The 72,089-nt window shown below is 37.0% G+C and overlaps 4 protein-coding genes and 1 pseudogene across 5 annotated transcripts in view; 2 read left to right on the top strand and 3 right to left on the bottom strand.

Moving 5' to 3' along the window:
• Window positions 1-2,171, bottom strand: part of LOC131787721 (LIM domain and actin-binding protein 1) — a 9,987-nt gene extending 7,816 nt beyond the window's left edge. The window contains exons 1-3 of the mRNA XM_059104806.2: window positions 2,076-2,171; window positions 1,600-1,655; window positions 957-1,006 (exon numbers count right to left, since the gene is read on the bottom strand). Of these exons, the coding sequence (XP_058960789.2) occupies window positions 957-996 (40 nt within the window). The 5' untranslated portion in view covers window positions 997-1,006; window positions 1,600-1,655; window positions 2,076-2,171. The remainder of the gene's footprint in view (window positions 1-956; window positions 1,007-1,599; window positions 1,656-2,075) is intronic.
• On the top strand, window positions 1,871-27,363 carry LOC131787720 (liprin-beta-1). 2 transcript variants are annotated; one of them, XM_059104805.2, is made up of 22 exons: window positions 1,871-2,077; window positions 2,278-2,545; window positions 2,625-2,852; window positions 3,275-3,388; window positions 5,630-5,744; window positions 12,782-12,823; window positions 13,490-13,599; window positions 14,515-14,695; window positions 15,084-15,254; window positions 15,440-15,480; window positions 16,563-16,654; window positions 18,278-18,382; window positions 19,834-20,041; window positions 20,376-20,433; window positions 20,742-20,830; window positions 21,249-21,322; window positions 22,141-22,189; window positions 22,381-22,506; window positions 24,785-24,973; window positions 25,343-25,549; window positions 25,929-25,988; window positions 26,246-27,363. In XM_059104805.2, the coding sequence occupies exons 1-22, from the start codon at window positions 2,064-2,066 to the stop codon at window positions 26,297-26,299; spliced, it is 2,595 nt and encodes an 864-aa protein (XP_058960788.2). In that variant the 5' UTR covers window positions 1,871-2,063; the 3' UTR covers window positions 26,300-27,363. The 2 variants fall into 2 exon arrangements, with proteins under 2 accessions (XP_058960788.2, XP_066017529.1); XM_066161432.1 differs by having other exon boundaries at window positions 1,871-2,545.
• Window positions 27,364-34,866: 7,503 nt separating this feature from the next.
• Window positions 34,867-35,916, bottom strand: LOC131787696 (neuropeptide Y receptor type 1-like). Its single transcript, XM_059104783.2, has one exon. The coding sequence runs from the start codon at window positions 35,914-35,916 to the stop codon at window positions 34,867-34,869; it is 1,050 nt and encodes a 349-aa protein (XP_058960766.2).
• A 1,779-nt stretch (window positions 35,917-37,695) lies between these two features.
• LOC131787686 (galanin receptor type 1-like) lies at window positions 37,696-38,868 on the top strand (annotated as a pseudogene).
• Window positions 38,869-44,527: 5,659 nt separating this feature from the next.
• On the bottom strand, window positions 44,528-67,993 carry LOC131787698 (ATP-dependent translocase ABCB1). The gene is made up of 27 exons (XM_059104784.2): window positions 67,525-67,993; window positions 66,158-66,227; window positions 63,289-63,668; window positions 62,700-62,871; window positions 62,031-62,155; window positions 60,655-60,771; window positions 60,324-60,378; window positions 59,327-59,440; window positions 58,544-58,660; window positions 57,510-57,635; window positions 56,756-56,959; window positions 56,091-56,261; window positions 55,741-55,902; window positions 54,076-54,148; window positions 53,691-53,860; window positions 52,466-52,648; window positions 51,898-52,002; window positions 51,482-51,559; window positions 51,003-51,086; window positions 50,322-50,531; window positions 49,804-49,904; window positions 49,313-49,453; window positions 48,669-48,825; window positions 48,127-48,324; window positions 47,066-47,272; window positions 46,574-46,720; window positions 44,528-46,212 (listed from the first exon to the last, which is right to left on the bottom strand). Exons 1-27 carry the CDS (start codon window positions 67,695-67,697, stop codon window positions 46,006-46,008), a joined length of 4,047 nt encoding a protein of 1,348 aa, XP_058960767.2. The 5' UTR covers window positions 67,698-67,993; the 3' UTR covers window positions 44,528-46,005.
• Window positions 67,994-72,089: the final 4,096 nt, after the last annotated feature.

Here is a 72,089-nt window from a genome sequence, read left to right as displayed (position 1 = left end):
ATTTTTAAAAAGTATCAATGTATTTCTTGTGATTCCAAAAATTAATTTGGTTTTTTAGTGAACAAATTCTTCCACCTTGTGCACAACATCATAGCTGAGGTGATTACAGTGGATTACAATTGCAAGTGAAAAGAATGTTAACCCACCACTCTCCATGTTGGGAATTGAACACACCAACAACAGGGTTACTAGTCTATGGACTTGATGCACAAAGAGTGTGAGCTACACTTAAATTGAGTTTTTACTGTTTTTTATCATATTTTACATTTGATTTTATTTTTAGAAATTCTGTTGTTTTCTGCTCCAGCATTTTCCATTGTTCCAGGTTTTAGCACTCTCCCTCTCTTCTCTTTTTTTGGCTGGGGAGGGGGGTCAATCTATCAGAATGTATTCAAGATAAAAGGAGCAACTGGGCATTCTTGTTCAATGCAGACCAATTGGAACTGCAGAAAAATTGAATTTTTCCACTAACAAGAAATTGAACCTCCTGTCTTCAGTTCTATGTAATCTCTCAGGTGCTGTATCAAACATGTTGCTCATAGGGTGCCTATGATTAACCCCTGAGCCAGCAATGAAACCTGACCCAGAAGTTTCTCACAGGTCAAGCTCAGGTATAAAAGATGCCCTTCACATTTAAGTTGCCACCAGGTTAGCTTTTTTAACCACAGAACACTCTTCTTTAGTATCACGTCATCAAGATTTTGGAACCGTAGACTGAGAGTAACGGCCCCAAAGCAATGAAGAATTAAATCCATTTACACGACGGGACGTCTCACATTAATAGTAAATGTACACCCCAAACTTCTTCGCACAATTCTGTTCACCTAAAATTAAGAGTTAAAGCAATTTTTTCCACGATTTAGTTACAATCGACATTCGTGAGCTACGTAGGGGACGTTGATGTGAATATTAGCCACAGTAGATCAATACTTAAGTTATGATGCAGTTGATCTTACCTTCAGCTGAGCGAGAGCCTTTCAAACCACCCTCCGCCATGGTTAAGACCCTACACACATCCACGAAGAGTAATTCCTGTTAGTCTCATTATCAAAAAGATATCGCCCTCGAAGTTACACGCAAAATAATCGTTAAAAGACGAGTAAAATATTTTATAAAAATAGCAATCTCAGTATAAACTGCCTGTTTTAAACAAACTCTCGTTAAGCCGAAAGGGTAGTAATTTTGATCAAGATCAAAGGGCAGATCGGATTTCAATCGCAGAAAATAAAATACTATTACTTTATCCACGAGTTGAGGTTAAAGAGCTTTTTAAATTTAACAGAGACATCAGTTTATGTGCACACATGAGAGGAAAAAAGAGCCGTAACCATATTTACGGCCTCATTCGAAAACAAGAGACTATGCCCTTAAATATATCATACAAAGACTTGCTTCCGCTGAAGTCTCGTGAGATGGCCAAAACAGCTTTCAGAAAAAAATACAGAGTAATCTTAAAAAAGAATAAATAAAAGCGATACATAAGCTAACGGAACGAAACGCGGGTCGTAATTAAATTTCCACACCGTGTGAAATAGTCGAAGATTAGTGCTCATTACCAACATCACGTTACCAGACAGTTAAAATATAAACAAGACTTACTTCTGAGCAACTTTTTTCTTGATAAATCCGAGAAATGATCACACCACTGTGCACCACTGGAAACAAAGACAAGAAATATTAGAAGCTCCACTCTTTTACCTACATTTAGCTTGCAATGGATCAAAGAGCAAACTATCAAAAATGTTTAGACTGCCAAATTTGGAAAACGCGTTCGTGACAGCTTATGACTGTTTACACGATGTGAAAAACTATCAATCTTTTGACCGCGACTTCTACTTAGATATAACTCCGAGGAACTCCTCAAGGGGGTATTCATCGTAGCTTGCTCTTCCACTCCCTCTCCCTAAATGTCGTCCGCAGAACATTTCTTGAACCCTTTGAGCCTGCTTTTGAGCCTTCACGCGTTTTTTTCCGGCAATGACCTCAACTGCAGGTCACCCTGTGAACTTGGTCGCTTGTCTGTTGTGATCTCTCTTAATGGTCAAAGATATGATTGAAGGAAGATGAAACTTAACAAGTAAGGTCTTAGGCCGAACAAACATTGGTAAATTCCGCCTTTGCTGAAGTCTTTGATCCTCTAGAGGCATATGCGGGTCAAATAAGAGGCTTTAGTTTTGGAAGTCTTAATGGCTATTAAATTTCGAACTTCCCTTACATGCCGCAAGTTCCTTTCCGGCATATGAACGAGGCTGACGAAATCGGAAATTACTTACTCAGGTTCAAGATGGCTGCTGTGGCAAACGATGCGGCGACTATGTTAGCTGAAGCCTTACAGAAAATGGATGGTCTTATTTCTGACGACCAACTTATTATGGAAAGCCTGAAGACCCAACCTCACGCTTGCTCGCCAAAAGAGAAAGTTGTTTCCTTGTTGGAGGAACTCAAAGGACTACTCGAAGAGATTAAGGATGATGCAGTCGAGTGCACGATCGAGATTTCTGGTTCAACAATCGCCTTTCTTACTGACTGGTTACATTCTCCAAAGGTATTTGGATGTAAATCACGGTGTTTCATTTTTTCTTCGCTCTGGATTTTAAGTGAATCTTAAATGATCTATTGTCTAGGTGACATCCAACAGAGATCTGCAAAAAGACGAACAGCAAACGATGACGAGCGCTGAGAAACATCTGTTGCAAATCAGCAGACTACAGGACGAAAAAGAATCTTTGATCTTGCAAGTAAGCGTACTAACAGATCAAGTGGAAGCACAAGGTGAAAAAATAAGAGATCTTGAGTTTACTAAGGAGGAGCTGCAGATAAAATTAGAAGAGGCTGAACAATTCCTCGAGAGTGTGAGTTCCTCTTTTTTTACTGTTGTTCGAAGTGATTTTATTCTTTTTAGAGACTTGACATACTCACAAGTTCATTGGCAACATTTTTGGCACATCCCTTTATCCATGTATAAATTATTACTTTATAACCAGTCCCTAACCATAAATAAACATCTTTAAATCTGGCTGGTAAGGTTTGGGTGATATGTTCCACTTTGTTCAGCACTAACAGATACCCGTGCCTTAGAGCCATTGAAAGTGAAAATAACAACATGTAATTCATAGTTATCTTAGGTGCCTGAGCAAATGATGCTCAGACAAACTTAATGTGAGTCAACTGTGGAGTCAGCTGAAGAGTTGTTTAATTTGTCAGTTAGTTACACATGTAGTTATTTGTTCGTTAGTTGAATTGACCATGCCCATTACTGATTCTTTATTTCCAGGAGATAATTAAAACCACAAATTTATTAAATGAAAAGTTACAGCTTGTGACAGAAATCTCATCTTTAAAAAAGGCTCCTCATAGTACACCACAGACAGAATCTATAGGATGCAAGGTACTTTAGCTCATGTTGCTTCTGTTGAGTTTTTCCATTGTTAGCTCTAATCTATTTTGCACTATTGTAGTTGTGTGACTCATTTCAAATTTAACTCCTGGTATGTAAGGGGTAGAAACAAGTTTTTATGGTAACTCTAACGTGCAAATAAGTAATTTGCTTACTTACTCACACAAGTGTAGAAACTGTGGTCAAAAGGTGTCCTAAACTCTAGTAAACACACATATAGGGGAATCAGGCTTGTTTAACAATTAAAGAAGCCTTGACTGTGCTCTGTTTTGTTGTAAAGCATGTAGGACACAGCTAGAACACAAAAGAAGTGTAAGGGGCAAAAATGCGAGATGTAGTGTAGTGTACGTTTCTCCCTATCTCTTGAACTGCTTCCTAAGTGCTTTACAACAGAACAGAGCACAGTCAAGTCTTCTTTATTTGTTTTATGAATTTAAAGAATCCGTCAAATTCCCTATGCATTACTCACTATTTTCGAAATAGTAAGTAATGCAAGGATGGCAGTTGCTCTCACACTATCATGATTTTTATGAATTTTAACAGTTTGCCATTTTGGTTGTATTTTTCATCATTCCTGGTTTGTTCTGTTTTGTTTTTGAACACAAAATTATATATACTATGCGAGCATTAGTTGTGTTTGAATTTTAATGGTAAAAAAGCTTTTAATCCAATTGAGCATGAAAACTTTCAAAACTCAAACAGTCTATTTCATGTTCTCTTGTAGAATTTCAATTTTAGTTTCTTCCTGTGTCATGATAATGTCAATTACAGTACATGGTATGTTCACAAGCCTTTGTTTGGGTCTTCTGTTGCTACTAGTGGCTCGCTTTTTCTGAAATTTCACTTTCAGTTAAATAAAGTTAACAAATTGGCAGACATTGTGACAGCATTAGAACAGCTCCTTGCTTTGTTATCTGATGGAATATAATCTTTCAACCAATGGCAGCATGCATTACATCTAAACTTTATTACAATAAAGTTTATACTTAGCACTGTTACCTTAAGTGCTACCTTTTAAGTGACCAAAAAATATTAACCCAATACTGTCAATTATTTTGATTGTTAGGGATCTGATATAAAATATGAACTGTGGAAAGGATTAAAGTTTATTGGCTAATTGGTTCAATTCAGTTACCTTACATGAACACTGGCAGCTGGATCAATCAGTAATACTGTAGCTGACAAAAATTATCTTGTCAGTGAAATTCTAATAGAAGAAATCTTGTAATAAAAACTTTTTTGCCACATGCCTTTTATTATTAATTTCAATCATTTAAAAAACTTGCAATCACATAAAATGCATTCTGAGGTATATCATGCAAAGGCAAAAAACTTTAAGGATTGTTATGTGGAAGAAAATCTTTTAAACAAAGATCATCCTCTTACAATGCAATTGTTCATTGAGTGACTGTGAGATAAATTGCAAAGAAAGATTTGAATCACAGTCTCCACATTGGATGAATTTTGCAAATGGAAATTTGATAGAAACAGGATATTATTTGTCTCATTTTTGTAGATCACCAGAGGTATGCATTTATTATTCCACAGAGTTGAATGGTTACCATCATTCCAGCTTTCTGAGTGACTTTCTGAGTGGAAGCTTTCAAGCAAAGTCACCAAGTGACTGATCATCAGACAAAATTTAAAAAAAAATTTCATTATTCATTTCCTTTGCATTGCTATCGTAAAGCCATAGCCTGACAGTATGGCCATCTTTGTGAAAACACACAGTTATAGACTGAAATATTTTTTATGTTGGATTCATTCTCTGTATTAATTTTGCTGAGTGATGCATTTATTTAACATAATTAACAGATGGACAACTTCATTTTACCTCCTATTTGCATTTGAATATTGAAAAGATAATACACATGTGAAGAGAAACTTAAGGGCCCCCATCAGTAACTAGTTCTGCCATGGTACCAAACTATGTAAAAACCAACAAGAAAATGTGTCACTCTAAATTTTTGGCAAATGTGCAAAACCAGGTTTTGAGAGTATGTCAAAGTTTCTCCATTGCATACCAAAGAGATTGATAGGAATAAAAGGTAATAAAATTAAAGCACAGTCAGTAAAAGAAACAATATGCATGTTGAAATTGTATTTGATTATGATCAGTTTGTCATTGACTTTCAAGGGGAGAGAACTTGGGTGTCTAAAAAACCAGAACCTAAGACCTGAGACCCAAGCCCTTGAAAAATAGGTTCAGTTGAGCTTATTTTAATTTTCAAGGAAGACCAAGAGGCTCTTCTAGCTGAAAAAGAAATGGAAATTGAAATGTTGAAAGACCACATTGAAGTCCTTCTTGATGAGCAGGAAATAGCTAGCAGATCACATCACAGTGAAGGTAACATTTGAAATGAGTTTATAAGTAGCTACATCAAGGTGAACTTCTTATTTTTTTATGATGAGGTTCTTCATGGCATGTGCAGACCTTTTTGTATACAGTTAAACCTCTCCACATTAGGGATACTGTGGAGATAAACCAAAGTGGCCATTGGACAGAGGTTTAGGGACGAATTACTAACATTGATTTTGCCCAGAAATGATGTTGCTCATGGGATACTGCCCACGTATAATGTTGCACTGATCAATTATCAAAACATTTCTATTAAGTTGTTAAGCCACCTCCAATTAAATTTGGAAGGTTAGTTAAGAGTTGCATTAAGAAAAAGCTTTCGATGTTTAAATTTTGCTTGGTGTCTGTCAGAAATGATTGTGTACACCCACTTAACATTTAAGTGTTCATATTCAAAGCTAAAAAGTTTATACAAGAAGGGACAAACACATACAATTAATGCAGTTCTTGCATAAGAGGTTATACAATCCATCTTTTCAATAAATGCAAAATCGAGTCTTGTGCCCCCCTGTCTTTAGTCTTCAGTCCACACACAAATATCACAACAGAATAAATTAAACAAATTCTTTATTTGTAAGTTTTACAATTATTTTAAACTAGTCACATATTCTCTATTGAAATTTTATTTACATTATACATCTTGATGGGCATTTGTTTGGTTATAAGTTGTAAGTTGTCATTGCAAGCTTTAAGTTGGGCTTGCAAGTTATAAGGTGCGATTGCAAGTTTTAAGTTGCGATCACAAGTTGTAAGCCCAGATGACCAGTTACTTGATCACCAGTTTGTTACTTGCAATCACAAAAATCAAATGTCTTCTGTGGGGCACTGTGGGTGTGGACCAAAAATTAACACAACATGTCTAAAGACAGTACATTTTGCAACACAAACTTTTATTGATAGTCTGCATTTTGACACTGGGATTTTGTTTACAGTTTTGTTAGGGTGCTTTCATAAGTTTTCTTCAGTATTCATGGTTTTCCTGTTTGATTTTTGATTGAAAACTCAGATTTTGTATAAGAATAATAAAAAATTAAGAGATGGAACATGTTATCATTTGCCAATGCATTGATAATCAGTACAGTTTAAATATTGAAATATATGTGCATTTGAAGGTCATTGTTGCTTGTTGAACCATTCAGTTCTTGCCTCATAAGTTTTTTTTTCACAACAAGGCAACAATGTTTGGGTGATTCATGAGGACTCATTTCAAGAAGTAACTAATCTTTCAAATTAGTGTAAAATCAAAGAATGTAAGTCAGAATGTGTGTTGATCATTCATGGTTTGACTTGGCATGGTCAGACATGTTGTATTTGTGTTGATCATGGTCCGACTTTTCATATTCAGACATCTTGTATAAAATTTCTGTTTTAGATGTCTCAGCCACAGATATTTTGGTTGGTTAATATAACCATACAGAGGTTGTGTCGTAAATGCTGATTAACTATAATGATCAATGCATTTTCTACTTGGGCAATATTATGTGGGCCACTTCGTCCTTTGGCAAAATCAATATATGCCACAGGGAGGTTTCACTCTAATGTAACAGCTTTTTTTTTTCTGATGTTGGAACATTGATTTGTTTCAAACCTCTTTTGTCAGCATACATGTTTTGGTATGAATGTAAAACGTATTCAAACTACATGTGTGTCAAAACATATGAAGCTTTAAGTCCATTTCAACAAGAAAGTGTTAACAGAATATTTCCAAGTTATTGACTCGATGATATGATAACCATATCAATTAATCCAATGTGTGCTCTAAATACATGAACATATACCTGTGTTAGTGACATTTTTTGTCTTTGGGACAAAGTAAAGCTATCAGTGTTGCCCTCCTGAGTGAGTTGTTGTGCACTGTGCATACAGTAACTGTCTTATTTCAGTGATTAACAAGCTGCCTTTGAGAGTTTAACTGGTAGTTGGGACATACTTTAGTGGCTGTGTTTAACACATACCCCTACACATACGTCATGCTCTATTGGGATCAGTGGCTTTAGAGTTTTCCAATCCCACATCCTGCTGCTGTTTTTTATTTCATTCTGCCATCCCACTGCAATGAAACTTTCACAGTGAAACTGGATATGCTACTGAGTCATTTAATTATGATCCTGCTTATACCCATCCTATCCCCTATCCTGCCTTCAAATGGAGCATATCCTGGCCTTGTCTTCCTATTTTCATCCCATATTTTGCCTTTAAAATTTCTGGTATACCACATCCCACCTTGAATTTAAGCCCCTTGTTTTAGTTTGGTTGGGTTGGCTTGGTCTTTTGCATGTATGTGTTCCTCTGGGGAAGGAACTAATTAGGGTAATTTGGCTGATCAACTTTAACAACTGGTAGCACACCAGGTTAGAATGGTTGAAAAAGTAAGGGTTTCTATCACTGGCCATCATTTTTGTTAGCTTGTGTCACTCAAATGTGGGCTTTAGTTGCTCACTTTGATGCTCACCATAAAAAATACCCAAATAATGAGTTACATGAGTGAAAGGAAAAGGAGCTTGTAAGTGTGTGAATGAACAAAAAAGAATTATGAATCAGACTACAAGATGGAAAGTGGCCACTATGTTGTCTCTTGTCATCTTGCGATTGTGTATAAGGGTGAATGACACACTGCATTTAAGTTGAAAAAGTTTTCAGTAAGGGGATTGTTTATTATTCTACTTGGAGATTAAAAGTGCTCTAACCTGGTTTATTTTTGTTTAAAATGTCTACTTTTTCTGCCATGATGATGAACCACAACTTTTTCTTGATATTCATGGTCACCTGGTGTCTTAGTCACCTTTATGTTTTAGATTAAGTTGAGATTGATATTTTCATTTGGAAATTTAAATTTAAGTACGCACAATTCTTGACTTTTGTTTAATTTTATGCCAGAAATTGGACAAGACTTCCCCCCTCCCCTTGGCTACCTTTTACATACTTCATCGCCCAGAATGCTATTGTCTTTCGCGACATGTACTTGCAGTGCCCATTTAATCAGCGGGCAGCATAATAATCTGCATATCCTGAACTAGTCGGTTGTGATTTGTCAGCAGGTAAAGCTTTGGGAATACATGAGTCTCTTTGCAGATTTCAGCTGGTGAACAAGTTATAATTCGTGTCTGAAGCTTTTATATTCATTGGCGATGTTTACCTTGCTTTATTCACCATGAGATCCTTATAAACTTTGTTGGAAGAAAACAAAATTGTTTTTTCACTAAATATCTTTTACTTTTCTATATGTCTATCTTCTAATAAGTTGTACTGGATTGAAGACCAACTCGCCAACGTCTCTGCTAGATTTTATGCGTAGGTGAGTTGGTGTTGGTGAGTTGAACCGTCAGCGAGTTGACTGGATACCCTTTTGTTTTTGCAAAAGCCCATATGAAGACATTGGCAGGTGATTTCAAAAATTATTTTCTTGCATGTCATATCATACATTTTAGATTTTACAAGATTTATCCAGGGTTAATTTCACCTATTTTTCAATTATCTTCACAATCAGTTGTGTTCAGAATGTCTTACTTCCTCACACGAACCATTATTGTTCAGTTTCTTGGTTGCTTGCTGTCCTCCTTTGTTGATGTTTCTTTAATTCATCTTTCAGATTCCTAGTTTCATCACTTCTCTTTATCTCTATTTCCAATCTATTTTGGGTTCTCTCCATTCTCAATATTTTCTAGTACTCTTCAAATACAATCTTGTAATAATCCAACTCTCTCTCCATTCAACTGATATCCTTATTATCAAGGTTATATATTGCTTGATTAATGTCAAAGTGAAACCATTTTTGCTCTCCCATGTGTGATGTAATGACTTTGATTGAGTCTGGAATTTTTTCAGACTGTTTTAATTCTCATGGTTATTTCCTCAGAGAATGACTGGGTTGAAAGGGCAAAGAGCAAAACCTGAAGTCTTAAGGCTAATGAAAGGGAATTGAGTAGCTCAAGAGACATGATTATTTTTAATTGTGAGATGGTTAGAGAAGAATTATTCAATGAAAATGTTGAACTTCTGAATCCTCATTTCCAAAGCAACATAATTGTAAATCTTGAAGCATCTAATGAATCTGAAGAATTTGACACTTCAAGAAAGAATTCAAAATTTTAATCAAAGAGGAAGCAATTGGAGATTTCAATGAGTGACATCTCTTGACATCCATCTTGTGGAATACAGACTGTTGAACAGCAACTCTTACATTGAAATCCCAGAATTCATTCAAAGTAAGAGAGCAGTTTAGAACATTAAAAATGCAAATAATCAGTGTTTTAAGTGGTGCATAACAAGAGCATGTAACGTGGTTGAGAAAGATCCTCAAAGGATCACAAAAGTCCTTAAAGCACAATCGAGAAGCTCGACTGGAGTGGTATCAATTTCCTTGTTGAGCTTGACAAGATATGCAAGTTTGAAAAGCAGAATGAAAACATTGTAGTAAACATTCTTGGTTATGAAAGAGCCTCTTGGAGGTCTGGTGGAAGGTTTGATTTTTATCCATTGAGGATCAGTAAAAAGGAAAATAGGAAGCATGTGATAAACCTTCTTCTTACAGGTGCTAGGCAGCCAGACCCCCTGTGCAACCCTGGCTAGAGGAGCTAGCAGGTGAAAAGAAGCACTACTTCCTGATAAACAACATGAGCAGGCCACTATGGAGTCAAGTCTCAAGGCATAAGAAAGGGAAACAATATTGCCTCAGGTATCTGAGCCACTTCTCAAGCAAAGAAAAGCTTGCAATCCACAAAGAGTATTGCTCAAGAAATAATGCAGTCAGGATCGAGATGCCAGATAAGATATTGTAATCAAATTCAAGAATCATAACCACCCAATAAGAGTACCCTTTGTGGTTAATGCTGACTTTGAGGCTTGTACTAAACCAATAAGTGGTTGTGAGCAATAGAGTGATTATAGCTTTAGAAATAAACACCAGAAGCACAAACCACATGGGTTTGGCTATCACATTGTTTGCTTCGATGATAAGCTTTATTCACAAGGGCCAGTGATCTACAGACCAAAGAGTGAGAGCGAAGATGTTGCTCAGATCTTCATTGAAGTGCTTAAGGAGAACATCAAGAATATTCATAAGGAATTTGATTTTGCCAAGAAGATGATCTTCACTTGTAAGGATGGGCTAAAGTTCAAAAAAGCAAAGCAAAGCTGGATTTGCAAAGGTCTGGACTGCTTTGCTGCCCAGCCAAAGGCAGACAAAGTGAGGGACCACTGCCATTTCACAGGGAAGTCAAGGATATGAAGATCATTTTCAGGGATTATGCAGCTGAGTTGATGAAAGATGAGCAGAAGGAATTGATCACAAAGCTCAAGAGTAAGAAGTACTCACATCTCATATTCACATGTCGCTATCCTTATTGCATTGATCTTGAACTTTCATGAAAATATTTTTATTTCTTAACTAAAATGAAGATGATTGACATGGAAAAAGATGCTGTTAATAATGTTCTGAACATTCTAACAGCTGAACCAGGAAGTGGTTCTGAACATTGTGACCAGCTCACTGTTGTTATTGCAAGTGGAAAAGCGAAGGAAATGATTGGTGTATCTCTCACCCAGGATCAAGTCAAGAAGCTTTCTGAACAAGATGTTGAGAAGTACTTCAAGAGATTTGAAGCTTCATTGTCTTCAAAGATTCATGATGCCATGGTGATACATTTGTTCAGTTCTCATGTTCAGCATTGGCTCATTTTTTCCTTGTTGATGAAGGGAAACTTCTGAAGGACTTGAATGACAACTTTATGCTAAAGAGAGAACTCAGAATGATTGTGAGAGGATTGAGTCTTAAGTTTGGAAGGTACATGACAATCACAAGTGCTGTTCTTCTTGCTGTCAAAAACGTTGAACTACCCTTGGTTAATGATAAGGGAAAGGATAGTATTTGTGGAGAAACTGAATATGTTCTTATAAAGTACTTGTCTAAGAACTTGTCTAAGAACTTGTGTAAGTACTTGAATAAGTATTTAAATAAGTACTTGAATAAGAACTTGAATGAGAACTTTAAAATTATACATCAACAAATAGAATGAATGGCAAAGAACCCAAGACTAAAGAAGCACCAACTAGCCTTTGGCCAGACCTCACAGAGGCTCAACAGGTGACTTCAACTAATAAAAACAAGATGAAACCAAATAAAGTTGCAGGGCATGTCGCAGCTGGCAAAAACTTGCTGAATACAACAGAAGAGTGAGAGAGGGAAAGAAGAAGAAAAGAGGTTCAAAACAACCTGAAGATTGGAAGGATCAAAGCCTTAAAGAGGCAAGCACCACAGGTGTAGGATTACAACCAGAAACATCATCATCACTCTCACGCATTCAAATTCTTTCAGTAGCAAGTGCAGTTTTCTCACTAGCTGGACTGTACTATAAAAGGAAAGAGTTGGTGGCTCTCATTAATAAACCACAACCACAGCCTCAAGCACAGCAACGTGAAATGCAGCGAAACACACAACCACAGATTGCCTCTTGGAGGCCCACCCCCTACAGGCCTGTTTACCAAAAATGTCTGATAGTAAGCTTGTGAGCCTCAGCTACATTGACTGGATTGGCTGCTGGAACTGTATGGGTTGCAAAGAAAGTTATCAAGCAACCAGTGACTTCTGATCCAAGCTCAAATTTCATGAATTATGTTAAGTTCACTGTTGTGATCGCTGCATCAATAGCAACAAAAAGATATTACTTAAAAGTACTCAATTTTTTCCAATATGGTTTGCAACATCCATTATTTTTTCAGAAACTTTATTGAAATTGCTACTGGTTTGATGAAAGAATTTGTCAAATCAGTAACACACTGCAGTATTGTAAATCATGAGGGAAACTTGATACCAGCAGGGTGCCCTTGAATGACCCTTCCGTGATAAAATCAAACAAGTATTGTTATGCACATACACAGAGCTAAATTGGTAGACCTTTCTTAAAACCTTACTTTGTGTATAAGTTCTGCTGTATCAAATTTTTTGATAACAGAAATATATGTCCATATATTTGGAGAATTTTAGGGGCACAAATTCAAAGTGTTTTTTCAAACTAATCTTTCCTCAGGTCAACCAGCCTCTGCACTTAAATCTCAGCTCAGAGAAAAAGGTAGGTATTAAGTTAATTAATGGTAAGCCATAAATAAGCTTATTTACCTTCTCCAGAAACTTTTTTTTAAGTCATGGAAACTATGTTTCTCTGAATGGTTTCTCATGTACACCACAAAAAAATGGGCATATGGAAAACCAGAATTGCTGCAGCAGAAAGGAAACTGGAAACAGAACCAAAACTGGGGTAAATTGGGAAACACTTCAAGATTCTCCAGGCTGTCAGCACTTTCACCTGCTACAAGTTTCTGAAGTGCTGATGACTTTGATAAGGCACAACAGTTAAAGACTTGTCATGAGCTGAAATGAAATCTAAGTTCACCTTGTTTTCATAAGTACCATGAAAGATTGATATAAAGTAAATGCAAGGGGAACAGATGCTAACAATCATATGTAATTTCTTGCTGAATGGCCTTTAGGCTGTCATGTTTAAAACTCATAAATAATGGAGGAAGACAGGCTGGTCTCTAATTATAATCAGTTGATGGTGAGGGTTGGGGTCTCAAACAGAGAAAAAAAAACATTGTTAGGATAATTTTTACCCATGTGCAAAACCTCTAACCTGTGTAGTACTTAGGCCTTACTTCATTATCATCATCTTTATCATCCATAAAATTATCATAATGGTTATTATCATTAATTAAATAATTATCTTGAATCATCACAGCTTCTGAGGTAAACCACCTAAAAATGGAAGTTGAAACCTTAACAGTTGCCTGTAAGGAAAAGGATGAAAAATTTCAAGAACTTCAGCAAACTCTTGTGAAATTCAAGAGAGTAAGTGCCTGTTTAAATCACAAACTATTCTATGAAATAATGCAGTTGCAGACACATTTTGATAGTTTGTCAAGTGTTGCGATTGTTTCTAGTGGTGACTGACCTTTACACAACCTGAGTATGAGTCATCATCAAAGTCAAGTAAGGAGTCCATTTAATGCCATTTGAGTGTTTTAAGTCTGTAGTCTATGACATCTGTCTAGAATAGTCTGTACCAGGATTTTACAGCTTTGTAAGGCAGTTTTTAAAATCACTGCAGTTAGTTCCATAGGTTAAGAAGTGAGAAGAGACAATTTTATCAACTGTTAATTTCCTGGTTCAAATCATTAACAGCTGTAGTGTGTCCCTCAATTGACATCTTACTGTCTTGTTAGAAACTGCACCATTGTTCGAAGGAAAGGGTTTGCATGAAAGATGAAAAAAGAATTACAATACCACTCACATGTACTGTGCATTACACATGCTTGACATGGGACTGTGCAGTGCTGCAGTAAATGTGAGCAGTACTGTATGGTTAGTTAGACAGGAGTTGTTCTCTGAGTACATTGCAAGACCACTGTACATGCTCAGCTCCTATTCACCTCACAAATTAGTTTACTTATCAATTAAGACAGGTTGTTATGTAAGTAAGTACAGTAGACAGATATAATGTAAAGTGTACATGCAAGAGCCAATCAAATGAAATACTAGAAACTTTGTTATAAAATCAGTATGCCTTTATGCTATTATGAAACTTTGAAAATTGGAGTCTTTTTCTATCCTGATTTGGATTGTGAGGCAGTGAAACTCAAAGAGTGAAGATTGCTTGTTGGATGAGTCATTATATTTCTCATTTTCATTGTAATGAATTTCAAATTGAAGATGAATATTGTCAATGCCTGAACAACAACAATGAAATGGTTATTTGGGTGGTAGATTGAAGAAATGCTGATGAAAGCAAATCAATCAAAGGAGTTGGATAGTAGTCCAGTTGTTTCATTGGATGGTATTGACAGCAGTAGCATACAAAGTGCTGACATGGTAACAACAACCAGCAGTACCAGCAGTCCAGAGCCATATGTTACCACTCCAAGACAGAGTCGAGCATTGTTCACAGGTTATTTTATTATACAGTGTACTTACTGATATGGATTAGTAGTCCACACACCCATTACATTCAATTTCATTTTTTTTTTTACTAGGTTTGTCAATTCAAAGATAAGTTAGAACTTAAAAGTGTACATAGAAGTATTTTGTTGCACAGTGATAATTATTGTACATGTTATTGAAGGAGATGTAGGTCCACATTCAAATTATGTCAATCATCTCAGAGACCAACTTCTCATTATTCTATTGTTAATCATTATACATTTGTTTCTATGTTATTATTTAGAAAAAAAAAACGTTTTCTCTTTTGTTACTCCATTTGCAAACAGTAGCTGGTTAAGCACATGACAATATCACGAATTCAGATTATATTATAATTTTAATTTTTTTTGTTCCAGAATCATACACCCAAGCTGTAAACAATCCAGTGACACCTAGCTTAAGAGCACTGAAGACAGAAACACCTCCAGCTAGTCCTGCAAATAGGAAAAGGCATGGAATTAGGGCATCATTTGGCAAAGGACTGATGAAGTTAAGAGGTCCTAAAAGCTCAAGTGAACCTAACTTAGGTAATATTGTTTTCAGTTAAGTGAAGGTAAATTTGTGATAAAACTACTAGATTTTGTAAGTTAACTGTGTGGATATGTGTACATTTGCTTTTTATTGTGCATGTGATTATAAGACAGTGGTAAAAGGTGTTTTTTTTATCAAATTTTACCATTTTGTATACTAATAAAATTACTTTTCCTTACAGCTGCAACAGAATGTGAAGGAAACAAGTATTCACAAGTTAAGGTACATCATATTTTTTACATGTACAATTGGTTCTTTTAATTACTTCATCTAGATCCTTTTTTTTTTTTTATAAAATTTCATACATAGATGGTCATCCTCCTTACTTAAACTACATGTACCCTCAGAACTCTCATAGGTTGACAATCTTAAGGTCACTAGAAAGTGAGTGCTCTAAAATGAGTGTTTAATTTGTGATTGCTTAAATTTTAAGCCATGTTTCAGCCAAGATTGTCGTAAATCTAAAAACTACAGAAAGTTAATTTAACAACATTTTTCAGATATCAAGAGGAAGAAAGATGAATATGTATCAATCTAAGAAATTAGTCTTTTCCAAGAATTTAAGATTTACTTAGAAGCTTGCCTTTTCTGACTTTGAAGGTACACTGTTGTTTGCTCAAGCCTATCCTTGTTTACTCTCTTCAACCTAAAACACCTTTTTCAGAAGGATGAAGTTGTGCCGTTTTTTGCCAGTCATTAGAGATGTCTCTATGTAGAATGGAGAAATAAGTATTCTTTTAGTTACTACAAGCTAGTGGTTATTTTCTTCAGATGTAACAAGGGCCTGAAGTCTCTATTAATAATCTGTTTTCACTACTGCTTAGGTAGTGTTCATTACTGGGAAGATCACTTTCATATTCATTTCTTAATCTGGGTTTACTACAAAGTAACATAACACCCAGCAACCAGTTAGCATGTCAGCTCAATAGAGCATGGCAGTGGTATTGCAGAGGTCATGGGTTCAAGCCTTATTTTAACAACTACTTTAAAGGTGTTTATTACTGCAAAGATTGTTTTCATTTTCATAAACAGTCATATTCAACATACAGTCATGCATATCATGATGATTTAATTCTCATAGGGAATTCCTGCTTAATGATATGACACTATGCTAGTATCAGAGGAAAAAAAAGTCAGTCACTTCTGTGCACTCCCAGAAAGGCTTGGAGAACTCCTCTGTCATTATCGACTTGAGCCTTTCAAGGTCTTGTAATACCCAAACTCAGTTGACAGTTATATGACTCCTGTTATGTTATACCCATGTTCATGTAAATATGATTGCATTTTGTTTCATACTATTGAAGGAAACCTCCAGAGAACAGGGAAACATCAACTACCAGAATCATGATGAAGAAAAGAAAACAAGCTTTAGTAAATTTGGAAAAGCAATTACTAAGTAAGCATCAGCACATGCATTCTTCCTTACTGTTATTTTCAGAAAGATCTTTACAGAAAGAGTAAAGTTCCTTTTCATGCTTCATAAGTTTTTGATGATGTGGACAATGTCTACTGGTGCCAGGAGATGTTATACAAGTAGGTGTGAGATGACCATTCGCAGTGAATGAGATATTTCAATTGACAATCTTTAGAAGAATTGAAGTTTATCACTCTGGAAATTTGGAGAGGAATGGTTGAATGAAATTGGCCAAAGAAAAATTTAATAGATCACTAAATCAGAGTGACTGGTAGAACTACCGTCTTATGTGAAACAAAATAGTTAGCATGAGAAGAAATCTATATGCAAATATTTTGAGAAGCTGTGTTGGGAAAAATATACAGATCAAAAGATGTTTTAGCACACCATAAAGCCTTATGTTAACTCTCAAAAGACTGTAGACAATAGTGGAATCACATGAAAGGAGGGCGATAAAATCATCAAGAATCCTCAAGATGTATTAAAACATTAAACAATTTTTTCACAAGTTATACTCAAAGTATGAAATAACAAAATCAAAATGATCATCTAGCAGATTGCTCATATCAAAAACCTAGCAAACAGGCTAAATGTGTTGCTAAGCAATACAAATCCAACAGAAGTTCTCAAGGTAATGAGGAAACTTGAAGCAAACAATAATGCCCTTTCAAAAAGTAATATGATCAACTTTCAGCTTAAGATCATGGAGATGTGTTCATTGAAATTGTGGAACACTATATTAGACATGTCTTGGAGGGTTCAAACATACACTACTTTTAAAAACAACTAAAAAAAAATCAAATCTCACAGGACACTGAGTGCGATGTGGGTCTATTCTTAATCAATTTTTACCATTTTTATAATGTTCATATTTTTCTACATTTTTAAACTTAGTCTGACAAAACATTGGTGAAGTTTTATATTTTAATGTTAGTTAGTTTTTAATCTTAACTTAGCTTTAATTTATACACCCTCAAAAGGCTTTTATTTTTTCCTTTATTTCTCTTTTTTTTTTTTTTGGAGGCCTACCTGCAAACTAGCTCTTTTGCTAAGTGTACTGACTACGTTTAATACATTTACATTGATTGATGTATTGATTGATTGTTTTCTCATTGGCTTCCTCTTGCACAAAGATAGTCTCCTTTGTTGTGGATTAGAGAAATAATTTGCTGAAAATTACCAACAACTTCATTTGTACCCAACATTAACTTACAGGATACAAAAATAATATATTACATAAAAATGGAGAGTGTTCAAGCTGCCCATAATAACCATTAAGGGCCTAAAAGATACGGCAGCCTTACTTAAGTTTTAAGTAACTTATCGTAGTAAAAAGGGCAGAGTCAGCATTGGTCTCCCATAGCTTTAGAAAATTGTTTCGTGAAATTTAATTTTTTTGTTGTTGTTTTTGTTGTGTTTTAATTGTTTTAAATTTTTCCTGTGCATTAGAACTTAGTGCTTGTACATTCAGTCTGTTATTTTTGTGAGATATACAACAAAGTGTCCCTAAAAGAGTCTCCTTAACTTATAATGATTTTGATTCAACTGTGATTTTCTCTTACCACTGAGTTTATCCTAGAAAAGTAACCTTTTATTTTATTGTAGGCTACGAAGGACAAAATCCCTGGGGATGAACCCTGCTGACAGGCTGGCTGTTGTAGAGCCTGTTGATCTGAAGAGTTACACAGGCTTCAGTCACAGTGATTATGGGTAAAGCATGTGAACTCACTACTTGGTGTGCATCATAATCTCAGTGTTTACAAATGATATATGTTAGTTGCAAAATTGCCTTTTTAACTCTTAACTATTGATAATGTAAATTGGCCACTGTTAAAAACTTAAGTGTTAGGCCTTTGTCATTTGCTTTGGGATTAAAGAGATAAGGTGAATTTCTCACTGGAATTGTAGGATTTAGAAAAGAATAGACTGTCTGGTTCACTTACAGTAATCATTGTATCCATGTGGAAGCTATCCTAGATGATGTGTCATTGTTGTTAGTTTTAAGTGCTTGTTTTCTATTTTACTCATTCTTGTATGTTAGTGCATTGCTTTCTATGTTATGAATATATGTGGATGTGATGACATGTTATGAAATAACACTTAAGCAGCTCAGTTTGTGTAAGCTGTGTAATCTACAGTGGTAGAGGGGTTGTGCATTTATTTGTGATTAGGTGATACAGGTGCAAAGTAGAGTATGAATATTAAATGCACTGGGTATTTCATATTATGATAGACATCCTGTATGGTTTCAAAGTTAAGTAGAGGGAAATATTCACAATAAAAACATCCAACTTCCAAAGGGTGTAGAAAAACAACCAAGGCGCATCTGGGAGATTGCTGATATTGTTGATTTGAGAGAAAACATTTCTGATGTTAACTGTGTGGCTTCAGTTATTGAAGTTAATTAGGAAAACCAGCTTTTTCTTTTCATATGGACCCAAGAAAGAAATTTTAAAGATATGGTTGTTTTCCATAACTATAAAGCTTTTTTTTCGTAAGAAAATGTATTTGTTAATGGGTTTATCCTTTCTCCAAATGATCTTTATATTGTTTTAATTTCACATTATTTCATAATTTTTATTCTTATTATAACATGAATGTCTCATAGAATGAAACACAAAATTACAAAAAAAAAGGAAATAAATAAAAATGCTGAATACACAAAAGAAGAAAGTTACTCTGGAATCTCAAGAAGCTTAGTGTACGTCTCTCATACTGTACCAGAGGTTACTCTCTATTTATCATATTTCAAAAATAAAATGTAGGTGACTCAATTAAGTGTTGCATGAGGAAAAATACATAGTAAAGGAAAGAAAAGGTAAAAAAATACACAAACACAGAAACGAAAAATTTCAAGCTACTTTGATTAAGCAAAAGGCAAATATGTGCTTACAAAAGTTGGAAGAGACTTTTTTTTTTGGTATATGTTGATAATCCACCCATCTTGATAAGACAAAAGGATACTATGTAATGAAATATCTAATAATTGTAAACTTTTTGTTTGAGGTTGTCAGTTTTTGTTCTTTTCAAAGGAAAATAAGTCAAAGCTTTTCTTAAGGGTGTATCCTTTCATCAACATATTTGACCAGAAGAATTTATAATAAATATCAATAAGTATTTGTTACATCATGGTAAGAGATGGATATGATTCATGTCTCTAGTGACCAATTAGAGCTTCCATTTAGTCAGTGGAGTAGACAAATGGTGCTAAGTTGGCTTGATGACCTTGGCCTAGGACACTATTCAGTGCAATGTGGAAGAGTGATAACATGTGGTCAGGACCTGCTTAAAGCATCACCAGCTCAGCTTGAGAAAGACATGGGATTGAAGAATCCACTCCATAGGAAGAAACTACAGTTAGCACTTCAGGTAAATTGATTATCCTCTGGTTATTAAAAACATCCATGGCAGAGGGGACTGGTAATAATAATAGCAAGCATAGGGAAATAACGATAATAGTATAATAATAATTTCTGTTAGTACACCTGCAGCACATACACCAAAGTTTGAAATAAAATTACTATCTTCAGTATCTTCGATGTAAATGTAAAATTCATTAGGTTATTGATTCAAGTCACACATTGATGATTTATCAGCATTTTGGGCTCTTTACTTTAAGTCACCCTTTCTCTTCTCCAAACTGACTGTACTAAAGTGATATCTGCGCTGACTAGATTGTGTGTTGCTTGTTGCATCTGTTTAGGCATTGGTTTCAGATGGAGCTGATGTGATGGGGAGGCTGAGTAACCACTGGGTGCTAGGTACAGTGCAACTACAACAAGTACATAAACACAAATTTAGTACAAAGTTAAATACCTTTACCAATGTGTTTTTATTCATTTTAATCCTTAAACAAAAGGGAAAATTAGTTGTATAGTATGATCATTAGCCAGTCTGAAGAATTGAACACCCCACAATATTTTCAGATAATAAATGCAACTTCTAACAGGTAATGCTTTATAAAACTGTAATTTTAACTTGGATAATGAAAAAAAAAATGTACACTCCCAAAGTACTATGACTGGTTAGCTGGTCCTCAACAACTGTTTTTTTCTTTGTGTTATGTCAGGTTGGCTAGATGACATTGGCTTGCCACAGTATAAAGACTCCTTTAGTGAGGGTTCCGTTGATGGCCATATGCTAAACTATCTCACATATGTAAGTAATGATATCCTGTTGGAGGTAGTATCATGTTAGCACTATGAATTGCGGGTAGCAGGTAGCCAGGCCATTGAACTAATATCTAGCTGACATCCAGGATTTGAATATGATATTACTGGCATTGACTTGCAACTGTCTGTTTGTCTGATGTATGTTGACATTAGCTCTTAAGTCCTTGGCAGCTATTTTTAGGTAAGTGTTTTCAACTGACTGTATTTTACAACTGACTGTTTGTCTGATGTATGTTGACATTAGCTCTTAAGTCCTTGGCAGCTATTTTTAGGTAAGTATTTTCTAATGAAATTTATGGACAGATTGCATTCAATGTCTTTGGTGCATTGAATATCTTCTTTTTTTTTTTTAGAATACTTTAAGTTACCTTTTGTAGCATATATGTCTTGTTTTTGCTGTTCAGAGTGACTTGCTACACCTCAAAGTGCACAACACACTTCATCACATCACTTTAAAGAGAGCGATACAGTGCCTCAGGTGATGATTGTACATTTTGTTAATTCTATGATTAATTTTGTTCAGTACAGCGCCAGGGGCCCTAACTGATATCTCCTATACCGGCAATTGCAGTGTTTCTTGTCACTCCTGGTTAATATGTTTATCACCTACTGTAAGGACTGTTAAATTATTCTGATTAATATTAACCAATGTGAACAATAGTGTGAAATTATGATTAGTTTTTACCGAATTTATTTCATTAAAGGCATCTACGCATTTATGAATCAAACTCGTTCCGGCAAATTAGATAGATAAAAACGAAAAGAAATGCTCACTGGAATTTTCTTGACACCATTGCAACAAGTTATGGTGGGTACATCAGGTTTCATTAGATGGATAAGCAAGTACCATCCATTGACCTGTTTTTGATTAAAGCCCCACTTAGTGTTATCCTGTGTGTTTTTAGTTGTCTTAATTCCTCCAATCAGATCCAACGTCTCTCCATGCACTGCTTGTTGTTCAGTGCTTCTATTTGTTGTTGTTGGTTTATTTTAACGGGGAATTCAAGTACAACCAAAGAGGGAGATATAGTCTGCCTTAAAGATACACGTCATGAATTAACAGGCCGTTCTCAGTAACAGTAAGAATTTAATAAGTGGAATCACATTCGCGCATTTGTTCTGGGTATAGTGTCATTGAAATTGAAAGCACATGATAACCTGTGTTTTCTTTTTCCTTATTATTTAGTTTTCACCTATCTTGAATAATAAAGCTGGCTATGTATACATTTAATGTATTTAAAGTTTCTGTAACTAAAACAATAGTCGACTGTCATCTTCCTTGCTATTTTGGAACAGGTTACACAATTTCCATCCAAACTGTCTCAAGAGGCATCCTGTGGATGAGGTCAGTTCCATACATTGCTAAACTTTACTGGCTGTAGCGTGCAACGTCAGTGGCATTGAAATATCTTGGCTTTCTTTTAATTTAATTTCTTGCGTAAGAATTCCTGACAATTGTGAGTGTCAGCACTGTAACAATGCTTAGTTTTATTTGCAAACTTTGATACTAATGCCCTATTTTGCTGTATTAATCAGTCATGGTTTAAAGGTGCTGATGTACTGTTATGGACCAACAGTCGAGTCACAGAATGGTTGCGCTTGGTCGATTTAGCGGAGTATGCACCCAATCTCCGAGGAAGTGGTGTACATGGATCACTGATGGTAAAGATATGCATTCTATGAATAATAATACAGTAAATGGTTTGACCTGGGGGTAACCCGGACGATCAAACTACACTATTACATGAATAATGATAATACCAACAGTAATGATGGTGGTAGTTATAATTATTATATACCTACCGAGATTTACGCGCCAAAAAGCATCGAGATAAAAATAGTCTCTTCGCGCTAGAGAAGAGGTTGTAATTGGTCAGACGATTTTTTCACTAGTGAAAAACGACGTATCGACGCTCTGATTGGCTATATCATTATTTTCACTCGTGAACAAAACCGTGTCGCTCGCTTGCCGCTCCTCTTGACAGACAAGTAACACATTTTTAAGGGCCTGTTTACATGAAGGTGGGGGACCCCAGGTAGGTGAGGTAACCCGCCAAGGAGGGGTGACCCGCCTGTCTATATAATTTCTTCTTTTATTTTGATCACATTAACATGATAGGTGGGGTGACCCGCCTAGGCGGGTTACCCGGTCTGCCAGGTAGAGTAACCCTGTCAGCCGGGGTGACGATTTGCTATGTAAACGTGTCAAAGTGGGGTAACCCGTCTAGCCGGGGTCGCGTTCATGGCAAATAGCTCAAAACATGTATGTTTTAAAACTTTGTACATTTCCTAGCCGTCTCATAGCAGAAATCACCAGAAATCGCAACGGACACACAAGGAGTGTAAAATGTTCACATTTCGGAATATTTAGCGTCGTAAATCGACCATATTTGGTTTCCCAAACTATTCCGTATAACGTATTAAGTCAACGGTTCCTCGCGAAACCAAACACCGCGTAACACAACGCGTGACGCTTTCATTAATAAATACATATGTTCCGAGAATCAATCTTTCGTCTTTTTCGAGATGTGAGCTTGGGATGCCTCTGCTCAAACTCCTTAATTGCAAGCGCAACAACAACCTCAAGAAACCTCACTCCAGCACCCCGGGGTTGTAAGATTGCATGTAAACGCGTTTTATTTTTTGACCACGGCTAGGCGGGTTACCTCACCTACCTGGGGTCCCCAACCTCCATGTAAACAGGCCCTAAGAGCTTAGGTTCATTTTTCTTTAGAAAGATGGCTTCAAATCAGACTAACCGTTTTCAGAGCTTAGATTCATCAGTAGAAGAGTTCATAGACAGACAGGAAAATGAAAACATCAAGTAAAAGACCAAACACGATGTTGCTCTGTTTCACGAATTTCTTGTTTTAAAAGGCGAGATGAGACAAATGGACGAATTAACTCCTCAAGAGCTGAACAAGTTTCTTAGCGAGTTCCTTATAACGGTTCGCAAAAAAGAAGACAACGAGGAATACGAACCTAATCCCTTAAGGGAATTCTTCGTTAGCTTTGAGCGTCATTTGAAGGAAAAAAACTATGGACTTTGCCTTACGAAAGACGTTCAGTTCGAGCAAACTCGGAAAGCGCTTCTGTCAAAGCAGAGGGATCTAAGACGGAAAGTCTCGGGTTTTCACTTCTGAATTTCAAATTTTTAACTTCCGTATAACTATTTCAACATATTTTCAGGATGTCTTATTTTATTCTAACTAGTTTATTCTAACCTTTTAACGGCATTTTTGCTTGATAATTTAAATGTAAAGAATTTTACAAGGAAGCCATTTCGGTGCAACTCTCGAACTGTGAGGCGGCCTGACCGCGCGTTGTTTTCCTTTGAAAGAATATAAAGATATGTTTATCTTTGAGTTCTGTTCGCTTATGAATCTCGGTATGTATGTAATAAATAAGTTATTTCACGGTTAGTTCGCTTGTACGATTTTCATTCACTTGTTGTGAATAAAAATCGTACGCGCTCACCCACCGTGAAATAACCTACAATTATGGTAACAATGATAAAATATTTTAAGTTGAGATCTCTCTTTCTCTAAAATCTACAAAAGTAAAGTACAATTTAAATAAAACTGGCCCAAGGCGAATTAGTTAATTGTTATTTTAAAAGTGCCAACAGACCTCACAAATTAATAGTTATTCCCTTTTACATCGGCAGAGAACAAAAAACGCTGACGCACAAGGTTCAAATATTCGATATACTCAAATAGTAACTGAGAAATAAGAACTTTTTCTTTGTGCCGCGTGACAAGACAAAGAACATCTTTCTCAATACTGATTATCTTGGAAAGTATCTGCAAACTGAGTCGAGTACTTCGAGTGTAAAATTTAACAATGTATCCTTTGTATGTTGTAAGTTTCATGTTGAATGATTAATGATATTAACTGTCATGGGTAAATCACACTTATGGCTGTGCTGTTATTAATGTAGATACTGGAGCCACGTTTTACTGCAGAGAGCTTGGCAGCATTACTGTCCATACCAAGCAGTAAAACACTTCTTCGGCGACACTTGGCTACTCATTTCCAATCCCTTGTTGGGACTGCATGTCATAAAGTGAAGGAAGAGGCAGCGGGTGACCCGTTGTTTCAGCCTCTCATGCCAGGAATTAAGCATAAGGTATTCACTGAATCAGTGTGGTGTTTCGTTTATATTACATTTAAATAAAGAGGTCTTGTTGAAAATGGAATGGATAGTACTACTTTTCAAGGTCTATATCATGCTTGTTTTGATTCCTCTGGTGCAATTTTTATATTCACCATGGCTACTGATTGCATGTGATTTTTTTTTCTTATTTAATACACTGAATCCTCTGTACTGGAACACTCTGAGATTGAGATACCAGTATACAGGGTTGGTAGGATGAAGTAACTGGTTGACTTTTCGTGGTAAATGTTTCAATTGTTTTGGGTGGAAATGGTTGGAATAGACATTCCACCTGCGTTGAGGTAGTTATAAGAATAAACAAGACTTGCATCACTTTGGTAGATTGTCCGAAGAACATCGTCATTTAGTGCACTACGAAAGCGTGGGAAGGGGGATGTAGAACTGGATGACTATGTATGTCCTATGGACCTAGAGGTTCCTCCAGCTTTGACGACATTTGTGGTACTGCGAAGTAGACGCTCAGCTGAGCGAAATGATGAGTCTGGCTTACAATCAAGAATAAAACGTGATGAAGATAGGGAAATTCAGGTTTATTATTTTTATCATTAAGTGTGTCATTTAAAGCTATATAATTATTAACATGCTACCACAAAAACTCTTAATATGTTCTTGTGTCGAAGCAGGTTAAAGAAAATGAATAGAAGAGATTGCTGAAGAAATGAATTTGTTTTCTGCCTCCAGATTAACGTGAATTACATGTATCAAGTTATTTCTCTTTCATATTGACATTAAAAAAAAGTACAGACACCACGTTCCAGGAAAAAGAACAAATTGTGGATTTATTTAAAGAAAAACCGTTATGTTTCGCTACATTCCCATATACAAACAACGACTTCTTTATAAAATTAAAAGATGGATGCATGGCTCACAGCTTTGGTATTAATTAGTTGTCATTAATACTTTTTAGGGTGATGACCATGTAACAGGGACAATAGGAGCTTTCTCTCAGGAGCTTGATTCACTTACAGTAAGCTGTTGACACTTTTCCTTGAGATTCACTTATGAATTCCATGTCATCCTCGTAAGTTTTTAATGGGTCAATCGGCACTAAATTTAATTTCTTTGAATATTACCTGATTTTGAAATGGTTAATTATGTTGATATATTTTTGTACTTAATAACTTTGAGCTTACCCGCAAAGTGTTTTTCATCTTTCCCCGACCAGTTATGGCATGAAAGTTTTTCAATCGTGTCGTTCTTAATATAAGTTGTGTTTTTTTCTAGCATATGTTGAAAGAGGAAAGGCACAATACAGATGATGGTGCTTATGAAGTTTAACAGGGTGGTGTATAACAACTTATCGTTGACTTTAAGATATTTGGCTCTTATGGTTGTAAAGAAGCACAAGAAGTGTTTCTTTTGTGAAGAAGATTCAATGTTCCACTTTTATGGTGTACTTACAGTAAAATTTATAAAGAATTTGAAGCTAATTACTAAGATTCTCTAAACGCTGAGGTGTATTTGGAATCCTAAACATTATGATTCAAACACCAATCCATTCACGGTGACACATGTCAAGTTTCTAGTACGGATTATTAGAAGTAGGGAGTATTTCAGAACTGCCTCAACTGATATCGTTTTGTTTTACTTCGTTTTTCCAGGCAGCATGCATTTTGCACACAGCTGTTTCACCACTCAGATCCCCCGCTTTTTCCTTGCTTCAGTTCACATCATTTTACAGTGAGACATTCCTATTTGATTTCACAGTGTTGTGTGCACATTACATGTTTTGTCTGTTTGTTTGTAATTGTTTCATCCATTTAGGAAGATTAAATGATAATTAGTTGAACTGAAACTGCTCCAAGACCTTCCGCTCTTACCAGAAACAAAATGAAATTAAGTTTTCTACCCACTTTGCATCTAAATTATGCTAGTTTTGAATGTGGAACAGACATACCATACTTGAGTAACCCTTAAGATGTTGCAAGCGATAAACCTCTATCTTCGTCAGGTTGATGTAATAAGCAAACAAAAGAATTGTATGTCATTGCTAGAAATTTTTATAGGTGCATGATACTCAAGGTCACAGATCTATTATTTTTCGTTTATGTACCATAAAAGTGTTGCAAATGTTACTTTAACTACAAAGTCTGGCTTGGAATTATAAGATAAAAAATTTTTTTATTTAGAAAATTGATATAATACAAAAATCGTTATAATGCTGGAGTGAAATGCTCATTGGTAATTAGGTCAGAAGAAGCTATAACGGCTTTAATGAGTTGCCGTCTTCTCGACTTTTATGTGCTAGAATTCCATTTGCTTTAAGAATCAGATTGCCAATTTTTAATCAGATGACTTAATTATGACTTCTATTTTTATAATAAATGTGGTTGTTTCATTAAGTTGTCTTTGACTTGTTCATGTTATTGCTAATCTTTTGTTTTTGCTTTAATGTACTTTTGATTGGGTCCTATCGGTCCTTGAAGAATGCTTACTTAAAAATTGGAGGCGTCTGGCAAAGTTCTTTTTTTTTCCATTTTGTGGTATGTCTTTTATTTATTTTAACCCATAGTGGGAATTACTTTGATTTAATACTCTCAGACTGTTCACTCCATTTGGAACATGCACTTTCTTTCTTTGGGTTTTCAGATTTCCGTTCTTTTTAGCCCTGATCATGATTGAGAAATTTTTTTGAAGGTTTCATGTTTCGCGTGATGGAATCTGATCACCCTTTTAACGAAATACATTTCATTTGACCTACAGGTGAATTGCAATCCTATCACTCTCAACGTGTGTTATTTTGAAGTTTTGTTTCAACCTACACCGTAGTTTCTACATCCCAGTGTTGATTAAAGTAAATCTTCAAATTTTGTTGACTGGGATTTCTCCGTGGTTTTTTAATTTCAACCACTTTCAAGATATCATTGACCACCGCTGACAATAAGCAAGATTTGATGGCAATCGACAACAGCCTGAAAAAAGTATGTAGTTTACTAGAGCGTATCTTTCACATTGACCCATACCATTTTCGGCAAGGATAACCGCTAGGATAACAACTTGTTAGTTGTCAACAGTGTCGTTAAGGGAGACTTAGAAAGTGACACTGATGAGGACAGTGAGGGTGGTGATTGTGGCATAAACAGTGACATTAACTGTCAGACTAACAGTGACAAAGAAAGTGACAGGAAAAGTGACAATGAAGGTATAGAGACATTTGTTATACCATTGGACGAGTCTACTTTAAACCCAAGTCAACATCAAGTCACGATTCAAGTTTGAAGCAACTTAAATTTTTTCCTTTTTCGTTAAATAACATCGGAAGACAATAGAAAATTAAAAACAAATACAAACTAAAACAAAACAAATAAACCAGCTAATTTCACTAAGAAAGATAAGTCGGACTTGATCATTCTGGTGAAACCAGCAAACGTTTTACAGAGGAAAATACGGCAGAGACTCGTGTAGAAGCCAGACCTTTTTGTTTAAGTTTTGGGCCAAAAATCGCGGGTGCGGTTTATAGACGAGACCATTATTTGTCTCTAGAGTCTAGACTTTCCGCGTGGCAAACTTTTTGCATCGTGCTCTTGCACGTTACACGCTGAAAGCGATGAATGAGGTATCGTGGTGAAGCAGATGTTGACGAAGTTGTCGACCGTGGGCGGAAGTTGTATTCCGTTGACTGAAGTTGCATTGTGGACCGCGAACGGAAGTAGTCTCGCATGCTACCCCTCCCCACTTGTTGAAAGTCAAAATTAATTTCGATGTAGCTCAGAAACTCTCGTGGAAAGAAATAAAGTGTTTTTATGGTTTAATAAGAATAATAACCTCCAATGACACTTTCGAACTTCTAAAAATGCAGCTTGAATCGAGAAGCCGAAATGTTCACACCTAAGGGAGCCGTAGCGGGTTCATTTCAACACACGCTGTGACCACGCGGAAGAGCATCAGAGGCAGCCATATAGTATAGTAGGCAGTAGGTATAAAGTAATAATTGTTCTATCATCGTACTTCTCCTCGGGAGCTCCTCAGCCTACAGTCCACACATCAATCATAGCGGCTAAGAAAGTCTCACTAAATTTTTTTTTTTCGAGCTCCAATATTTCGGTCCGGACTTGAGGCTCGTTCGAACAAAAACAGCAAACCAATCTGGTCAGTACAAAATGCAGACTACAGACTGCAGACCGGATACAAAATACAGACTAGGTACAAAATGCAGACTGCAGACTGGGTGCAAAATGCAGACTGAGAATTTTTAATGTTTCTCCGTCTGATACCTGATAGCATATCATCTTACAACTTGCCGAGCGTCACGCCATCGCTGTTCCGCCATCATCTTTCCCGATTATTTTCCCTATTGAGGAGTATTCCCTGCCCGTTTCTTGATCACAGTCGTTCTTAATATAATTTCAAGCCTTCATATAGTCTTCCCACTTTGCACGCGAGTTGGTTGGTGTGATGTCTGTACGGAATTTACCAACTTAATAAAAGTTGATGTAGATGTGGATGTAAATGAGGTGTCATATTGAATATTTGACACGCGCAATATTCGAGAAACAATTGACAGCGTTGTACGTGGTCTGTACATTTCATCCTTTTAACCGATATGTGCTCATTTTGATGACAAACGTGCGGACCGAGACCAAAACTGTTCCTTCGACTTGATATATTTTCAACGTTCAGGGGTGTACATGCACTGATTTTCATTTATGTGCTTTATATTGTTATTGGCTTACACGAGGAACCGGCGAATTTTAATAGGGAAAAGCGAAGCATTGCTTTCGTGACTAACCGTTTTTTACTTTTCTAGAGGTTTTATCTCTCATCTGTTTAGTGACTAAGCAAATATTAATATGTGAAAATCAGATTATATGAAGGCTTGAAATTCTACTAAGAGCTATTGTGGCCGCTTTGTTAAAAACCAAATGCAATGGCCGCTTTGTTAAAAACAAAAGATATCAAGAAACGGCAAGGAATATTTCACAATAGTGCAAATGATCGTGAAAGATGAGTGTTACTAATATTTTGCTACTAGAGCAACATTTGATGCCTGATTATGCCCACCAGCCCAACCTCCGCCCCACAAACACACTCACCAACAAAAAGGACACTGTCTGCCTAATGACCTCTGCCAGGAACTCCTGCGTTTGCCCATAACACCTACAGCCCACAAAACGCTTTTTTTCCAATTCTCATCACGACGAATGCACAAGTTTTCTTATCACACAACTGCCCAAAAATAAAAGAAAATTGATTCCATTAGTCTTGAGAGTTCACATAACCGAATTCAACCGTACATATCTCCAACAAGTCCATAAAATTAATACAAACTTAAGCCATAGCATGAATGAGCTGGCTCCAATAGCCCTTTGATTTTCGTTCAAATTCCACGTTTTCATTTGAGCTGTGGGTTTTAGCAATCATGACAACTGTTGCCAGTCACAAAGAATAGGGAAATCAATTAAAGGTATTTTCAGAGTTGATTAACTTATTAATGTCGCTGTAAATACACACCATTAGATGTGGTCAAGTTTATTGTGAACATATGCGAATAAACGACCCACTTTTTTTACAATAGTGCTTTTTTTGGAGTTTTTTCTCCCTAAGTCATGCTTGAAAGATAGGTGGCGGCTTACACACGAGTCGAGTTTTTACGGTACATGTTCTCCAAAATTTTGGCCGAGGAGGGAATGGGATCATGGCGGTTAGGCTAGAGATAACTAGCGACTAAATACAAGAATGGCTCCGACCTGTTAATTGGATAATAAAATAGTAAAAGTTAATAAGTTATATCTTAACTCCTTGCTTGCGAGTATTGCTTAACTGTGTGTCTCGAAGCGGAACAATGTTTTACAAAATCATTTACTCTTTCTTGTTATAGCCGAAAAGCTGTCCGAAGATTAGTTGTGCCATCGCTGCAAACAATCAAGATACTTGACATGATTCAGTGCAAGAGTTTCTGCCACTGATATGACTGGTAAGAAGTTTTTTTTGCTTTTTTTTTCCTTTTTCAGGTCTAGTGAAGTTGTTGGAAATTACCAAGCAAAATTAAAGTAATTCGCGACTTTCTTCCTTTAGGTGTTGTGCAAAAATAGATGAGGAGCTCGATGAATGGATTTGTCCTTCATGCGAACAATTATCCCAGAAAATCAGTTTTCCACAAAAAAAACTCCTTCGATTGTGGCCAAGCCACATTTCTCCAGCAGAGCATACTGTAGATTAAAAATCTCGGTCACGCAACATGGCATGGCATGTCCAAACGTGACATGCAGTTGCTGCATTATTTTAAAACTTGGAAACTACATGGCCCTGTGTAATAAAAGAGGGCTTCATTTACAAGCATTGTAGAGTTCAACATAAGTAGAACCTAATAAGACGCTTTTTCAGTTCTTATCTCATTATATAAATTATTTAGCCAAAATGAAAAAAATAATTAATTTAGCCATTCCTGTCAGCGGTGAAATACAGGAATGGCTCCAGTCTTAGCCAACGTGTAGCCGTACCCTCCCCCAACAAGGTGAAACGGAGGCGAGGTAACCGTTTTACCTTTTGGGGCGGGGGGGAGGTACGGCTACACGTAAGCTACTCCATTCTCTGACCGTCCGCTTAAACTGACTAAATGAGTTTTGTTAGCGGATGAATTTTTCATAGCCGGAATATCGCTATACGACCTCGCTGACCTGGAAAGACTGCCGTCTTTTTGTAATGTGAGTAGCCATTTCTTGTCTGACACGTCAGTGTTTTCACTCGCATTGATATTTCATTGTTCCGCTTCGAGACATACGGTTAAACAACACTCACGAGCAAGAAGTTAAGATATAACTTTTTAACTTTACCATTTTTACCATCCAATCACAGGTCGGAGCCGTTTCTGCATTTAGTCGCTAGTCTCGAGATATCAGTTTTACACTCCGAGTCTACACGGTTTGTCGTTTAGTAAGGACTTCTGCCTCGGGTGTGTGTAAGTAAAAAGAAGTCGGAATCTTTGGGGTAAACTTGTAGATACTTTGAAATGTAGTAGTAGTGAATCAGTGCAGAATTAATCATCGCAAACGGCTGTGAAAAACGTTTTAAGCTTGAGCTCGTATTGCCTCCGGTAACGAACGGAATTTTCCCATCTACTAATAACCGTCAAGTTATCAGTTGGATTTAGGGGCCTCAGTGAAAGATCCAAGCACAAGCTTTTGATGTTCGGATGAATTTCCGGAATGACAAAATGGTTGCATTACTGGGAAAAGAACGGTAATTTTCCTACATGGTAAAGCCGTAACGGTCGACTGACAGCACTATGCCGATGCTCGTGCAAAAAGCGTAGTTGATCATGAAACTTATTAATTATTAGTCCACTGACACTTGAACGGTCGATATCGCCTAAAAAACGTCGATTTCTTTAAGAATAAAAGTATTTTCTTTTTTATCTCGTCGTTTTTCATATCATGCAGCCTAGCTATTTTTTTCTCTTTACTTTTCTTCTTCAAGAAACTGATAATTTCAACCGGTATATATGCCTCTGTGGAAACGTCTTTATGAACTACGAGACCAGTTTTCCAGAAAATACGTTGTGCTCTCCGTTTTATGCGCTTAGCTAAACGGAGGTCGTCATCGTACCAGGATGCATGCGGCCGCTTAGAATCTTATCCGAGCCTGTATTGTATTGATTCACTAATTTTGCTCAATTCTGTTTCTTGGAATCACAGGATCATTGGCTTCTAGAACAATAACTTATTATTATAATTCTCTTCTGCAAACTTTATCCATGAGCTCACCATAGTAAAACTCTGATCATATCAAACTCATGGGGTACAAATAGTCTTAACATGAATGTAGTGACCACGCCCACTTCAACACCCCACTCAAATCGAGTGTAATTTTCGAATGTTTTACCATCGTGCGGATTCTCTACGGAAAAAGCACTCAATGTACCTCTGAAATATTAAACTATAATATTGTGGCTTTCTATTTCGCCAATTTTCTAACTTGAAGATAAAGTTTTTCCCTCGTCATTTTTACCTTTTCTCCGAGCGGTTGCGTGAAATTAACAAGGCGTTTTTGATCAAAACACGACCGAGCGAAGGGTCTCGGGCGATATCTCTTTTACGCAGGCGCAAATTTAAAATGTACCGCCAGAATCAAAAAGAGGAACAAATTTCCTTTGTTTTGATATGTAAAGTGTCGAACAAAAAGCAGATTTACCTTCGTCAAATGGCGTTTCAAAACAGCTGTATCTTCCTCCTTTTGATTTTTCCTGTTTTGTAAGCGTGAAAGCAGTAGGAGAGGGATCGGGAAACTCAGAAAGCGCTTCGGGAATTAATCTGCCATCGTTTACTTACAAGATAAACAAGTAAGATTTGTGAAGTTCGTTGAAGTATGAAGTCTAAATAATTGCCTTTTTAAAGCTTGTTTGCTGGATTTTTCGTAAACTTCCCTGATTAATTTTTCGTTTCAGCCTACTAGTCTATACTATTTCAAAGCAATGTCAAGACGAAGACGGAGAACCATGAGTCGGTCCTTTCAACAATCGTAAACAAAGTGTTTGAGCAATCAGGTATACGAGGTGTAATAATCAATAGCCGCATATCAGAAGTCTTCAGGAAGAAAGTATTCTGTCTTCAGAAAGCTGTCAAGAAAGCTAATAATCGTGGCGGAAGGCAATTAAACGGGCCCTCGGTATCGATTTAATATCATATCGATCTCACTATCATACAGTTTTGTATCTTTCTTCCGTGGATTCGCCTCTCTAACGAGGGTGTATGTTGAGAATTCATTGCAAAATCGCTTTGTTTTTTTAATTTCCCTCTTTGACCTGTCCGCCATTTTGAAAATTCGTAACGGAGAGCATGCGCATTACGTGGGGTTAGTGGTTGCGTACACCTGGAACCGAGAAAAACAAATGTTCGTCGCACTGGGGAAAGAGTTTGATATGGTTAGCACGTAATCGGGGTAGGTGGAATTCATTAAATGAGTAATCCGTATTGCCACCAGAGGCTAATGTAATTTCCCCATCTATCCCTTGAGCCTATGCGAGATGGTTGAAGCTCGACGATTTAGCCTGACTTTTAATTTTCCATTGTACCCTTTTTATAGCAGTAACCATCAAGTTATTAATTAAGCTGAGAAGCCTCTGCCTAAGTTTAAAGCTGGAGCTAGAAGTGGTCGGGAGAATTGCCGGTATTACAAAAATGAGCGACTGTGAAAGAACGTTGCTACGACTAACGAAGGATAACCGCAAGACTGGACACGTGGGGGGAGAGGGCCGAGATTTGTCAACTGGGAGATGATGAAACTATTCCCGATTGGAGGACGTTTTGTTTCCTATGGTTTCACTTTATATACAAACTCACAAACAACCGCCATGCCGAGCAAGGCAACAAAATGACTTTGTTATGCGCTTGGGGCGAATCGAATTCAGCTACAAATGGATCTAGAGATGACGTTTAATTACACTATCAAACGCAATGATTTGATAGCCAAAGAAATTTGGCAGTTCAAATGTCACATATCTTTTTTTTGTCAGACAAGATGGGCTAAACCTATGCCCCCAAAAAATTTCCCGGGTATTAAATATTGGAAAGAAAATAATTCCAAATTTTCATCTGAACATCAGGTTACTTTCTTTATTCCGGCTTCATTTCTAGAGAAATGTTTTATTTCAGTTTGATTTACATTGCTTTAGAGACAAACTCTTTGTGTTTTACCGATTGATTCCATATGAATGACAGGCTAACCAGACCACAAGAATAAACATGACTTCCCCTTTATCACGGCAAAAGGAAACGTATGGCACATTATGGCGGGTAAATTCCCTGACGCGTTTAATTTTTTTTTTTCGCTTAGCTTTTCTTGTCGTTTTTTCTTTGTTCTTACATTTTAAAATCTCTTCTTATCTACTTCTCCTAGTCGCCGATAGGTCAATTGAAGATTGGTAAAAGTCTTTTAAGGCTTTTACGATATATCCTCGTAAATATCAAGCAGATGCATGGATTCAAAGCGCTCCAAGACAACACCATGAATCCAGCTATGAACTTAAGCACCGTTTCAAACACACAAATGGGTTGGTCATCCCAATCCCAGAGGAATATTCGAGTGAACATATAAACAACCGTCGGGATCATGCATGAAACGAAGCAAATTACCAAGGCCACCGTCATTTGGATGACTTTTCTTCGTTGTTGCTCTAGACGGCGTAGTTGATAGGAAAGTTGTGTCCTGTTTCGGTTGTTTCTCTTCTTCAAGATCCAGACAATGGTCCCATACACAATGATTAGGAGACAAATTGGTGTGATGACAAAAGCGATGTGAATTGTTGTGCTATATATCTTGTGTGTTTTTTGACGATCGAAGGCTGGTTCCCAGTCAAACACGCAAAGAGTTTCTCCGTCTTCCTCTGAAATCAGTCTGAAGGTATAAAAATAGGGAGAGTGAACTGCAGAGGCGGTGATCCACGTACACAGAATTCCAATAACACGTGCTTTCGCTGACTCGAATGTGGTGTTTAGTGGAGACAGTGCAGACATTAATCTATCCAGTGATATCAAGAGTAGGCTTTCGATTGATACAATAAGGGAAACATCAGGAAGAAAGTGACACAGTTTGCAAAGAATGTTTCCCAGTAGCCTAGGACTGTCAACTTTCCAAGAATCTGATCCCGAAGAGATGTTAACGATTCTGATGAGAATGATGGTCAGAGGAATACACAAGTCGGATACTGCCATGTTGAACACGAAGTAGTCGACCGATTTTCGCAATTGTTTGTTTTTGTAAGTGATTATCAGGATCAAAATGTTTCCAGAAAGAGAAACAAGAAGGATGAGAGAATAAGCCAGTGCTTTGAAGAATATTTCAGTCCGGTTGTTTTCTTTCCCAAAACATTCTCGGTCGTCTGAGATCTCAGCATTCTCCGATATGTTTGCCGAAGCGTTTCCACAGTCAAATTGTTCCAAGGTACAATTTGAAAACATCTTGGTCCTTAATACTCTAGATTATTGAGCAACGAATGTCCTTGCGAAGCTCTTTCCGCCTGCTTATCGAAGTTCCGCTCACGAAGCTTTGTATCACGTCTGAGTCTGCTTTGGTATGCCGTTGTCACTTATACATTTATTTCTCATTAATCTGTACGTGACATTGCATTGAGCTCTCAAATCACCTGCTTCTGCCATGAAGGCATATTCATTTCGCAATAAGAAGAACATATATATTTCTTACGTATAAATGGCTGTCTGTTTTTTGTTTTACTGCCTAATGGAATTTTCCTTTTTTATCTGTCGTTTTTTCAAGGACAGTTTTTTAGAATGACTTCTTACGTATATATTCCATTCGATAACTACAGGGTGACCATAAACATCGCTCATAAATGTCTTCTTTGCATGACAAAGGTCAATTGCTTAATAGTAATTATTCAGTGTACGAAAATAACACATATACTTCCTGTTTGTTTTGACGGGGTCACGTCTCGGCTTAAAGTCGGCATCTGTTTGTGTTGTAGGGTTACTTGTTTTCTTCGCTCTCTCCTCTTAAAGATATGATTGTTTTGCACCGGCTCGTTTAGTCATTGGTTTCGTAAATAACATATGTGCATTAACCAGGATCAAGGCCACGAAATGAATTCCCGCAAGTTTTAAACACTTGGCTACTTAGAATAATGGCGCCTACAACGGCCCTATGCGACCGACTTTTTATTCAAATGTCTCTACCTGGGTAGAATTTTCAAATCAACGAAAATAAAGTGGTAGGACACCCAACAGGGCATTTTCTAATCAATTGTTATGTGTATTTTTATTTGTTTTATATTTACCGTATTACCATATTACTCAAATTTTATATTATATTATATTTATATTTACCATGTTATGAGCATTCTCTCTCTACAAGGCTTATATGCTCGGATTCGGTCAGGTTCGTAAAGGTTCTTCTAGGACAGACCACAACACCGGGAACTAAGTTTCCTACTCTTTGATACAAGCGTGTGGGTTTTGTTAACGTTCCCTGCTAACTAGTACCGAGAAGATGCAGGAGACGGGGCCTACGGCTTGTCGTCCTTATCCAAGAAGTCTAGAATGTCTAACTGCTTGCAGATATCATAGCAAAGGCAGCACATTCTCAGTTATTTTAAGACTCTGAGTGTGGGTCCGGTCTGGGTCTTGAACCCTGATCTCCCTCACAGTAGTCCGGCGCTCATCCACATGACTTGTAATTCTCTAGATTTTCACGTGTTCCTAAGCAGAGAATTTCCGACTTGAGGGATATCAAAACAATTAATACCTGAGAAAAACATGGCCTCCTCGACAAATTAAATTTTAATAGTCTTCAATTAGTTTTTCAATTTGCTTCCCTTTCATCTGCTTTTGTGTTATTTAATGGAAAGTCGATATCGTTATGCCGTGGGACGAAAATTCCACCTTTTGACCCCTACCAGTTCCAAAATTATCGCAAATAAGTGAACGAACCGTCATCAACCTATGATAGAAATGGCCGATGCAAGTCGTTTCTTTAGCGGGTCGATCACTTTGACGTCAATAATGATTACCTTGTTATGTTCACCCAAACTTATTTGTATATGTATTCATCTATTAAAATTAACTTCAAGACGAAGATTTTTCAGTTAAATAGGACCCATCCTTAACACTTTGGTCGAACAAAACAGTGACTACAACGAAGTTCAGTGTTGCTGTTAAAACAAACCATCCTAAATGTAACCTTTGGATAGCTCACTCGTGGATTGACAAGTGTCAAGGGAGATAATGACTGTCAACACAATCGTGAGGCATTTCTTCGAAAACAGCTCTCAGACAACCGACCATGCAGCCTCGAGTCATCCCGACCAAGCTTGTGAAATAACAACCGACTCTGCTGTAGAGGTTACGGCTAAAGCTTTGGTTTATATTTTCATTTTCCTTGTTTCGTTTTTCGGAAATATCTTTTTTTTTGTGGTCATTTACAAGAAAAAGCAGCTACGAAGATCCATCAACTACTTTGTTTTCAACATGGCTGTATCCGACCTCTTCAACAACCCTTTGACCATCATTACTGTGAAGATCGTTGAGATCATTTCAGGATCGAGTTCCTGGAAAGTTGATCGCCCGTGGCTGCTGGGAAACATTTTATGCAAACTTGCCTACTTTCTCCCAGATGTTTCTCTTGTGGTTTCCATCGGAAGCCTTCTTTTGATCTCAATAGATAGGCTCATCGCTGTCGTCTTTCCAGTGAAGGCCAAACTTATCTCCTCAAAAGTGCGATTGATCAGTATTCTAAGCACGTGGTTTGTCGCCATCGCCGTCCACGCACCTTATTTCTACAGCTTCAAACTGATTCCCTACGAAAATGAAACGTATTGTATCTTGAATTGGGGACTGACATTCGACCACATGAAAACGCATAAAAGATTTCTTTCGGCAACTTTTATGACTTTCATCCCCATTCTCGCTCTAGTCCTGGCCGTTGTGTGTAGCATTATCGTACGGACATTAAGAAAAATTAACAAAAATACAAAAGAGTAACTGTCTTGTTGCCAAAACCATCGAGATCAACAGCCGAGAAAAATTGTCATATTGGCAATGGCCATTATGATTTCCTTCGTTTCCTGGATGACTCCCCTGTTTATCTATCTATTTCTTAAAATTTTTCTGTGGAATTGGGAATCGCCACCCATTTGTGCATTTCAGACAGTTATCTCATTTATTTCTGCCTTTCTGCTGCATTCGTGGAGTGCAGTAAATCCTTACATTTGTTTTATCTTTAGCGAGAACTACCACAACGGCCTTAGGCAATACTTTCATTGTAATTGCCTCAGTCGCAGAATATCAGGTTTGCAAGGCAACAACCAAATGCAAACGATGACGAGCTTTTACGGAGACAGCTCCCTTCAGACCCATTCAAGTAGCGTACACATTATCTCATACAGCAGAAAAGCTTGAGAACTATGCATATGTATGTATATAAATGTGGGGGTAGAGTCTTCCTTGGCATAAAGTGCTCAATGCTGTGGTAGCAAAGCTGGGTATATACGAGTGAAAGAGTCAAAGATGACGCATCGATTCTCTGTTACTCTGAGTTTCGCGCCTAAGCGCTCGTCAGACAGAACTTTATTCAATGAAGAACATACCTCCTGTTTGAATAAACGCAAGCGGACCACAATCAGAACGGACTAGAAAGGACATCTCACGAGAATTTAAGAAGCAAGGACTGAACATTTCTATAAGCACAAACCAAAAAATCTGCAACTTCCTCGACGTCACCCTAAACCTTACGGACGGAACCCACTATCCATACAGAAAGCCCAACAACGAAACTCTCTACATCGACGCCAATTCCAACCACCCACCTACAATAATAAAACACCTACCAGCAGCCATCGGCCGACGAATCTCCGACATTACCTCAAGCAAAGAACTCTTTAACAAAGCCAAACCACACTACGAAAGTGCACTTAAACAAAGTGGACACGACGAAGAATTAACCTACACTGAGCGCAAGAAACCTGTAACTCACACCGTACAAAACAGCCGCAAGAACAGGCAAAGAAACATAATTTGGTTTAATCCGCCCTTCAGCATGAATGTACAAACAAACATCGGCAGAGAGTTTCTGAACCTCGTCAGTAAACATTTTCCGAAAAATCACCGGTACAGCAAAATTTTCAACAAAAACAACATGAAAGTTAGTTATAGCTGCACAGACAACCTACAAACCATAATTAAGAGGCACAACAGAAAAATCCTCGAAACAAGCAAGACACCCTCCACGGAAAACAAATGTAACTGCAGGAAAAAAAACGACTGCCCTCTGAAAAAAACCTTCCTCACTTCAAGCGTCGTCTACAACGCCAACGTAACAACAGAAAATGACACAACCGAATCAATGCGTCATCTTTGACTCTTTCACTCATATATATATGTATATATATTATATATATATATATATATATAGGGGTGAGCGTGTGTGTGTGTGCATATGTATTTAAATCCCTATACTCAGAAAATAGACAGGATGATCATTGGATATGCATGTAGGGAACACTGTGGAGTGTTCAATTAAGATCTAAGTGCCACACACTTAACTACATGAACCAAACCATTTGTTCATATCGCGATATATCTGTTTTCTCCGCCGGAGTGTTTCCTAATGCGAGACCATGATATTTAATCGATCCTTTAGATCTTATATTAAGGGGCTGGAATACAATTTAGGGCCTGTTTACATGGAGGTGGGGGACCCTAGGTAGGTGAGGTAACCCTCCTAGGTGGGGTAACCCGCCTGTCCATATAATTTCTTATTTTATTTTGATCACGTTTACATGATAGGTGGGGTGACCCACTCAAGCGGGTTGCCCGGTCTGCCAAGTAGAGTAACCCTGTCAGCCGGGGTGACAATTTGCCATGTAAACGTGTCAAGGTGGGGTAACCCGCCTAGCCGGGGTCGCGGTTCATGGCAAAAAGCTCAAAAGCGAAACATGTATGTTTTAAAACTTTGTACATTTCCTAACCGTCTCATGGCAGAAATCAGCAGAAACCGCAACAGACACACAAGAAGTGTAAAATGTTCACATTTCGGAATATTTAGCGTCGTAAATCGACCATATTTGGTTTCCAAAACTATTCCGTATAACGTATTAAGTCAACCGTTTCTCGCGAAACCAAACACCGCGTAACAAAACGCGTGAAGCTTTCACGAATAAATACATATGTGTCCGAGAATTTATCATTCGTCTTTTTCGAGATGTGAGCTCGGGACGCCTCTGCTCAAACTCCTTAATTGCAAGCGCAACAACAACCTCAAGAAACATCACCCCAGCACCCCGGGGTTGTAAGATTGCATGTAAACGCGTTTTATTTTTGGACCACGGCTAGGCGGGTCACCCCTCCTTGGCGGGTTACCTCACCTACCTGGGGTCCCCCACCTCCATGTAAACAGGCCCTTAGTCACTTATCCTACTTGTATTCGTGGACAGTTTGGTGTGGATGATCTAAGAATCATTTGCAGGTTTAAAAAAATATATTATATTATTATATTATATATGACGAATATAACGTCTCCTGGTACTACTAATTACTGATCAGCTTTCTATCACATGACATGCACAGCACCTGAGGCTACGAATGCAAAGAGTCTCGATGCCTATTTTTTTCTCTCTCTCTTTCTTACTTTTGTTTACTCTTTCCTTTTTCGCTATTTATTCAAAGGCTTCTTCCTTCCCTGTTTCTTTAATGAGACCTTCATATTTCTCTTTTCCGTCATCTACAATTTTCTACTCTAGTCGAGAGCATGTTACGTAACTATCCCCACAGACGCCTCATCCCTATGATAATGAGCGTTTGTAACAGGACAAAATAAGAATTCGGATTCTTTGAGCTGATTCTTGTTTGGATAGGCTAGTAAATGTGTAGACGACACGTTGCGTTAATCATCATGCTATTCCATTTTCTATATCTCGATCTTGTCATTCAGTTTAGAACATTTAAGAGCTAATGTCAGCATGCATCAGACAAACAGCGGCAAGTCACCCAAAATTTGCTTTCACTCCTACCGTCATATTTTGTAGCCCAATATGTTCTAATAATTTTGGTGTAGTTTTTTTGTAAAAATTTATTTTGGCAAAGGGCCCTTCCGCATTAGCTAATAGTCGCTAACAAAACTTGTTTCTCTTCGCCAAAAATCACATCAAAATTTGTCCTTGCTAAATTTCAAGTGTGCCTTTACATAAGAGGGCGGGGATGCGCGACTGGAATTTCGAAAACGACCGCTATAAAAGCATAAAAGATACTTAAGTCTTATCTGTGTGGGAGTGGCAGCAATTGATGTCTACCCCTAAAAAGTACAAATTCAAAGATAAAAACTGAAAAATCCCAAAAATAAAAACTACTTTATCGATGTGCTTGAGTCAGATCATTAAAATCGTCCCAGGAATGCTTATCTCAGGTATTTTATTGGGCGAAAACAGGAGATGGGCCCCTGGCGAAAAACACCCTACGTACCAGCTAGGTCTTTGGTAGTCCACTAAAGTTTGAGACATCGTAAAAGGTACCAGGAAAACCCCAATAAACTCACTCAGAAATGACTCGTTTCAGATTAATTTTAATTTTACTCTGGTATCATGTGGCAACCGGTATGAGCTCGTTCTTGAACAAAACTCATTCGGATGTCATGTAAAAGGCCCATAAAAGTTTTTATTCCCAGAGCATCACGCTTTGCTCGCCTGTCTGAATACAAGCGTTGAAGCAACAACCCGCTTTTAAATGCTTCGCTGCCGCTGAAACAACGATTAGTGACCAAAAAAGCATATATTCTAATATTTTATCGTTATTTATTCAAAATAGACAATAATATTTATACATGGTAAATATTCATTTGTGTCGGTATCAATTATTGCGTGACTAGCTTATGATGTAAATGGGGGAGGGGAAAACACAACGCAAAACCTGGGCTCCTGTCAAAAAGTAATACCCAGACGTAAATATAGATACAATCGAAACGGCTAATAAAATCATAAATAAACAAGGTAAGAGTGTTATCTTAGATTTTTTTACAAATTGTAGTGATTTATGCCAGTGGTGGCGACAAGTAGGCCCACCATGTTTATTTTATAGTCGCTATCAGGTAAATTTTAGCTTCAAACTAGGTGCTCTTGTATCCCAGATACATCATTTTGACACAAAACAGAAAAAAGAGCAAAATAAATAAATAAATAAAGGCAAATAAAGGAAACAATTAAAATTCACTCGAACTTGACTCGTGACTCAAACTTGAATTGGACTCGAACTTGACTCATGATATGGAATAACTTTGTAGAAATTGATAGTGGCAGTGACAAAGATCTTGAAAGCGACTATAACTGAGACAGAGATAGGGAGAGTGTCAGCGTCAGTTTCATTGACAAGGACAAGGATAAGGGCAAAGACAGTGAGAAGAAAGTGACACTGACGGTGACAGTGAGAGAGAATGCAATAGAGAATGAGGCTGTACCAGTGACTGTTAGAAAGACGGTTACAGAGAAACAACAGTGACACTGACATGACAATGGGAAACGGCGACAGACAGTGTTGGTGACAGTGAAAGAGACAGTGACAATGATAGCAACTCTTACACACTGTCAGATAGTGTCATGAGATAGTGATGGTGATAGTGTCAGAGAAAGTTTCAAAGACAAAGATAGTGACAGTAAGAGACCGGACCGTGACAGAGAGAGAAAGAGGCAGTGACCTTTACAGCGACGATACTGAGAGAGACAGTGACAGAGCAGAGAGCAGAGAGAGTGACATTGACAAAGAGGATGAGTGCTAGAGCTGATGATAGTGACACAGACTTTGACAGTGACAGTAACGGAGACAGTGCCAGTGCCAGTAACAGAGACAGTGCTAGTGCCAGGTATAGTGACAGAGAAAGTGACAGTGACAAAGAAAGTGACAATGATGGTGACTGTTGGTAACAGAGAGATATGGCGATAGTGGCAGAGTCAGTGCCTGTGACAGTGACAGTGATAGTAATGGAAAGTGTCGGGAACAGTGACAGAGAAAGAGAAAAATACAGAGACAATCAGAGGCAGTGACTGTGACTGACAAATACAGTGACATTAAGAGAGTGATGCAGAAAGTGACAGAGAGTAAGAACTGAAGTGACAATTATAGTGAGGGAGTGATAGTGTCATAAATAGTAACAATGACAGTGCCAGAGATAGTGAAAGAGTGACAAAGAAAGTGACCTTGATAGACTTAAAACAAAGACAGTGGCAGCCGTAGAAACAGTGCGTGACACTGACAGTGATAGGGTCGGTGACAGTGACAAAGGAACATTTAGAGACAAAAAGAACGTATCAGAGATGGATGAAGAGACACTGACAAAAGTGAACGTAACAATAATAGACAGTTACAGCAAGAGGAAGTGACAAAGACGTAGGTAGTTGTAGACAGTGACATGGGTAGCATTATAAAGACTTCTTTCCCAGGGAAATTTCACAGAATCGAAAGTTATTTTCAACACAAGCTTTTCCGAGCAAGGCACATCAAAGAAAATGTTGTAAAGCAGGTTCAGCTGAGTAAAATAAACAAAACGAGGCTAGGAGTCATTAATAAGATGGTCAATCGTGGAAGTTTGCCATCATAGCTTACAAATTGGGTCGTGCATCATGAAAAGCACACAGATTGGTTTACTTAAACCAAATAAGGCGTTCGAAAAAGGTTTGACCTTGAAAGGAAACAAACAGAATACCAGTCGCACCAACTAAAGTAAATTTTATGGTAATTTTTTAAAATATATCTGTAACGATCTGACACCAGTCAATTAAAGAGCGTGAAGGAAAAAAAGCGCAAGAAACTTTAAAATGAAGAACAGGTCTGGTTTGGCAAACAAACTCGAGCTAAATGATTATCACGACGATCTTCTGTATTGGTTTCTTCCATTCACGATTAATCCACGAAGATTGACCTCTGTTTGTTTTCATTGGCGAAGTAAGTCACGGTAAGTAAATACGAATTAATTTTTTTAAGTTGTGAGAGTTTGTTTGCTACTATGGCATGTATAAATCTTGTGTCTCCTCCACCGAAAACTGAAGTCAAATGGGATATTTTCTCTTGACACAAGCAGATTTAATAAAGCTTTTAATTATTTAATGTCTACAGTTCAGTTTCTGTCACAACAATTTTTTTGGTAGTAAATTTAGGCCGTCGGGCTTCGTTAAACACTTAAAATGTTGACATTTCTTCCGCAGTGCAGTTTGTGTTTCTCGATAGCCGTTTCTCTATCTTGAAGCATGCTTTTCTCTTTGGGATAATAAGATTTGCTTGCGCTTTGATAGCTTTCGTTGTCTGAATCCATAACTGCAAGTCACTTGTTACAATCTTTACATCTTAAAGCTTCTCTCCTGAAGCGCTTGAAAAGTGCAAATTGCAAAACTTGAAGTGGTCCGTACCTCGGGTTCGGATGAGAAAATTCCGAATCGTCAAAGCGCGCAGAATAAGCTACTCAGATTCAAAGATTTAGGATTCTGGACCGCTGAGATGCTTGAGAAATAAAAATAAAAACTGTCCTTATCTTCTAGACACAACTGATCTTATGAAAACACGGTGGCCTCACATATGAAATGAACTTTTTCAAGTTTCAGACAATATTCTACGATCTCTCATTCATAAAATGCTGTTTATATCACCCTAAAAAAGAATTCACATGTTCTCATCACCATGTACTACCCTCTTAGACAAGCAATCTATGCAAAGGAGGGCTCTACATGTGGTTAAAATAATACAACGTTCCGTTTCATTTTAAAATATGTAAATATGGTTACAATAATACAACAATGTCTAGTTTCACTATAGTATATGTTAATGCTGACAGAGTTACAATTGGTTAATAAGAATTGAGTTACATTGTGTGGTTACACAGTATTCATCCTCAATGTATATGAATATGAAGTTCTCCTTTTCAAGGCAACATTTATTATAATATGAAGTTAACAAAACTAGTTGGAAAACCTTTGAAAAGAACGTTTCTGTATGCTCACGAGCGAATGGCTTCCAAACATAAAATTGTACTTTCTGTTGCAAGAACGTTCATCATCATGGCAAGACGGAGAGCATACAACCAAATTAATCAAAATATTGTTGTTTCCTTAAACCCTCCTACACACTAGTTCGTCCAATTTTCAATTGTAACTTGAATGCCACATTAAAACTTTGTTACAGATATATTTATGATGATAAATAAAGAAGAAAAACTCAGTCAGCTACTGATTAAAAACCTGATTATCGTAATAAAAATTCAAAACAAAACTGAACTCAACAAAACATTTTTACACCAACATATCAGAGAAACAAACACATGCACGATAAATATCGAAGGTAACTAAAATTAAATAAGGAAAATTGGTATTTAGAAACAGTTTGAATTTTGAGACATTGGTAATAGTACAAGAATTCAATGTCTGGTCACCATACCAGCCACAAAAAAATAATTTTAACACATAAATAATGTAACAAAAGAATTCTCTCTTTACATTAAGATGCACGCATGGTATGTAGGAGATATTCATGAAAATAAAATCAAACTGCACACGCTTCAAAAAGTTAATTATTTGTGTTCTGCATTTGTGCTGTAACAAGACCGTAGTAAACTCCTTTAAGGTTCAACAACTCTTGATGAGTTCCTTGCTCTGCTACGCGCCCGTGATGGATCACTGCTATGATGTCAGCGTTCTGCACAGTGGACAATCGATGTGCAATGATGATAGCTGTGCGACCCTCACTAGCTGCATCCAGAGCTTGCTGCACAACCTACAAGTGTATCGAACGAAAACCAGCATTAAAAGTAATCAGTGATGCCAAAAACTAGACACGATGACGAAGACAACATGTTCCTGTGTTCTTTCTTGTCTGTTAATTTTGGGAGAAACATGTAATCAGGGATGGCAGGAGGCCATAAGAGAGTGACATTCAGAATGTTTACTGGGAAAAAGATCACTTTCACAAACATCGAAACCGCCTTGAAATCTCTTCTTAAAAAATAAGGACCTCAAAGCAAAAACGCCGAAACAGAAAAGTTGATTAAACCCTTTCTCATGAAAAATCAAAATGTATTTAACACCCAAGCACCACCTCAGAATTGTAAGACGCATGATATGTTCGGCTGCCTGACCTTCTCACTCTCTGTGTCCAGGGCAGAGGTAGCCTCGTCAAGAAGCAAAATATGTGGATTGCGGATCAACGCCCTGGCAATAGCTATTCTTTGCTTCTGTCCTCCTGAGATAAGAGTCCCTTTGTCTCCCACCAGAGTGTTATAACCCTTCATAAGAAAAAAACAGTCAGCATGCAGGCGAAATGACTCACTCTACTTAAGCTTAAGGCGGATTTTGTGGGACGAGGCGACTGGGAGTATTTCTCCACCCTATGGATAGAATGCTCATACATCATAGGTTTCCCCATAATATTTTCTCATGTCTCCTTCACAACTCCCTCCTACACGTAATCATTTATACACCTGGTGACTGAAGAGAGGCACTGTAAACTTGAAAGATGTGAAAAGTATTTTCAATAAAGACAACCGCACCTAAACCTTAATCAACAGGGAGATCAATTTTCAGGTTTGACTTGGCTTCTTATATGTGAGTTAATCGGTAAATTTCCATACCAGGGGAAGAGAATTGATGAAACTGTGTACATTGGCTGATTTAGCCGCTGCCTCTATTTCATCATGACTGACTTGACGGGAGTTGTCACCATACGCGATATTATCGGCGATACTGCAGCCAAACAATATGGGCTCCTGTGACACAATACCAATATGAGAGCGCAGCCACTGAATGTTCAGAGTTCGGACATTGTTACCGTCGATGGCCTGTAACGAAGAACATCAGTTATAAAGTGACTCTGCACTGTGTATTAATTTCATTTGCTCTTCATAGATACTAGATTCTAGCATTTGTATTGTACTTCTAATCAATCATTAAGCCGATGCACGCATTCACAATACCAAACATTACTTCGACTGCAAACTACAGAAAGAACTACAACATACCGTAACCGTTACGGTATGTTATAGTTCTTTCTGTAGTTTGCAGTCGAAGTAATGTTTGGTATTGTGAATGCGTGCATCGGCTTAATGATTGATTAGAGGTACAATACAAATGCTAGAACTTAGAAAGACACAAGAAGAAATTTTTCACCTTAGTCGTAAAGCAGTCACTCTACAAATAACAGGGTAATTTAGTGTTATCAACTGAGTTGACACTATAAATTGGCCAGAGAGTTTGAGCTCTTAACAGTGGCCAATTTACGTTATCAACTCAGTTGATAACACTACATTACCCTGTTTATACTCTCCCACCGACGCAGTACCACAGTTTCTTTAGAAACTCGTCCCTTTTATTGACTCTACAAATAAATCTGCGGACGCACGTTGGTTATGAGTTGGCTATAATCATTTCTATATCCCACCAGCGGGAAAACTATGATCGTTAGGTAGAGAGTTACCATGGAATATCAAGTAAAATTTTTGCTAACCCATCTTTACCAATACAGTAGTAATGATAATGAACACGTACAACATCTTAAGATTCACAGAGTATAATGCTATTACACAATGGTAGGCATATGTAAGCCAAACCAAACTTTCGAATTATTTTTTATTATTAGCAAAGTTTCTAATAATTTTCTTTGTATTTTAGGATATGTGAAGAACTTGAAACTTACCACTTCTCCGTCCTCAGCATCGTAAAATCTCTCCAAGAGGGAAACAACTGTACTTTTACCACAGCCACTGGAGCCAACAAGAGCAAGTTTTTGTCCTTTCCGAATTGACAGTGTTAATCCGCGTAGTACTTTGACATTTTGTCGCGTCGGATAACGGAAACGTACGCTGCGTAACTGGATTGTTCCCACCATAGAATTCTGTAGGAAGATGATGAAAAACATCGAGTTGTTATTTGAAAAATATTCGATCATTTAGTTCTACAATTTTTTTAAATACAGACCCATTAGGCAAGAAAATCTTCATGTTGTGGAAAGAAAAGTTCTTAAAAATGAAAATATTACACCGAAGCCTATTAATTGACACAATTTCCATCAACAGAAAGGATGATCTAATCCGATTTTAAAACTAAACCCAACACACTTCTTTCACCTGAGAGGTGCTACATTTTAGTTAGTTAAGAAGCTTCAGTTCTCTAAAGTTTTCAAGAGTTTCTTATTTCTTTTTAAGTCTGTTTCCAAACTCTGTAGCTAAGTTAACTAACCGGTGTTAAACCATCTTGAGATGAACTGTCGACCAGAGACTTGCGATCAAAAAGTTTAAAGAGGCGAGCAGCAGCTATCTTGGCTTTCTCATAGTCTGGAGACAAGGCACTAACTTGACCCAGCACAAATCCACCCATCAAGATGGACAGTACCACCCTGCCGACAAAAAACACCAACACAACGAACATTAGATGTTCGTTCATGTAACAGTGGCTCAAAACACGCTGTTCCCATCTTTAAATACACTCGATCCCAAACGAACCCTGGTTTACATCTAAAAACCATGTAAACATTCCGTCCAAATGACGCACACTTGATAAGTTTGGTGACGACTCTGGAAAACTGACTCCATACCTGAACACTTACTCCAGGTTTACTGGTAAACATAAATTGCTGTTTTTACGAAGTTCTATCTCACAACCACCAAATAACTATCCGACAAGACCTTAATGAACCAAAAGCCAAACAAACCAATCCAACAAATAGAGAATAAAATCACTGACTTTTCCTAGCTTTGCACAGGAAGTTTAACAGCTAGCCTCGATTTGATGTACCACAACTAGTCTTCCTACTCGCGTCCACTGTGTATTTATAGAAATCAGCAGTTTATTTCCATGCAAAGTTGTAAAAGAACAGTACTCACTTCATAACTTCATCCATGTCCATCTCTCTTTTTACCACAAGATACCCCCCATATCTGAAAGCGACTGCATTAGCAAAGAACATGAACGCCTCTGATAAACCAAATGAAGCCCCTTGTAAGTGAGCCCGTTTCATTGCTTTTCTACAAGTCAGGAGAAAGTTACAAATGTCAGTGAAGGGGCGATAAGAAACAAACAAAAACACAAGCGGATAAATATAAAATATTACAATGACATCATATATAAAAATGGTTCACTCCGTTTCAGTGAGGAGCAAGAAATCACGAAAAATACTAATAAAAAACAATTTCGTTGTTCTCTTTTCTCACGCCGGCAATTACAGAAGTTTCCCCGAGCTACAAATGTATCATGTTTCCCTGGCTTCTCGCAAGTTAGATGTAACATTATAATTTACATGCTCTGAGTCACGTTTCAAGAAGAATTAATCCAAATCATACTCTTGCTGTTTGAGCCTCGTTCTGTTATCACTTACTTGTAGGGGCCGATCAAAGCTCGACTGTAATCGTTATAGAAGGTGGTTTCCCTGCCCAGTGAAGCCACAGTTCTGATATTTTCTATAGTTTCAACTGCGATCTATGAAGACCAAATAAAGTGCAGCCAGGGTTAAAACAATGTCATTCAGAGACCATGTTTTTTAAAAGATATTTTTCAATACTACTGTAAGAGCTTTAAAACTGGTTATAATCTTATTCAGTCACGAATCGTTGTCGCAGCCCTAAAGTGCATGCATGAGTCCAAAGTTTTTCACTTGAACTCTTTAAGAGCTAACTGAATAGGGTGTAAAAACACTTTCTGTAAGGGATGAAATATTTCAAACCTTTTTGTATGCTTTTCAAATGCTTTTTACATACATATTTATACCGCATGGCAAATTTCACATGCAGTTAAAAATTGAGCGGGAAACCCACATGAAGACTGTCCTTGATGTTTCCATGAAGACTACCTAGTAAACACGCCTATACGTTCCTTAAAAGGTGATCAGGATCTCACCTTGCCAGATTGAGCAAAATCGTCTTCACCATCACTAGAAACTTTACCTCCAGCAAACACTCTCATCTGAATTGCACTGGCAACCACCAGTATCGGGATGAACGCCAGAACAACGAGTGTCAGCTTCCATCCATTAATAAAAGCATACACAAGGCAGGCAATAGCTGTGCTCAAAGACATTGCAATAGTGCCGAGTCTAGAACCTGCGGCCTGAAATCATATTGTATAACACATTTAAAGCGGCCGAACGCTCAGTACCTCATTTCACGAGCTGAATTACCTAATTTTGCAACACTGGCAATTGGCAAAGTTCTCACATTTCTTTGCAAAGCTTCAGAACCACGAGATTATAGTTTTTCCCCCCATTGCTCCACAGCCCAAACACAGAAATAAGTTCGCAATTCACCAACGAATTCATGGACCATATTTGTTGGAGTTATGTCCACAGAGCTAGATTAAAAGCTCGTAACATGGCTTCGGTAAGCCAATCAGAAGGTAAGAAATTCAGTAACTGTGCTCTAGGTTTAACTTGTAACTGTTATAGAGTACGTCTCCACATGAACCTGATTCTCTCTTAACCTAATTGAGAAGACTATCATCCCTTCCCCTAAAGCGGTTGCGCCATTGAACACTAGTTATCTAATATAATAAAAAAACACATTAGAATAGAGCGATATCTACCCCTTGAACAGCCGAGGCGTGTGTTCCCAATGCTGTGGTCAATGCCCCAGTACTGTGCTGCGGATCATCAAAGTACGACATATCCTGTTGAACAATTACAAGACTGATAAGTAAACGAAGCAGTGAACTTCAGTGAGACAGCATACAGTGACAGTGAGACAGCATATATACTGTCGAAACAACATCCAAAAATTTATAAACTATCCATCCATTCCTGAGCTGGATTGATTATTTTAACAGAAATTTAGAAAACACAGAAAAATCTCCTGGACTGCTATAAATTTGTCTTTGACACTATTCGTTCCACAGAAATGAACGAGACTACTGTAACAGTTATACCGTTCTTTTGCAATAAAAATGCCGAGCCACTAGGCCAGACTAGCGCAGTACTAAAACTATCAGAGGAAGGAGTGAGTACTGTATTTGCTTAGTCACATTTACCACTTCACACGTTATTACTTTACCAGTAAATTACTGACCTGTCTTAGGATGGCCTCAAATGCCATTTTTCTCAGGCGTAAAGTTAACAGTTCGCCTGACTTAGCGAACATAAAACTCTAACAAAGTAAAAAGAATGACACTTTTATCGCCTAGAAGTGACTAATATTCTTGTAATGCACCACACTGGGAAGTATAAGCACAGAGTAGTGTTACATTTGCAGTATTAGCAGTGTATTGCTCTGATTTGTATGTAAAGTCAACTAAAAATTGGATAACTGAAATTTGAATAATTATTGCCACTTAAATGGCACAGATGTAGGACTGTTACAAATATCGACTCTGTGTTGTACAAAACAACATTTGCTATGAAACTGGGAGAATTGCATTCTAAGAAGCAAGAGCAAATAATGCAGAATTAAATACATTTCTATGATAAAATCCAGTCATATTTAACCTGTATAACATTTGCAACAAAACTTGCAACACCAATGGCGAGAAACATGAGTGACCAGAATTCCGACTGCTTCTTCATTTCACCTTTATCGTGTAAAGTGAAAACCTATAAAGGAGAAATAAAAGTAGTTTGAAAATTACATGTATGAGCACACCCTTCTAAAAAAAATAACAATAAAATAAAATAAAAATAAGAATTAAAAAAAAAAAACAAAAACAGCAGCACAACTAAATGAAAAAAAATTACAGGTAATGCAAATAAATTTTCCTTATGGCAGGGAAGAGCCTTCTCATTACTTTGTATGTGTGAGTTTGACACTGCCTCATTTGTTAAAAGTGCAAAGAAACAACGTTTGGTCATTATCAACATCTTTAGCATCTTTAAATGGTCTATTTCAATTGATGTGGATCTGAATAAGCACTTTGAAAAATTTGAGACAGGAACACGACTATGTCTTAAAATTTTCAAAGTGGTTTTTCAGTAAGTATGCGTGGTTTAGCAATGGTTGCCACTGTCATCAAAACTAGTGTTATTCTTTGCTAAGGCTTGCAGCCATTATACGGTTTACCTCAAGAATTTCAGACAGAACCAATGCAAAGGCAAATGGGAACAATCCATTTATGGCCCCGGCTACACTTCCTAATACCAAATATGGCCATTCTGTTTTGTTTAACTTTATAATACGCATCACAGGAGCTGGCTCCACTTCCTCCTCCAAAATTTTCTCTTTATCATCTTTGTCATTCTTACCCTAATATTTGTGACAACAATTAATGATTAATACTACTGCAATTACCTGGATGCAACAAACATTAATTATAAGAAAAAAAAGAAACGAGCAAAATTGCAATCAAATGATTACTTGCAACATTAATGAGTAAGGACTATGAATTATAAAGTTTTCTCTGCTGCTATTCACTGTAATAATGCTTCAGAAATGAATGATCACTGTAAATTTATCCATTTCAATATCTCAGCAACAACTGAATTCAAACACTCATTCATATGATAACCAAATAATTAACTATCAGGTACCATTAAAATTTCATAAGTTTAAAAATATGATTGGCCATTTTTCCAATTTTAAAGACAGAAATTTAAATAGTAGTTTGCTATGACCAAAGTTTCTGCTCAGCTGGGGACTTATTTTGTAAATTTGTTATTCATTACCCAGAAATAAATGTATTTTGAACTGTTATTCCCTGCTAGGTTACAGCACATTTCTTCTAAAAAAAACCAACCCTAAACTTCTGCCTCCTTTTGATAAATAATATTATTTTCTTTTTCTAATTTTATAGTTTTTGCAATACTGATTCTTTTTGGTGGGAACTTGTCAGAAATGCTGATAACTGAAGAAGGCACCAAGTCACAGCCAACCTCCAAGCAACCAACAACACACCACCAAGTTTCTGACCAAGTTTCTAGCATAAATACTTACCCAAAAAGTTGAGGGGGTGAGGTTGGGGAAACAAAGCCAGCAAAGTAGCTGAGTAAATTGAGAAAAAGCTCCATACAATACCCCAGCCTGCAAACTTCCCTTGCTGCCCCCCCCCCCCCACCAATATCAATATGGTGAAACTGCTACATTGTCCATTGACTTAGTTTTAACTTGTCTCATTTTTTTAAGAAGATAACTTAAAATTTTCTCTGTAGAGGAAACTAATTTATTGTAAGGCCTATGGTCAATGACTGATTCTTGTAATTTAATCTTGTGATAACTTTGCATCCTTTTTTCCATGCAACATAAAGTCAGCCTATAAGTCTGCAAGTCAACACCAAATACATGCACATACCACAGACTTCGCAGAGGCTGGCCGATCAAATGCAGAACTGCCCCTCCTCTTGGTAGACAATCTTTGTGATGCTCTTCTTGAGAGCTTCCTCTCAAGCTCAGTGTCTTCGTGCTCACTGTCACTCGACATATGGGACATGCTGCGCATAAAGTTCACTGCTGCTGTCTGTTCTAAGAATCAGAAAATGTTCATAAAAAGGTTAATGAAGCGACATGCACTCATATCATTGCTAAAATATTGCAAAAACAGTTGTCAATATCTTTACCGTACTAGTTGTTATTTTGTTCTACTGGATAAATACTGTATTATTGTATTACATTTTTGTTTCAATGATATCTTTCCAACATTTTATGTCTTTTTGCTTGATGTCAGCTGTCCTTCCTACCTTTATCCTCAATGTCCTCTGTTTCATTATCATTATCACCAATTTCTTTGTCCTCTTTGTCCTCCTCAAAAGTCTATGAAATAATAATAAACAATGCTAAAACAACAATAATTACAGATCAGTTCTTCCCATGAGACCCACCAAAGAATTCATTGCCTTCTAATGTTTCTCAACAACCTCAGAGATACATAAAACAGTTCCTGCACATGGTTTTACATTTTAGCAACAGGATTGCACTATTTCTAATGCATCGGTTCTGGTGCTACCATGATCTTCACTTAAAAGTGAACCAGGTTTTTAGAACAAAATTGTGAATATGTATATTTTATCAATAAGGTAATGGCCCAAGACTGAAGCTTTTGAACAGAGGTAGAAAAAAAGGTGAATCTTAAACCCTATTAAATGTGAAGAGATGTTAATAAACTTTATGTTATATCCTAACTTTACTCTCAGACCATAACAACAGCATAAAACGTGTCGCTACTTACAAGATTCTAGGAGCATTTATCGATAATGACCTAAAGTGGAATAGTCATGTTGACTACATATATAAAAAAGCTTGCAAGAAGCTCTACTCCCTATGTATGCTATGTTGAGCTGGCATAGATCAATGTGGCATGTTAAAGGTCTATACAAGCTCTGTTAGGTCTGTTCTAGAGTATGCCGCGCCAGTGTGGCAATCCATTCCAGATTATCTGTCTGCCAAAATTGAATCCATACAGAAAAGGGCACTTAAGATAATTTTCCCATTTGCTGATAGCTACTTAGATGCCCTCAAGAGTATCCGGTCATTTCGTTCCATGACCACCTCGTTCCAAACCACTTCGTTCCAAAGAATAGTCACTTCGTTCCAAGTCTAAACTAAGCCTGTAAACTTCTAATCTTACAAAACTAGTAAACGGTATACGCTGTCTGTTGTGACGGCCATTTTGAAACTTGTGAAGTACCTGCCGTGTGCGTGGAATCTGGGACTACCGAAACAACTATACGTATACACGTTGATCATAGCAACCAGACCAAAGTAAACCTTGATTTCATTATTTCAACATTGCTTTACTTTTTTATCAGACTTGAGTAAAGATGAACCTGCTTGTTATTACTAAGTTAACCTTTCTTTACAGTATTTATTAGTTTTAGACTGACGAATATGCGAAATCATGTTTAGATTGAACATAAACGCGAAAAGATGTGAAACCACGCGTTGATCATAGCAACCAAAATAGAGAACTTTCATCACGACAACATCTCCATGTGATCACAAAGCACTTCACTATTTTTCCCTTTTGTAGTTGTTCTGACTCCATTATTTGTAAAAAATTTTAACAGTTATGCCTGTTATGTCACATTTTTCATAATTTCTGTTTTGTTCTGTTTAGTTTGTGAACACCAAACTGTTAGTATAAACTATACAAGTTTTTGCTGTGTGTGAGTTTTATTACTATACATAATGAAACAACAGGGTGGAAACCTTCAAAACATGGACAGTCAATTTCATTTTCTCTTTGGTGATTTCCATCTCTGCTTGTGTTATAATTTCCTCAATTACAGCCCAATGGTAAGATTACAAACAGTCAGGTCCGCATAATATGAGCAAAGTGGCAGTTACACAATAACTTTAAACACTGCTAAACAAGAAAGATCAGGAAGTAGATCTAAAATATGTACCTGTAATGTGACAAGTTGGTGATAAACTCCATCAGTCTGCATGAGTTCATCATGGCTTCCTTTCTCAACCACCACACCACCCTGTATGGCAGCTATAACATCTGCATTCTGAACTGTTGACAAACGATGAGCAATCACAATGGTTGTTCGACCCTGACGAGCCTAGAAAATAAGGAAAATCATAGAATTGAGATTAAAATATGGCGACACTATGAGAAAACGCTTAATTATATAAGTTGATTCAATTTAATATTGAGTCACCCTTTTCTATTTCTGAATATGTCAAGAGGATTTCTTGACAAGCTTGGGAAAAGCAATACATTCATGATATAAAGGCATCAATGACTCACTTGATCCAAAGCAGCTTGTACAATTGATTCACTTTCACTGTCCAGTGCTGATGTTGCTTCATCTAACAACAAAATCCTTGGATCTTTTACCAGAGCTCGTGCAATTGCAATACGCTGCTTCTGTCCTCCACTGAGTTGAGTTCCACGTTCACCAACAAGAGTATCATAGCCCTACAAAACAAAGAAGTAGAGAAAAGCAATCATAAATTTCATTAAGTAGAAATTCTAACAAAATTTACCACCAGAAGATCAGCAAGCTCTACTCTTCAGTGCTCATTGTCTGTACAGGTTCACTGGGAATGTTGCAACTTCATCTTGATAGATTCTTGAGTTCTCAAGGATTTACAGCGTATGTAGAAGATGATTTCAATAGGTTTTTGCAGTTTTGCAGCATTTGTTTTCAAGTGTTCCCCTTCTCCTACCCATCCAAACCTTCCTTTTCCCCCTTCCCACGCTGATCTAGTCAGTGTTGATGTGTGCCTTAGTTGCCTGGTTTGGGCAAATTTATTAGCTAAAGGGGGCAATAATCTATCTGGGTTGGATATAGAAATGTTGAAAACTCTAGGATATCTCATGCATCCACTACTCTTAATTGACTGGGAAGGAAGTTACAGTGAATACACTTGCAGAGAGCTAATGCCTTTTGTGAAACAATTTCTACTTACTTGTGGGAGTCTTTGAATGAAGTCATGGGCATTTGCCATCTTTGTTGCTCTTTCAATATCCTCCTGTGTCACACCATCTTTACCATACCTGATGTTCTCAGCTATTGTGGTGGCAAAAAGAATTGGCTCTTGACTCACAACACCAATTTGCTCACGTAACCACTTTAGGTTCAAATTGCGAATGTCATAGCCATCAACAGTTACCTTCATGATAATAAAAAAGTACATTATCACCCAGCAAGCATTGGAACTGCACTTCTCTTCAGTTGAAATATTTTGGTTTGGGGAAAACTTAGCTCTCTTTTGTTTTTAAGAGCAGTACACATGCCTAGTAACATTTTGTATCTTTTGTCACTAGATTGATTATCTCCCTTTCCTAAGAGGATAAAGTACATATTACACTTTAATTTATAGAAAAACAAAATTAGCCATCAAGTTTTAATCTGAGATTATTCTTTGATCAAGTAGTCTGATTACCAGGGTAGGAATTGCCTATGATAGTGACTGATTTTTTGACAAACTTTACAGAAGTTACCCTCATAGGTGAGACAATGACACCCACTACAGTAATTGAAACATCATCATACTCAGGCTACATGATCAAATGTTACCCCTAAGTTCAACCCTTTACTACAAGAGATTACAACTGTCTGCTAAAATAATAGCACCAATAAAAGGAATAATGATAATATTGATGGAGCCAAACCAATCAGGGTCTGTGGGCTAAAAGTGTCAGAGAATCATCAAATCTCACCTCACCACCACTTGGGTCATAGAACCTCTGTAAAAGCTTAACTACTGTACTCTTTCCACAGCCACTCTCACCCACCAATGCCACAGTCTGTCCACTTTCAACAGTCAGGTCTAAGCCATTTAAAGTCTGAAAAACATATTACATGACGTGCTGACAATTCAATATCAAGTTACCTTCTCCACAGTATTACCAGTATATCAATCTTACAATTCTAGAATTGTTAGTAGACCATAATCGTATCAAAATTTACCAAAGTAGTAACAAGAAGCAAAAGCCATAAGGCTTTAAGGGAGGAAAAGAGAGAAAAAATATACAAAAACAAAAATGTTAGGAAAGATATGGAGCAAGAACATTGGAGAGTGACTAAAGTGAGAGATGAAGGAGATGAATGTGCAAAATACTGCAAAATTTCAAAGATAGGCAGATTGTTGCAATTCTCCTACAGAGGCGTGGTAGTGACAGCAATGGAAAGAATTACCCTGTTGGAGACTGACCAAAACCATGACAAAAGAAATACCTGGACCTTCAAAAATCACTCACACAAGAGAACTTAGAATAGACTGGAGAAATGCCCCTATACAAGTAGGTCAAACAGAGGTTTTGTAAATTTTCAAACATGTATTAAATGTCTTTACCTAAGATACCTTTAAGCCAGTTGTACTTAAATGTAGCACACTTACATTTATACTCTTTCTAGATACAAGCAAATTTGATTTCATACACTTGCTGAAAGTCCCTCTTTTATAAAGACAAATAAAAGGACAATAAATTTCCCATGTTGTGTACATTTGAAATTATTCTTGCTAAGAAAAAATGGCAGTGAATATTAAAAAAAAAAAAACAAAAAAAAACAACAACAACAACAAGCAAAAACAAAACAAAACTAAGCACCTCCAAATGGACTTCTTCCTATAGGCCTTTGAATTCAGTTAAAAAAACAAAAAAAAAATGGGTGGACCATTTTTTCCTAATGTTGCTGTTGCAAGATCAACTATAATTTTACCAGAAGAATTGTCCAAATACATATAACTAACCTTTATATCTGGTCTCGATGGATAGGAAAATTCAATGTTCTTAAAAAGTATGTTTCCCTTGAAAGAACTGTGATCTAGCACTTCACCATCAGCAGAACTTGAGTCAATTGGAGGAATCTTCATTGCATTAAGCAAAAGCAAAGTTAAAAATTAATAAAACTTGCTGCCATGAGAATCAATCATCACCAGAAAATTTTTGTTTTTCCTGTGAACACAGTTGTAGAGTTAAAATAGTTATTATAAAAATAAAGGATATCCTGCAACTTTATTTGGTAGAAATGTTGCAAATCATCAGTACCACACTCAGCACAATTAAATGGAAAAGTATGATGTATCAAACAATTACAAGACACAGATTTGAAGTTTGTCAGCAAAAGATCTGTCAAAATGTATTTTCATTCAAGCACTGTAAAAATCCTAATGAGATATTTTACCAGCTCACTAACGGACATTATTTTAACCCTATCTTATTGCTGATGTGCTACACATCTAAGGATTTGGCAGAATTTTAAAGGAGGAAATTTTAGCCCATTCCACAACTCAGGTAACTTTAATTTGTTATGACATAAAAAATTGAGACAAGTGATTTTTCTGAGAAAAAAAAATATCATATTGAAAGGGCTGAGGTTTTCTGAAAGTCTCTGAAAGTGAAGCCAAAAACAGTTGGACAAAACCTGAAACTTAATATGAATGCCTAATTGAAAACAAAAGTTGCTGAGTTTGCATTTGCACAGCTTTATCTTTTGCAATGACAATGATGCCATACTGTTAATGGCTATTTACCCTGTCAATAACAAGAAAAACTTTATATGCTGCTCCTTGTGCTGTTGCTATGGACTCAAAGTTTGGACCAGCTTGACCAAGCTGCATAGCTCCAAACATAACTGAAAAGAACACCTAGATCAACAACAACAACAAAAAACAAAAAATGAAAGTAATGCCTTCCTACATGCATGGACTTAGTAACAGAAACCACACGCATCCCTATTGAATTACTTTAATGGGTTAGGGAAGAAATCATTCCAAACAAAATTGTAATACTGGAAATTTAAGATATACTGTGATTCAAAATGTTTAAAAAAAAAGGCTACTGGGCTCCAAGGTCAGATCATAAACACATTTTTCAAGGTGTCTCCACAACAAACATTCTCCATGACTGCAATTTAAGGTTACTGTCAACAAAATCTTGTCAAAATTTTTGAAATTAGTCTTTTTGCTCTTTAGTTAGAGAAAGCAGGTAAGTATCATTTGCCAAAAAAATTGTCACATCTGAAGAATATTGTGAGATATGGCTGAAAGAATGTTTCTGGGGAACCTGTTCCAAAGAACAAAAAGTGTCACAATTGGAAAGGCCTCCAGCAGTGTTGATATTTGCCACAGGCTTCTGTCCAGGATCTTGCACTGCATGACAAAAAGGAATTTCTAGCACATTTTGGAGAATGAGAGAGCCCAAGCCAAAGAAATCACAGTTAAGTTTTCTTTTTCCCAGCTTGATTTGCTCACTTTTCCTTCTGCTTTTCTCTAAGTAGTAGCGTAGAATGATTTCTTTGGAACCCACCATATTTGGTTGACAGTAACCTCAAACAGATTTGTATATAGTATACACATTTCAGCATACATGTTAAAAACTCCACTAACTATCAATGCAGTTAAAGGGAATAAAAATAATTGTATTTCACATGAGAGAAGAAATAAATAAAAGGTTTCATCCAAATATACTTTTAAACTCTTAAATGTTGTTATCAAACAAAATTCTTGTATCAAACAAAATGCTTCATACAATGAGCAGGTCGCCTCCATTCATTTCTCCATCAATGATTAACTTTGCACCATACCTACAGAACAATCATACATCACATCTAATTGAGAAGATAGCAATCATTTGTAAGAAGTAACAATACATCATTGTGAATGCAAGGCATGCTAAAATATAGACAGTGGGTGAAGTGACACCAAGGCTTCTGAGGAGTGTGTCGGATGGTGTACAAGTAAAAATTTTCTGTTTTTCCTTTGTTTTTTTAACTAATGGAAATGAATTTAAGAAGTGTTAAATTTCACTCAGGTGCAAAATTCATTCAGTTCCCTTATAACTTCCTCTTTTTCTTACATACCAAAAAGCCAAGGCATAACTGCCAAACATGATGACTTGAAAAAAGCCCATGCCAAAACCAGACATGAGACCTTTCTTAGTGCCAAAGTCTCGGGCTTCTCCCAAATGCGATGAATATCTAAAGTAGAAAAAAGGGATTTTAACTTTGAATCCTTCTCTGTGGTTGGACATTGGATGACTACTATGTTCTAACACCCACTTGGCTCAATTGCAACATTTTTTTGACAATACAAGTACACCGACAAGGATAATTTACATAAGTTCATCAATTTTTGTATTTTTTTTGGCCGCCAAATATTTAAATCTAGGATTAACTAGGAGTGAAAGTCCATGAATACTGAAATGTAAACAATTACAGTTTATTGCTGTCAAATAGTGCACAAACCTCATCACACAGTCTTAATTTCAGCCCACTATTTATCTAACTGTAAAATATTTTACCTTCAAATCTCAGTGAGCCATCATTGCATATTGTGACAAGACAAACACAAAGTATTTTTTAAAAGTTAATTAGCTGGATGTCCAGGATTGTTTGAATGTTTCAGGCTTAACTTTCATCTACAGTACACTTTTTCTCCACGTTCGACAACATATCTGTCAACTTGCACTTTGAATGCCACAAGGGAGAACCTCTTTCTGAAAATTTGCTTGGTAACTTATGAGTAACACTGATTAAACAGAGATTGACACACTTGTTTGATAAACGGTGTTTATGCAATTCCAAATTGGATTCAAATATTACTTAAGATCAAAATTACTTAGCACTAATTGGTTATGAGTGAATTCTTGTTTTCTATATTTTTTGTTGAGGATCAGATGTAAATTGTGTTTCTTTAGTATGGGTTCTTGGCAATCTAGATTGAATTCCTTAAATAGGACACTTGGAATGAATGTGATGAGAATTTAGACAGTAATGGTAAGTAGAAGGGAGAAACGGCCAACTTTTCATGCCAAAAGTAGGTAAATAAACTGAATTGTGGAAATGTGTATGTATATGGACTCACTTCGTGAGTTTGCTTGAAAGCTTCCAAAGTATGGCAGATGATTCACAATAGAACACCTGCTGGAGCTCCCGCTGGTACCAGGTGTTATCGAAAGCACTAATAATGACCTACTAGTGGAATAATAAGCTATATGGGAGGTTTCTGAAGAACATGACCTAAAATCTCCCAGGTAGCTATGCAAGCCTTGTTCTATATATCAATCAGTCTAGAAATGAAGAAGTCAAGGAACCAAGGAATCAAGCAATCAGTGCATGAAGCAATCAACAAATGACTGCATCAATCAATTTATTTATCAACCAACCAATTAACAAATAATTATTTCAGCTTCTTTCTTCTTTGTTTATATATAGTGTTCAACAAGGTGTGTTCATACCTTTCAATTTCTTTCCTCTCCCCTCCAAAGGCAGCTACAGTTCTGATTGATGAAAGTACCTCTTCTGCTATGCTTCCAGCTTTAGCATAAGCGTCAAGCTCCTTGGTTGTAATCGAAGACAACATCTGCCACAGTTCAAAAGTTAATTAAGTGTTTACTGACTATTGTTTTAAAAGAAGTCATGTGTTGGAATTTAACAAATTCACACTCATCATGAAAGAACAAAACACTAATTTTAAAAGTGTTACAAGAAAATTCTGGAACACTTCACTTCTCAGAAATTTGATGTCTACTTTAAGTAACATAGGTATACCATCAGTGTTATTGAACTTGCTTAAAATTGTGTTTTGGTTGGTAGAGGAGACTAATTACATGCATGAAAGCTGGCAAAAAGCTAATTTCAATTGCTGTATGTTATATTGGGAGCTATGTCATTATGCATAATCTTTTGACTTTGAGTTCAAAATTTTGGCTGAATGTATTAGTTTCTACTGTTCATGTAGTTCAACATAACCAGTAAGCTGTTGCACTATGTGTAAGATCAGGTAAAACCTACAAACAGCAACTGTGGGACAAAGAAATCTGTCATATTTCTAAACTATTGCCCTTTATCAGAAAGGAGTGGTTGTTTGCAGTACAAAAAATTGGTTTATAAACATTTACATTTACCTTTGCCATAAGTCCACCTGCAATAACCAGAAGAGGGCTGACAGCAATTATTACAAGGGTTAATTTCCAACCATAAACAAATCCCATAATGAAGCCAACAAGAACTATTGTGATGGCTTGAAGGAACATACCAATTTTCTGACCGATGCCATCATTTACTTTGTCAAGGTCTCTGAGAAATTAATAGTGAGAACTATCTTAAATTTGTTGTCTTCTGATGGTAATTTCCTTCTACATTCAAGACTTGATATGAAATAATTTTGCAATTTTCCATCATAAATGGTAATCCTTCTAAATTTGTAATAATTCCTAATGAGTTTGTTCAATTTTAAATTCATGTTGGTTGCAAAATATGTGCAACAAAGATTATATGCCTACATCACCTCTCCATACTTAAAGCATATGTTATAGCAAGTGACATTCATGATATCTGAGTACATGCACACTACTCACAATAATAATAATGAGTACAGTGAGTATAGGTAAGTCAAGTAAATTGTTCAAAGACAACAAAATTGCATGAGCCTGTAGGAAAATTATTGCAATCCTATTGTTAGTCAGACATTTTAAATCAAAATATGGGACTTACTCAGTGAGCCTACTGTTGAGTTCTCCTGGATCAGTTGTGTCAAACCAACCTATGTCTTGCTTAAGGACAGATTGAAAGAAAGCTAAACGCATTTTTTTCACTTGTCGAGTAGCAGTAAGAGACCAAAATGCCATCTGACCATACGCAACAACCATGTTTCCAATAGCTAAATAGACATAGTACAAGGCAAATTGTGTCATCTCTCCTTCAAGATCAAATGGCTTTGTGTTGGTATCTGATTTTAATTTGTCAAAATTAATGAAGCTGTTGATAAGGTCACCAAAGATAATGAACTGTAGAGGAACAGCTGCACCATGGCCAATTGATGATATGGTTCCCAATACCATGAGCAGAACATCTACTTTATCACTAAATCGAAACTGAAAAACAATATGAAAATTTGGGGTTATCAGATATAGGAAATTTGTAATACTTGAGGAAAAATTAATGGGATTCAGGATATTAAAACAGAGACTTAGTGATGTCAAAGTGGATGATTGAAACCAAAGGACTTGACAGGATACCCAATATTTAGGCCAAAAAAATTAATAGGATAAAGGATACTCAGACCCCCTTCTAATAGGGCCTATAACCCTGTCACTGAGTAGCAAGACATGTGCACCACATAATCACAATGAGTGTCTTTGAGTTTCTTAAAACATGAAAGCCCACTATAAAAGGAGAGGTGCCTTAGGTACCTCTGGATCATTTGTCAATCAACCATTGTTTTTTTTCACTTGTAGAAAAACCTACAGATTCAAACAGCCTGGGCTACAGCTGAGCCAAAGTGAGTGAACAGCAGCCAATTTTTTCAAAAGCTCTTACTAATAAGTTTCTACATTTTCATCACAATGGAAGAATGTGTTGAGGTTTCTATCTCCTTCCTCTGGTGGAAACCATCTTTATTTGTGGCAGTAAATTTGAAATTTGAATTGACTCGCTTTACCATTATGTAATAATACCATGGCATAATCTCAAGTCTGTTTCCAAATACTGAATGTAAATGACCATCAAAATAAAAAGGAAAGATATAGACATGTTTAAGGCCTCTCTTCAACAATGGTTGCCATATTGGATCATTAGTACATTTGAGCTGAAACCAAGGGGCAGAGCTAAACTACTTATAGCATGCCTTTTTGCTTAATAAGTATGTGTTTCACACCTAATAGTGTGTACATTACATGATCAACAATGTACTGTAACAACCTGGAGAAAACTGAATTGGCTTTAATCTACAAGGTTCTTTTTATCAAATATAAAATAGCCAAACTGAAGACACAATCTAACTCTATCAGAGCAAAAGCAATATCTTACATTTTTTTGAATGCTACATTTCACTTCAAAATACATGTTCAATCCTTTGACACTATATAGTGCATAGAAATTTGTGCCTCTGGCTTCAAAATGATGACATTCAGTCCAAATAATTATTAATTACTCAAGGCTGTGCTCTAGGAAAATTTTCAGGGCACCCTTTGGGCGCCTAACCACGACAAGTAGGTCGCCCAGCCTTCCAGGTTGGTCGCCCGAATTGATTAATTAATTAATAAATAATTAATTGATTAATTAGTTAATTCATAATCCATTGATAATAGGTTTCGAAACAAGAGGGTTCTTATATTAAAGTTTCATTTTCGTCAAACTTTGATCGAATGATTACAATTGCGAGCAAGTCGCCAAATGTGGTGCTGATAAACATCTTGCATGCCACGGACGAAGCTAATTAGATAAACACAAATTTGCATAAAGAACGGTTTCGATTTATAAATCACGCGCTCCACTGTTGAAACTGTTGAAACACAAAAATTAAATATAAGCATCAACCACTTCAATAGAAAAAGTAGATATTCAACACATGCTTGTGCAAAAATCGTGCAGTTTTTCACGGGCAAGGAAAAAAAAAAATTTTAGTGCTAAATCATGTGAAACAATATTACATAACACACGCGACAACTTTGAGCATGAACAATTCTTGTTGTTGTCCTGCCGAATATTTTTTAGTTCTGTAAATGTCATCAAATTAGCAAGTAAAATTATAAAATGTTAGTTACAATCAGTTGTTCGCTTTATCACGTCGTTCGATGGACAAGAAACCTGGGCCATGTACTATATTAATAAACCGGAAGAGAAACCACCGAAGCAAAACAAGACCCATGACCTAACTTAATATTTAACCTAAATGTACAGATCACACAGGCTATTGATTGCACTGTGCTTTCAGCGCTTTTGCTTTTCGGGCTAACGGGAGCCGGGGAGCACGATGGAGTTTCTTTTCATTCCGTTCCGTTCCGTTTCTATACATTTGCTGGTTTCGTTTCGGGTTTTCACACAAGCTGAAATCTATGTGCCCAGACGGGTGATCGCTTTTCTTTTTCAGTCGCCCGAGACCAAATGTTAGTCGCCTGAGGCGACCGGGCGCCGCTAGAGCACAGCCTTGATTACTGGTTTTCATTTTCAATGGTAAATAAGAAAAATCAACCATCAACTTTCATTTATTTTTAAACTTTTATCAGCTTTTCCGATGATGTCATTCTATCTAGTATTGTATACTAGCTGAGGGCATGAGGTTAAGATGGCTAGATATTGGCCAAGTTCTCTTTTTGCATCTTTATGTTCCTAAAGAACACATAATCCAGTTTCTCAAGGCAAGCCACAGTATAAGTTGTGATTGATTAGTGACTGTTTGAATTTATTTCGACACTTTTTGTTGACAAGAAGTGCTTTGTACGAAAATTAACCATTGGAGCCTATCCTTATTGGGAAAGTACAGGTTAATTTTAAGCTAAATTGTCAAGAAGAAAGACAATGACAAACAGATAGTATGATTATACCAAAACATTATCTAGTTGCATCATTAACACCAACTTACAAGCTTGAGTAATGGTACAGCTGGTGGTTTTTCTTCCTTCTCTTTCTTTCCCTTTTTATCTTTATCAGCACTAAAAAAGTAAGCAAGTACAAGTTCTTCACTACACAGATCCTTACAAATGAGTCATGATTTACATTAATTCATGCAAAGGGCTTGCTTGGCACATTATCTTTAAAGAGTTCTAATGTGTAGAATAACACTCCCATTTCGACCACACTCTAAATCATCACAGGGTCCACCCCCACCACCATTAACTGATGCCTATATGAATAGGTAAAGGTTCATGGAATCGTAAGGGGGTGAATAGGTTTATTTAACAAAGGCAAAAGAGATAAAATTGAAGTAACTTGGGGTTGAAAAGGTCAATATGTCAACAATTTTTTCCTTGATTGTAGCTAATTTGCTACTATTGCAATTTTTTGCATGTGGGTGCCAAAGGGTTAATAAATGACCAAAATTAATCTGATTTAAATATTCTAAAGGAAGGCGAGAATGATTTACAAATTAATGAAAAAATGCGAGGTATGATTTGACTCTAGAAATACATATGACTTGTGAATCGTTTTTCAGTTTGTTTAAACCTGAAACCTCACACACAAAAAGAGAGATTTGAAGTTTTCCTTTTTAAACATGTGATGTGTGAAATGCTGTTTAAAGTATACATGAAGCCTGAATTTTTCTACAATTTGTGTGTGAAACGAGATCAGTACTCCCGCTTGCTACCATCAATTGCGAAAATCTTCTTCAAATCCATATCACTTCACTACCCCTAAAATGTCAATAATGAGATGCATGTTTTAAGTTACAAGATGTACATGCACATTAACAAACACAAAAATAACACGTTGATGTAATTGCCTACAGCTCAAGGCAGTTGTCGATAGCTGCACCCTTATTTACAGTGCAGAAGTCAAGTAACACCGCCTAAGTACGCTAACACTTTCAAACTGACTGTTCTCAACCCAATGAAGCTAATTCCTCCGCGATCACTTCACAATAAGTAAGCAAGTTGCACACAAAGTAGAAGTGATGGAGCACATCTTCAGGGCTTCATTCCTAATAATTACAAAAAATTGCGCTTGTGAACGACAAAAAAGGATTCAAAGGTTTCGCATAAAATAGCCGCCTCAAAAACACGTTATCTCACATGCTAACCAATCATGTTCCAGTAACTTATAAGGAAATGAGTAAACAGGAGCTACGCCTCTCAAAAAGAGCGGTTTGCAAAATAAGCACCCATCTTACGTAACCGTTTACTTATAAGTAAATAACCTCGATTACCGTTCAAATTGGTTTCCATTCACGGAAAACACCCATTTCTTATGACTCAGCACAAATTGCTTGGTTGGCTTGGTATTCATTCTTACCTTTCACCCTTGTTTTCAGCGCCTTCGTCGACTTCGACGGCCATATTTGCTTTACCGTTTGTGAAGTGCGAACCATTCATTGCATCAGGAGCAATCTTAACTTCAAAATCATTCAAATTTTTCACTTCATTTGATCCACTCCTCGGACGGTAAGCACCTTCTATTCCATCCATGACAATTTATTTACCCCGCAAAGCAAAACAATGTAGTCTTCGTAAGTAAAAAGCGGCCTACAGGTGCCGAAGATTGTCAGGTGGCTTTCTCTGCTACGTTCGAGTCTCTCACAATTGTTGTGCTGATGTGTGTGTTGTAGTCTGAACACCTCTCAACTGAGGTTCTTTTATTCTGATGGAGTGACGACTGACAGGTCAGTCTTCAGCTGAGCTCAGCGATATCTCCTGGCTGAGCTCAGCAATATATCCTGGCCCTTGTTTTATGAGCGACCATCGACTGAATCTGCTAGATTACGTGACCCCTAAATTTAGCGCCCTTTCGTCACAAGTGCACTGCGCATGACTACGCGTCCCTCTTTCCGATTTTCTACTTAATCGAGTTTAGCAACAATGAAATCCCAGGAGTGCTTAACTTTCAATAGCGGAAAACAAAGAGGTCTGTAAGCACGTAACAGTTCGTGAGTGTCCTTATATGGAGTTGAACAGCTGACATGTGAATATTGCAAATCTTTCCTTGATAGCATTGATACGGGAGAAATGTTAAGATGGTGAGACGATATCTTTTAGAATTATCAAAACCAACTTTTTGGGGGGGCAGAAAGCAGCTTTAAAGAGGGTTTTGAAAGCTGTGAATGGCACAAGTGCACACATGTCAACATTGTTTACCGTCTGTTTCAAAGATCTGTAAGAAAAAAATATAACACGAAAACATTTCTAAGTCTTCTAAACCGTTAAATTTTATTTAGAGTTTAAAAAAAGATGCCCCATAGAACTGCCATGATGGTTTATTTCGAGCACACATTAATAACAATTCCAGGCCAATCCTGTTGCAGTAGATGTGTACGAACAGACCTTCGATTTGTGTTTGCCCTTTTAAGGCCAAAATTGTTTTTATTTCCTTTAAAGGGCAAAAACGGGTGTCTTTAGTCAGTGTCAATGAAAATAAATTAAACGGAGCAATAAACACATTTCTTTCGAGAAATTTAAAAAGTGTAATCAACAATCTCTCTCCAGGTGGCTGTGCCTGTAAAAACCTCTACTTTCATCTACTGCACTGAATATTTGATCAACCAAATTCGTTGATTTATTGAAAAAGAATCGGAACCTTTAGTACGCCTTTTGCTCTCCAACTTTTCGATTTGTCTTGTTGTTGTGTAATTACCTTCAAACGGTATAATCTTATTAAATCTCTCATCTCATAATTATGACAACTTATTCCTCGTAATTCTTTGCATTGCGAATCTTTTCTTCGTTTCTTAGATATTGACTACAAATACAAGAAAGCCTAATGAGAAGAAAGTAGTTTTGTAACGATTAAATATCTTGACGGATTTTTAGTTTCATAACAATTGTTGTGGAACTTAGTTGAATTTGATTCCCTAGCTAGCTAGACAGAGGTAGTTTGACAGCACGACGACCGTTTCCTTGATACGAGCAAAAGCAGCCGTGAAGAAATATTCTCAAACTCATTAATAATTCATGCTGAGAAAACAAAGGAAATTACAACTGTGAAGGTGGTTTGGATATGTGATCTTAATTATCATAAAATTTGGTGAACTTTTGCTTTGATTTTCTCCAAGAATTATTAATGGTTTGAGAAGCTACATCAAACATTCGAAAGGATGTTTCATCCGATATCCAAACACCTTGAAGTTGGTTAAAAAAAAAAACTCGGCTGCGCCTCGTTTTTTCAACCATTTCGCGGTGTTTAGATATCTTCCTTATGTTTGATATATTACATGAAATGCTTAACATAAATAAAGAGGAAAGGCGAAATTTTCTCTCAACGTACTTCGCGGAAAATCCGAACTTGGGGAAACCAGAAATCCGTTATGTTATTTTCTGACTAGAGGTCACAAATATTGACCAAATGGGGAAAAAAAAACATATAGAAAAAACTCGACACTTAGGAAAACATTTGAAGACTGACTGCCGGGCAGAATATCAAATAATGACGAGGAACGTCGGCTTGCTGAAACTAATTTTACATTAATATGCTCAGAAATGTTTCCCAGGTCCTTTTTTAAAGTGTAAGATCCTGTCAAAGACATTTCCATCAACCATTACCTTCACTATTATTCTAGCAGATGACGATTGCTGATATGTATGGATTCCTCCAAATAAAGTCGCACATGCACACAATGTTTCTTACACGATTTTTATAAGATCCGAATCGCGATATGATCACTCTTAAACTGAGATGAGCGATTTAAAATTACAAAAATCACTATTACCGGATAAAATAAATTTTTATTTACAAGATGAGTCTAGAAGATTGAGTCGAACATTTATTTTCGACGGCCTCAACCAAATATATTGAGTCGCAATGATAGGGAAGACTAGCAGCAGACCGCACAACACTTTACGGTACGTGCCTATTCAAGGACTCTAGACTTGTCTTTTACTGTTTCTTTTATCTGTCGGTTCTCTTATACATCAAGTTCTTTTTACTCTGTGTAACTCTGGTTATCTGACTCTTACTCTGATAAATCTCCTCGAGCTCTCAAGCATGCTTATATATTCGCCATCGGAAGGTATGCTGGTCAACTGACCTTCGTAGATTAATCTTTTTTTTTTTAGCACACTAATCCAAACACTTGTACACTAATATCACAAATGAATAACGACGTGCTTAACGCTTCCGATAAGTTCACGCAATTCATTCACTAGCTACTACATTCTAGATATAAACAAATATTTAAATCATACTGAACCAACTAAATACATCATAACAATTTTTCAAAAGTACTTGGCTTCACACTAGAAGTTAAGTACTTTTCTAGTAGGCACCTGATTCAAGTGCACTTGAAAATCTCAAGTCGTACTTTAGAAAACTTGGCTTCACATCTGATGACAAAGTATAATATATAGATTTAGGCAAACCTAAAAGCGGAGCTCGCATTTTTTTTCTCCCGCACGTCTCTTCAACAAAACTAAAGCCCCTACTATGGATAAAGTGCGTGGTAATATTAATGGATTTTCATTCGCAACTTCTCCGTGCCCGTGTAGAGGACTGATTATAATATAGTGCCCGTGGTACAGTTGGCCACGCATGCTAAAAGTAGCACCTTGTACGGTCGGTCGTACGGTCGTACGGTCGAACATCCAAATTTTTTCGGCTCGATGGGTTACTACTATTTTGTATAATGATGAGGCTACGCTCTGCGAGCTCCACTATTACTTGGAACAGTCAAGCTGTCAATCATCTTTCGCGGTAAAATCAGTCATGCATATCACAAACACGGTCGCTCGCAAGCAAAATCGTGAGGCCTTTGCAACGGGTGTGTCCACCGCTAAAACTGTCTGTACCGAATTCGAACGTTCTCTTCTACGACTAAAAGACCAGTTTATTAAGTTTCCAAAGACAGGACAAGAGTTATAGGAACTGATGGATGGGTTTGAAGAGGAACACTGTGACGAAATGCTGTTAGAAGTATGCCGGCATAAATTACCTGACTATATCGAAGCTGCGCACATAGGCACATACAATTGAACTTATCACAGTGAGCGTGCCACTAATAATTATATAACGAGAGGCGCATCCGGGATTTAGTCAGTTATTCCTTCGGTCTTTTGAACATGTAACTGCTCGGTTTATGTTGAAGTAATAAGTACGCTTTTTAACTCAGACTACTCTTTATAGCCAGGTAATTTATGCTGGCATACTTCTAACAGTATTTCTTCACATTTCCTCTTTCTTACACGAAATCAAAGTTATCAATCCTAAGGGCAAACTGATTGTGACATAACAAAGTCTTTAAAATGTTCAGGGGGTTTTCTCTGTCTTGTTGACCTCCTGACCCCCCGCCCAACTAACGAGTCTGGTGTTGGGGCAGATTCAGCTACAGGGGGATATGGAGACAAGTATGGAGTTGAGGTGGATTCAGCTACGGAGGGCAGTGCTGAGGATGTGTTAACTGGACCTGGTGGCACCGCGGGTTGAGCCAATGGAAGTGGGGTAGAATCAGCAGCAACATCCTCCAACGGCTGCTCATTAGTGAGCCAGATGTCTTTTCGATTTCGACGGCGTACTTCCCCGTCAATTCTGATGTCATATGATCTGAGATTTCGCAAATTGTTGGCGCTATAGACGGTTGTCACACCGAAATAAACGATAACCACGAGGACTATTTCAACAGAAAGCAGCATTATAGTGTCAATTTACAAGCCATAATTAATTGCAGTTTAAAATTCATTCATGTTAGCTTGAGTATCCTGGAAGCATGCACGATACCAGGGTGTTAAGATTAAGTGGCCTTTTTTATCTTGGAGAAAAAGAACTAGTTTTAACATCACCAAAGAAAGTTGTCAGTGCGACAGAAATTCCCCCTCTCATTATAAAAAAAAGGGCGTATCCACTGTTGAAATGGCTTGTCAAACTTTATCCTAATA

This window comes from Pocillopora verrucosa, chromosome 14, assembly GCF_036669915.1.
Source record: "Pocillopora verrucosa isolate sample1 chromosome 14, ASM3666991v2, whole genome shotgun sequence".
Taxonomy (NCBI): domain Eukaryota; kingdom Metazoa; phylum Cnidaria; class Anthozoa; order Scleractinia; family Pocilloporidae; genus Pocillopora; species Pocillopora verrucosa.
Note: the sequence above shows the minus strand (reverse complement) of the source record. Positions and strands in the feature narration are given on the sequence as shown.

Coding starts and splice junctions, on each gene's coding strand:
- LOC131787720 (XM_066161432.1), top strand. CDS start 2,216: ATGCCGCAAGTTCCTTTCCGGCATATGAACGAGGCTGACGAAATCGGA. Junction 2,853..3,274: donor CTGAACAATTCCTCGAGAGT/GTGAGTTCCTCT, acceptor CTTTATTTCCAG/GAGATAATTAAAACCACAAA. Junction 21,323..22,140: donor AGAGCGATACAGTGCCTCAG/GTGATGATTGTA, acceptor ATTTTGGAACAG/GTTACACAATTTCCATCCAA.
- LOC131787696 (XM_059104783.2), bottom strand. CDS start 35,916: ATGTTTTCAAATTGTACCTTGGAACAATTTGACTGTGGAAACGCTTCG.
- LOC131787698 (XM_059104784.2), bottom strand. CDS start 67,697: ATGGATGGAATAGAAGGTGCTTACCGTCCGAGGAGTGGATCAAATGAA. Junction 56,262..56,755: donor TCATTCAAAGACTCCCACAA/GTAAGTAGAAAT, acceptor TTTGTTTTGTAG/GGCTATGATACTCTTGTTGG. Junction 49,454..49,803: donor GCTTTGATCGGCCCCTACAA/GTAAGTGATAAC, acceptor CCTGACTTGTAG/AAAAGCAATGAAACGGGCTC.